The sequence below is a fragment of the Rana temporaria genome, chromosome 1, assembly GCF_905171775.1.
Source record: "Rana temporaria chromosome 1, aRanTem1.1, whole genome shotgun sequence".
In the NCBI taxonomy this organism is placed as follows: Eukaryota; Metazoa; Chordata; class Amphibia; order Anura; family Ranidae; genus Rana; species Rana temporaria.
In genome coordinates this window covers 313,730,793-313,802,881 of record NC_053489.1, presented here as the reverse complement: position 1 = coordinate 313,802,881, position 72,089 = coordinate 313,730,793, and the positions used below count along the sequence as shown (strand labels likewise).

Sequence of the window (72,089 nt, the reverse complement as noted above, 5' to 3'; positions counted from 1 at the left end):
GCTGATATATCAGTTTTGCTATGTGTGAGCTAGCTCTAGTTGGGCGTGTCAATGCTGTAGCTATAGGTCTGGATTTGTCCAAGCTTAGGTCAAATGCAACGTTGGAGTCTCCTCCACACACTATCATTCCCTCCAAGAGAGGAACTAAGGTATCAAACATAGTTCTAAAAAATTCGGTCTGTCCTCTGTTGGGGGCGTAGTATGAAATAAATGACACTAGAAGTCCATCCAATTCCCCCTTAACCAACAGAAATCTGCCATTAGGGTCTCTGTGAGTCAGGAGCGGATTAAATTTGCAGGATTTCGCGAAAAGGATAGCCACCCCTCTCGTTTTATCCTCGGCATTAGCCAGAAAAAATTGTGGGTATTGCGCATGAAGAAAGGAGGGTGTGTAAGTGACCGGAAAATGTGTCTCTTGTAATAAGACAACTGACATCCTCTGGGAATGGTAAGACTGAAACACCTTCCTTCTCTTGACGGGCGAATTCAAGCCCTGAACATTGTGTGAGGCAACTCTAACCAAGTTCGGCAAAGTCAAGTTATGTGGTGATGTCATTGGGAGAACAAAGTGGGTGCAATTTGGAACTTACCCCATCGACATGGAGGCATGGGAGACAGCAAAGCAGAGCAGGGACGGAGCCGAGGCCTGGAATACTATAGGTAGGATGACATATGCACGGACTGGCAATCAAGGAAAAAAGGTTAGTGAGAAGAAAGATAAAAGAGCAAACAAAAATAGAAAAAATACATTTTAAAATATAAAGTATGTCTTCACAACGAACGTGGGAGGGATATAGATCCGTTCCACCTTCGTCAGACAAACCAATAACGTAGCCCTTAACTCGGGCTACAGGACCAAACCCCGACAGCGACAAAGTCCCCTCCAGGAATGATCTGAGGCGCAAGGCAACTGCCTCAGCCCCTATCAACCCTTTAGAGTCAACAAGGAAACGATAGCATATCATATAACACTCTAAATGTATACTATCACGACACATGAGAAAAATATACGGATCACGGTCAGTGTGGAGAACTTATAACTAGGAAACAAAACAGTCTCAAAAAAAGAGAAAAAACTGTATGGGGATTTCATGGGTCCCCAGCCACGGATAGGGTACCCAGAACCATTATACCTAACAGGTATAATATCCTCCGTTAGAAACACCAAGCGGAGGAAAACTCCGGAACAGTGAGCGGAACCTCTATGATGATTAGTTCAGGTCTTTGTGGTGTCTTTGGTGCGTCTGCTTTTGCTCGTGTGCCAAGTGGGGGATAAAGGACTTGCCGGGGTGGGTCGTTTGGATGGACCCGGTGGAAGATTTGACGTGTCCATTGCTGAGTCCAGCGAGATCAATTTTAAGGCTAGCAAAAATTTTTCTCCGTCAGATAGCGTGGTAAAGGCGTGAGTTTTGCCCTTGAAGGCAAATTTTAAGGCAAACGGAAAACCCCACCAATATTTGATGTCCTTTTGGGACAAAATCAGCAATAAAGGTTTCAGCGATCTGCGTCTTTGTATAGTAGCTGCAGAAATGTCAGCAAAAAATTGAATTTCCTGACCCATGAAGGATATGCGGGGTTGCTGACGGGATGCCCTCATGACCTCCTCCTTCACTGAGAAGTAATGGGGTTTTACTATGACATCTCTGGGAGATCCATCCTTTCTCAGGGGGCCCAGGGACCTATGGGCCCTGTCCAGCTCCAGCTTGTGGGGTGTAATGGCGGGAATCATGCTTTTGATGAGGTCCTGGATAGCTTTGGGGATGTCTGTAACAGATTCAGGGAGGCCCCTCACCCTAAAATTGTCCCTTCTGGAACGATTTTCGAGGTCGTCAATTCTAGTAAGGGCCACGTCTAGTTGCTCCTGAAGTGATTGTATTTGGTCAGTGTTCTGGTTAGTTCTGGATATAGTGATGTCCAATTTATTTTCTATGATCTCCATCCTGGAGCCCAGATTCTGGAAGTCAGCATGTATTTCCTTAGTAATGTTAACTGCTGTTTGGGCTAACCCTCGTTCAAGTAGTTCAGAGAACTTCAAAAAGAGCTCCCCTGCATTCTGAGGTATTTCTGATTCTGAATGACCAGCAGCCCTGGAGACTGGTGAGGCCTGTATTACACCTTGTGCCTGGCCCGTGTAGTGGAGCAGTGTGGAGTCTGACTGGGGACCTAAGGCGGCTGCTGAGGGTGCCAGGGAGCTTGGGGAGTCTTGGGCCAGCAAAGGAGGGAAGTTTAAAGTAGCAGGGGCGATCACTTGCCTCAGGTCAGTATTTCCCCCTGCGTGAGGTGTTTGTAGCTGAGGCGCGGCCGCCATCTTGGAATCGGCCTGGGTTTCTAGCGCCGTGTAGCTCGCCTCCAGGCCCCTCCGGACCGCTCCGCTGTACATGGGGGGCTCGACCGAGCGTTCCCCAATCTAAACCGACCCTCCGGGGTCTTGGCACCGCCGTGAAACCGGTGCTAGGGCTGACGTGGGGCTGAGGCAGAGCGGAGCTCCTAGCTTACGCGGCCATCTTGGACGCCTCCGCGCATGCGCCTCACTATCTGATATTTTTATAAATTTTTACTAATGACGGCGATCAGAGATTTATAGTGTGACTGCGAAACACAGAATTGTTGACATTTTTGAAGATTTATTAAAAAAGAAAAATGAACTATCACATGGTCCTAAGTATTCAGACCCTTTGCTGTGACACTCATATGTTTATCTCAGGTTCTGTCCATTTCTTCTGATCATCCTTGAGATGGTTCTACAATCTACACCTTCATTTGAGTCCAGCTGTGTGATTATACGGATTGGACTTGATTAGGAAAGCCACACACCTGTCTATATAAGACCTTACAGCTCACAGTGCATGTCAGAGCAAATGAGAATCAGAAGGTCAAAGGAACTGCCTGAGGAGCTCAGAGGCAGAATTGTGGCAAGGCACAGGTTATAAAAAAATTCTGCTGCACTTAAGGTTCCTAAGAGCACAGTGGCCTCCATCAGGGCCGATCCTGGGCGGGTGCACTGCACCCCAGCGCCACAGAGCGGGGGGCGCCAAAGTGCTTGGGTGGGATTTTCAGACCCGGGTGTGCTGCCTCACGCCCGCGGCAGTGTGCATATTCCCTATCCCCCCTTCGCGCCCGTGGCAGTGTGTATAAGGCAGCATATTTCCTGCCCCTCTGCGCGCCCACGGCAGTGTGTAAGCCTCACATTCCCGCCCTCTGGCAATGTGCATATTCACTGCCCCCCCTGGCGCACCCACGGCAGTGTGTAAGCCTCACATTCCTGCCCTCTGGCAATGTGCATATTCACCGCCCTCCCCCAGCGCGCCCACGGCAGTGTGTACAGTAAACCTCTGTGGCATGTACCATAGTGATCCCACCTTCCATGTACCATAGTGATCCCTCCTTCCCACCTTCCATGTACCATAGTGATCCCTCCTTCCTTTCTTCCATGTACCATAGTGATCCCTCCTTCCTGCCTTCCATGTACCATAGTGATCCCTTCTTCCTGCCTTACATGTACCATAGTGATCCCTCCTTCCTGTCTTCCATGTACCATAGTGACCCCTCCTTCCTGCCTTCCATGTACCATAGTGACCCCTCCTTCCTGCCTTCCATGTACCATAGTGACCCCTCCTTCCTGCCTTCCATGTACCATAGTGATCCCTCCTTCCTGCCTTACGTGTACTATAGTGATCCCTCCTTCCTTTCTTCCATGTACCATAGTGATCCTTCCTTTCTGCCTTCCATGTACCATAGTGATCCCTTCTTCCTGCCTTACATGTACCATAGTGATCCCTCCTTCCTGTCTTCCATGTACCATAGTGACCCCTCCTTCCTTTCTTCCATGTACCATAGTGATCCCTCCTTCCTTTCTTCCATGTACCATAGTGACCCCTCCTTCCTGCCTTCCATGTACCATAGTGATCCCTCCTTACTGCCTTCCATGTACCATAGTGATCCCTCCTTCCTGCCTTACATGTACTATAGTGATCCCTCCTTCCTTTCTTCCATGTACCATAGTGATCCTTCCTTTCTGCGTTCCATGTACCATAGTGATCCCTTTTTCCTGCCTTCCATGTAGTGATCCGTGATCTGTAGTATGTCTGGGAGTCCTTCTAACAGACTCTCTAACAGACCCCCCTCCAGGTCCCATTAGAGTACTCTGCTTCCCTTTCTGTATTTTGTTTATTGTTAAGAGATCATGGGAAGATCCCAGTGTAACAGATTCCTTAGGGCAGAATCTCTGTGTTTGAGTCGTTGCCATAGAAACATTTGAAATGGGGAGGAGTTAGTAAGATAACCACGCCCATGTGGGGGCGCCAGAAATATTTCTGCACCCAGGCATCTGTGACCCTAGGATCGGCCCTGGCCTCCATAATCCTTAAATGGAAGACGTTTGGGACAACCAAAACCCTTCCTAGAGCTGGCCATCCGGCCAAACTGAGCTGCACTTTTCCACATCCACTATTTTGCTTTTTTGTCTACAAGCTATGCTGGCTGCTTTTTTTTTTTTTACTTGTCACAGCGCAGTATTCACGGAGCAGTAGCGATGGAGCGCCGGCAAATTTGCCCGGCGTAAGCGCGCGCAAGTTAAATGATCCCGCCGGGCTCCCGCGCCAAACGTACAGCGCATGCTCCGTCTGGAAACTTTCCTGACGTGCATTGCGGCAAATGACGTCGCAATTAGAAAGGGCAGCCTTGCGCTAAAGTAGCCGTACGGAAACTCCGTACCTGGCTTGCGCGGGGCCCGCGCAAGATTGTGAATCAGTGGTAGTATGCAATTTGCATACTACACGCTGATACACAATGGGAGCGCCCCCTAGCGGCCCCCGCAAGAATGCAGCCTAAAATCTGCGAGGCAAAAGAGCATTATGCCGCGCAGATTTTAGGCTGCAGCCGGTGTAACGAGGTTCCTGAATCAGGAGCATTCGTTACACCGGAGCAAGTAAGCAATTGCGCCGTGTAACTCATGGTTACACGGGCGCAATTGCTTCTTGAATCTGGGCCACTGTCCTCTGCTCTACTGACACTGTCCTCTGCTCTCCTGACACCATCCACTGCCTTACTGACACCGTCCACTGCTCTACTGACACCGTCCTATGGCTCACTGACACCGTCAACTGCCCTGCTGACACCACCCACTGCTCTATGGACATTTCCCACTGCTCTACTGACACCCTCCTATGGCCCACTGACACCGTCTACTGCCCTGCTGACACCACCCACTGCTCTATGGACATCTCCCACTGCTCTACTGACACCCTCCTATGGCCCACTGACACCGTCTACTGCCCTGCTGACACCACCCACTGCTCTATGGACATCTCCCACTGCTCTACTGACACCCTCCTATGGCCCACTGACACCGTCTACTGCCCTGCTGACACAGCCCACTGCCCTGCTGACACCACCCACTGCTCTATGGACATCTCCCACTGCTCTACTGACACGTCCTCTGCTCTACTGACACTGTCCTCTGCTCTACTGACACTATTCACTGCTCTCCTGACACCATCCACTGCCTTACTGACACTGTCCACTGCTCTACTGACACCCTCCTATGGCCCACTGACAACGTCCACTGCCCTGCTGACACAGCCCACTGCCCTATGGACATCTCCCACTGCTCTACTGACACGATCCTCTGCTCTACTGACACTGTCCTCTGCTCTACTGACACTGTCCTCTGCTCTACTGACATGATCCTCTGCTCTACTGACACGATCCTCTGCTCTACTGACACCGTCCACTGCTCTAATTAAACTGTGCACTGCTCTACTGTCTATTGCCCTACTGACACCGCCCACTGTCCTACTGACATCGTCCACTGACCTACTGACTGACACTACCAAGGTTGCAAAGGTCGCACATGCGACCAGGCTCTGATATTCTGCTACCGTGGTGGGGGGGGGGGGGGGGGGGGCAAAACAGCAGGAAGGTGGCCCGGTGCAGAACATATGAAAGGGTACTGTTGTGGGATCGTAATACAGAAACCTGAAATGGGAGTAATGGGCTCCAGGGATCAGTGGGAAGGGCCCATGCCGGGGATCAGGGGGGTCCTTCATGGTTTCTTGCACTGGGATCCAGAAGGTTTTAGTTACGCCTCTGTCAACAAGGATATAATCATACCCCCCAACTTTCTGAGATTGGAATGAGGGACACCTATTAGCAAAAGTACGTAGGCATAGAACACACGCCCCCTAAAGGAGAATTGTACAAAATAAATTGATTAAACCCGCAAGTGCTTTTTTTACCACTACTAATTCCCGTTATATTGGCTTTTGGAATTTACAAATGCAGCAATTTAGAAATTAGATGAAACACTTTTTGATAGATGAATAGTGCATTTTGTATTCATTGGGGCAGATGCTGTAGCTATAGGAAACGGAAAACCCCACCAATATTTGATGTCCTTTTGGGACAAAATCAGCAATAAAGGTTTCAGCGATCTGCGTCTTTGTATAGTAGCTGCAGAAATGTCAGCAAAAAATTGAATTTCCTGACCCATGAAGGATATGCGGGGTTGCTGACGGGATGCCCTCATGACCTCCTCCTTCACTGAGAAGTAATGGGGTTTTACTATGACATCTCTGGGAGATCCATCCTTTCTCAGGGGGCCCAGGGACCTATGGGCCCTGTCCAGCTCCAGCTTGTGGGGTGTAATGGCGGGAATCATGCTTTTGATGAGGTCCTGGATAGCTTTGGGGATGTCTGTAACAGATTCAGGGAGGCCCCTCACCCTAAAATTGTCCCTTCTGGAACGATTTTCGAGGTCGTCAATTCTAGTAAGGGCCACGTCTAGTTGCTCCTGAAGTGATTGTATTTGGTCAGTGTTCTGGTTAGTTCTGGATATAGTGATGTCCAATTTATTTTCTATGATCTCCATCCTGGAGCCCAGATTCTGGAAGTCAGCATGTATTTCCTTAGTAATGTTAACTGCTGTTTGGGCTAACCCTCGTTCAAGTAGTTCAGAGAACTTCAAAAAGAGCTCCCCTGCATTCTGAGGTATTTCTGATTCTGAATGACCAGCAGCCCTGGAGACTGGTGAGGCCTGTATTACACCTTGTGCCTGGCCCGTGTAGTGGAGCAGTGTGGAGTCTGACTGGGGACCTAAGGCGGCTGCTGAGGGTGCCAGGGAGCTTGGGGAGTCTTGGGCCAGCAAAGGAGGGAAGTTTAAAGTAGCAGGGGCGATCACTTGCCTCAGGTCAGTATTTCCCCCTGCGTGAGGTGTTTGTAGCTGAGGCGCGGCCGCCATCTTGGAATCGGCCTGGGTTTCTAGCGCCGTGTAGCTCGCCTCCAGGCCCCTCCGGACCGCTCCGCTGTACATGGGGGGCTCGACCGAGCGTTCCCCAATCTAAACCGACCCTCCGGGGTCTTGGCACCGCCGTGAAACCGGTGCTAGGGCTGACGTGGGGCTGAGGCAGAGCGGAGCTCCTAGCTTACGCGGCCATCTTGGACGCCTCCGCGCATGCGCCTCACTATCTGATATTTTTATAAATTTTTACTAATGACGGCGATCAGAGATTTATAGTGTGACTGCGAAACACAGAATTGTTGACATTTTTGAAGATTTATTAAAAAAGAAAAATGAACTATCACATGGTCCTAAGTATTCAGACCCTTTGCTGTGACACTCATATGTTTATCTCAGGTTCTGTCCATTTCTTCTGATCATCCTTGAGATGGTTCTACAATCTACACCTTCATTTGAGTCCAGCTGTGTGATTATACGGATTGGACTTGATTAGGAAAGCCACACACCTGTCTATATAAGACCTTACAGCTCACAGTGCATGTCAGAGCAAATGAGAATCAGAAGGTCAAAGGAACTGCCTGAGGAGCTCAGAGGCAGAATTGTGGCAAGGCACAGGTTATAAAAAAATTCTGCTGCACTTAAGGTTCCTAAGAGCACAGTGGCCTCCATCAGGGCCGATCCTGGGCGGGTGCACTGCACCCCAGCGCCACAGAGCGGGGGGCGCCAAAGTGCTTGGGTGGGATTTTCAGACCCGGGTGTGCTGCCTCACGCCCGCGGCAGTGTGCATATTCCCTATCCCCCCTTCGCGCCCGTGGCAGTGTGTATAAGGCAGCATATTTCCTGCCCCTCTGCGCGCCCACGGCAGTGTGTAAGCCTCACATTCCCGCCCTCTGGCAATGTGCATATTCACTGCCCCCCCTGGCGCACCCACGGCAGTGTGTAAGCCTCACATTCCTGCCCTCTGGCAATGTGCATATTCACCGCCCTCCCCCAGCGCGCCCACGGCAGTGTGTACAGTAAACCTCTGTGGCATGTACCATAGTGATCCCACCTTCCATGTACCATAGTGATCCCTCCTTCCCACCTTCCATGTACCATAGTGATCCCTCCTTCCTTTCTTCCATGTACCATAGTGATCCCTCCTTCCTGCCTTCCATGTACCATAGTGATCCCTTCTTCCTGCCTTACATGTACCATAGTGATCCCTCCTTCCTGTCTTCCATGTACCATAGTGACCCCTCCTTCCTGCCTTCCATGTACCATAGTGACCCCTCCTTCCTGCCTTCCATGTACCATAGTGACCCCTCCTTCCTGCCTTCCATGTACCATAGTGATCCCTCCTTCCTGCCTTACGTGTACTATAGTGATCCCTCCTTCCTTTCTTCCATGTACCATAGTGATCCTTCCTTTCTGCCTTCCATGTACCATAGTGATCCCTTCTTCTTGCCTTACATGTACCATAGTGATCCCTCCTTCCTGTCTTCCATGTACCATAGTGACCCCTCCTTCCTTTCTTCCATGTACCATAGTGATCCCTCCTTCCTTTCTTCCATGTACCATAGTGACCCCTCCTTCCTGCCTTCCATGTACCATAGTGATCCCTCCTTACTGCCTTCCATGTACCATAGTGATCCCTCCTTCCTGCCTTACATGTACTATAGTGATCCCTCCTTCCTTTCTTCCATGTACCATAGTGATCCTTCCTTTCTGCGTTCCATGTACCATAGTGATCCCTTTTTCCTGCCTTCCATGTAGTGATCCGTGATCTGTAGTATGTCTGGGAGTCCTTCTAACAGACTCTCTAACAGACCCCCCTCCAGGTCCCATTAGAGTACTCTGCTTCCCTTTCTGTATTTTGTTTATTGTTAAGAGATCATGGGAAGATCCCAGTGTAACAGATTCCTTAGGGCAGAATCTCTGTGTTTGAGTCGTTGCCATAGAAACATTTGAAATGGGGAGGAGTTAGTAAGATAACCACGCCCATGTGGGGGCGCCAGAAATATTTCTGCACCCAGGCATCTGTGACCCTAGGATCGGCCCTGGCCTCCATAATCCTTAAATGGAAGACGTTTGGGACAACCAAAACCCTTCCTAGAGCTGGCCATCCGGCCAAACTGAGCTGCACTTTTCCACATCCACTATTTTGCTTTTTTGTCTACAAGCTATGCTGGCTGCTTTTTTTTTTTTTACTTGTCACAGCGCAGTATTCACGGAGCAGTAGCGATGGAGCGCCGGCAAATTTGCCCGGCGTAAGCGCGCGCAAGTTAAATGATCCCGCCGGGCTCCCGCGCCAAACGTACAGCGCATGCTCCGTCTGGAAACTTTCCTGACGTGCATTGCGGCAAATGACGTCGCAATTAGAAAGGGCAGCCTTGCGCTAAAGTAGCCGTACGGAAACTCCGTACCTGGCTTGCGCGGGGCCCGCGCAAGATTGTGAATCAGTGGTAGTATGCAATTTGCATACTACACGCTGATACACAATGGGAGCGCCCCCTAGCGGCCCCCGCAAGAATGCAGCCTAAAATCTGCGAGGCAAAAGAGCATTATGCCGCGCAGATTTTAGGCTGCAGCCGGTGTAACGAGGTTCCTGAATCAGGAGCATTCGTTACACCGGAGCAAGTAAGCAATTGCGCCGTGTAACTCATGGTTACACGGGCGCAATTGCTTCTTGAATCTGGGCCACTGTCCTCTGCTCTACTGACACTGTCCTCTGCTCTCCTGACACCATCCACTGCCTTACTGACACCGTCCACTGCTCTACTGACACCGTCCTATGGCTCACTGACACCGTCAACTGCCCTGCTGACACCACCCACTGCTCTATGGACATTTCCCACTGCTCTACTGACACCCTCCTATGGCCCACTGACACCGTCTACTGCCCTGCTGACACCACCCACTGCTCTATGGACATCTCCCACTGCTCTACTGACACCCTCCTATGGCCCACTGACACCGTCTACTGCCCTGCTGACACCACCCACTGCTCTATGGACATCTCCCACTGCTCTACTGACACCCTCCTATGGCCCACTGACACCGTCTACTGCCCTGCTGACACAGCCCACTGCCCTGCTGACACCACCCACTGCTCTATGGACATCTCCCACTGCTCTACTGACACGTCCTCTGCTCTACTGACACTGTCCTCTGCTCTACTGACACTATTCACTGCTCTCCTGACACCATCCACTGCCTTACTGACACTGTCCACTGCTCTACTGACACCCTCCTATGGCCCACTGACAACGTCCACTGCCCTGCTGACACAGCCCACTGCCCTATGGACATCTCCCACTGCTCTACTGACACGATCCTCTGCTCTACTGACACTGTCCTCTGCTCTACTGACACTGTCCTCTGCTCTACTGACATGATCCTCTGCTCTACTGACACGATCCTCTGCTCTACTGACACCGTCCACTGCTCTAATTAAACTGTGCACTGCTCTACTGTCTATTGCCCTACTGACACCGCCCACTGTCCTACTGACATCGTCCACTGACCTACTGACTGACACTACCAAGGTTGCAAAGGTCGCACATGCGACCAGGCTCTGATATTCTGCTACCGTGGTGGGGGGGGGGGGGTGGGCAAAACAGCAGGAAGGTGGCCCGGTGCAGAACATATGAAAGGGTACTGTTGTGGGATCGTAATACAGAAACCTGAAATGGGAGTAATGGGCTCCAGGGATCAGTGGGAAGGACCCATGCCGGGGATCAGGGGGGTCCTTCATGGTTTCTTGCACTGGGATCCAGAAGGTTTTAGTTACGCCTCTGTCAACAAGGATATAATCATACCCCCCAACTTTCTGAGATTGGAATGAGGGACACCTATTAGCAAAAGTACGTAGGCATAGAACACACGCCCCCTAAAGGAGAATTGTACAAAATAAATTGATTAAACCCGCAAGTGCTTTTTTTACCACTACTAATTCCCGTTATATTGGCTTTTGGAATTTACAAATGCAGCAATTTAGAAATTAGATGAAACACTTTTTGATAGATGAATAGTGCATTTTGTATTCAGGGACAGTTGGGAGCTATGCAATAGCAAGTCAGTTTTTTATGCCCAGCAGCCCAGTGTAAGTAATTCATGGTGTTTTTTGCAATACACTCCCCTCTGCAAAAGTTTTTACTCCCACAACACACCTAAAAAAAACGTTGGCACTTGACGTTCAGAAGAGAGAAGAGTTTAGGAGAGACTGACGTTTTTACAGCTCCTAAACTCCTCCAGGAAACGCGATAGAGAAGGGTTTTTTTCTGCCTCTGAACGTCCCTGACAGAAAACGCCTGTAGCAGTCAATAATGGGCCAGATTCAGCTAGATCCGCGCAATATTTGCGTGGGCAAAGGGCAACGAGTTTTGCTCTGCGCCCACGCAAATATTTTGATATGCCCTCCGTAAATTGCGCGGGCGCTATGCTAAATAGCCCGGCGTAAGGGCGCCTAATGTAAATGATCCCGCCGGGGGCGGGAATCATTTAAATTAGGCGCGCTCCCGCGCCGAGCGAACAGCGCATGCTCCGTCGGGAAGCTTTCCCGACGTGCATTGCGGCAAATGACGTCGCAAGGACGTCATTTGCTTCTAAGTGAACGTGAATGGCGTCCAGCGCCATTCACGAATCACTTACGTAAACGACGTGAAATTTAAATTTCACGAGCGGGAAGGGCGGCTATACTTTAGCATTGGTTGCCCCTGCTATAGCAGGAGCAACCTTGCGCTAAAGTCGCCGTACGGAAACTCCGTACCTTGCGTGCGCAGGGCCCGCGCAACTTTTGTGAATCGGTGGTAGTATGCAATTTGCATACTATACGCCGATCACAATGGCTGCGCCCCCTAGCGGACAACGCAAGAATGCAGCCTGAGATATGAAGGCATAAGGAGGCTTATGCCTGTCATATCCTAGGCTGCAGTCCGCGTAGCGATGTTCCTGAATCAGGGGCATTCGCTACGCGGGAGCAAAACAGCTATTGCGCCGCGCAACAGCTTCTTGAATCTGCCCCAATGTGTAAAGACACATAGAGCACAATAGAAGTGCTTCTAGAGGCAGGAGAAAAAAACGCCAAACGCCTGTAGAATCAACGTTTTTTAAGTCCAGTGTGCATGGAGCCTATACTGACCCACCATGCAAGCTCTCGCATGACTGTGGTGAGTAATTGCGGGGAGGACCAGAGACAGCCACCGAGGGACCGCAGAAGACGTGGATTGGGGGCACTCTGTGCAAAACGAGCAGCACAGTGGAGGTAAGTATGACATGTTTGTTATTTTAAAGAAAAAAAAATCCTTTAGTAACCCTTTAAATTATTTTAGCAAATGGCTGCAATATAACAAAGAGTAAAAAATGTAAGGGGGTCTGAATACTTTCTGTACCCACTGTGGCCCGGATTCACCTACGAGTTACGCCGGCGTATCTCCAGATACGCCGTCGTAACTCTGAGTCTGAGCCGACGTATCTATGCGCCTGATTCTTAGAATCAGTTACGCACAGATTTGTATTAGATCTAGGGTTGCTACCTTTTCTTCAAGTCAAACCCGAACACTTTAACAGCCCACGGCAATTTTTTTTATAGTATAACCTATACATATATTTTGCTATTAAACACCATTTCTGATCATATGAAGTTAATGCCAAGAGTTCCCCTTTGCATCAGAGTCCTCAGAGTTCCCCTTTGCATCAGAGTCCTCAGAGTTCCCCTTTTAAATCTGAATCCACAGAGTTCCCCTTTTACATCTGAATTAGCAGAGTTCCCTTTCACTGTAAGGGGGGACTCTGCAGACTCTGATGTAAGGGGGAACTCTGGGGGCTCTAACATAAGGGATGCTCTGGAAACCATGATCTAAGGGGTAACACTGAGAACTCTGATATACAGGAGGACAAAAGTGGGGCTGCGTTCATATGTACAGTGAGGCTGCAATGATGGGCACTGATGAGGCTGCATTGATCTCTTGTACCATGTCTTCAGTCTCTGACCATCCCTTGTATCATGTCTTCAGTCTCTGACCATCTCTTGTACCATGTCTCCAGTCTCTGACCATCTCTTATACCACGTCTCCAGTCTCTGACCATCCCTTGTACCATGTCTGCAGTCTCTGACCATCCCTTGTACCATGTCTGCAGTCTCTGACGATCCCTTGTACCATGTCTGCAGTCTCTGACCATCTCTTGTACCACGTCTGCAGTCTCTGACCATCTCCTGTATCATGTCTGCATTCTCTGACCATCCCTTGTACCATGTCTGCAGTCTCTGACCATCTCTTGTACCACGTCTGCAGTCTCTGACCATCTCCTGTATCATGTCTGCATTCTCTGACCATCCCTTGTACCATGTCTGCAGTCTCTGACCATCTCTTGTATCGTGTCTGCAGTCTCTGACCATCCCTTGTACCATGTCTGCAGTCTCTGACCATCTCTTGTACCATGTCTGCAGTCTCTGACCATCTCTTGTACCACGTCTGCAGTCTCTGACCATCTCCTGTATCATGTCTGCATTCTCTGACCATCTCTTGTACCACGTCTGCAGTCTCTGACCATCTCTTGTATCATGTCTGCAGTCTCTGACCATCTCTTGTATCATGTCTGCAGTCTCTGACCATCTCCTGTATCATGTCTGCAGTCTCTGACCATCCCTTGTACCATGTCTGCAGTCTCTGACCATCTCTTGTACCACGTCTGCAGTCTCTGACCATCTCCTGTATCATGTCTGCAGTCTCTGACCATCTCTTGTATCATGTCTGCAGTCTCTGACCATCCCTTGTACCATGTCTGCAGTCTCTGACCATCTCTTGTACTGTGTCTGCAGTCTCTGACCATCCCTTGTACCACGTCTGCAGTCTCTGACCATCTCTTGTACCACGTCTGCAGTCTCTGACCATCTCTTGTACCACGTATGCAGTCTCTGACCATCTCTTGTACCATGTCTGCAGTCCCTGACAATCGTCTACAAACTATGGGATAGATTTATGGCATTTATATTTAAATATTTTTTACTAGTAATGGCGGCGATCATTGAATTTTTAGCGGTACTGCAACATTGCAGCGGACACACCGGACACCTAATTGATTTCTGTAAGCAACACCTTATTTTCTGACAGTGCCCCTCCCGAGACTAGACTCTGGATCCGCCCTTGGTACGGAGAAGACTGATGTAAGGGGGAAAACTGTGGCCTCTGGTGTAAAGGGGAACTCTGAGAACCCTGACTCACCTTTGTGTACTCAATCAGAGGCCGGAGAGAAAAGGGAGAGGGGGGGGGGGACATTCACAGACAGGGATGGATGGTGAGATCACTCACCCCCTGGCAGTCAGCACCTCTCATCCAGATGTATCTGAGGCTGCTGGACTTCAAATTTCCAGCCCCAACTTTCCTTTTCTGAGGCACAGCACTGAGGATTGGAGTGTGGGAAGACACAGAGGGGACGGTGTGGGGGGGGGGGGGTGTTATTAGGTGTAGATCGAGCCCTCTCTCAGGCAGTGTGAAAGAGACAACTGCAGCCAATCCATAAACCCTGCTGGCAAGCCATAGTCCAGACTAAATAATGTGTCCGGGTTTCAGGCTTTCTGAAACCTGGACACATGATTCCAAACCCGAACTGTCCGGGTGAATCCTGGACAGGTGGCAACCCTAATTAGATCCGACCGGCGTAAGTCTCTTACGCCGTCGTATCTTAACTGCATATTTACGCTGGCCGCTAGGGGCCTGTACGCTGATGTACGCCTAGAAATACGTAAATCAGCTAGATACGCGAATTCACGAACGTACGCCCGGCCGACGCAGTACAGATACGCCGTTTAAGTTAGGCTTTTCTCAGCGTAAAGTTACCCCTGCTATACTATGGCTATACTGCCTATTTACGCTACGCCGCCGCAACTTTGGTTTGAGAATACGGCACTTGCCTGTCAAAGTTGCGGAGGCGTAACGTAAATAGGATACGTTACGCCCGCACAAAGATACGCGCATCTACGTGAATCCGGGCCTGTGTGTGATGTATATATATATATGTGTGTGTGATGCATACTAGCATATTATGCCTTTACTTTGCAGGGAAGAAAAAGGGGGGGGGGGTAAATCGAGTTAACTTCCTCTTTAAAACTGGCATTTTGTAAGTTTTGGAAATGCCAGTAAAAACGGGGCTGTGCCAGTAAATGGTGGGTGTCGTGTGAGAATTGAATGTGGTAGGTTGGCAGCACTGGTGAGGAGGTGATACAACTTCTCTCCTCCCCTTGCCAAGCCCAGGGAATAGACACTGGAAACTTGGATACAGTTGCAAATATGCTTGTACAAAGCTTGTAATAGACGTTTATGTGCCCAAGTGTTCACGGTCACCAGAGATAGTAGCTTTCTCTGTGCTACGTCCCCATGTATAGTGACATGCAGCATCCCCTGACTAGCAGTGTGCAGTCTCCCAGGCCCTGGCCTGAGGTGATTGGTGATGTGTACAATGCCTCCACCACTGCAGCGCTACTTCCTGGACTAGGCGGTACACAGGCAGCCCGTTATCAGGAGGAGGAGAGCCTTGTGTCTGCCTCGTGCTATGGCTGTGCGCGCTATGAAGGTTGGTGACGCCATTGTATAAATACATTCCGTTCCTCGTTGTGGGGCGGAAGTGTACGGAATAGCAGTGTGTGTGACTGGTATAGTCCGGGGAATGGAGCTATCCGGGTAATACGATCATTGGGAGCACACAGGCCATGCTGCCGCATTCATAACTCTCCCTCTCCTTATAGCACACACTATATACACTATACAGCACGGACTGGGCCCTCCTCACATTCATAATACCAATAAGCTCCTATCATGTCCTGTATATAGGTGGGTGACTGTGCATTACTCGTCTATGGAGTGTCCCTTCCTTTATTTCCCATTCTGCACTACACATGGCTGATCCTATTTTCCTTTATTCAGAAATATGTTATGACTTTCACACCGACACTCCTGTGTTTAGCATTTTTAACCACTTAACCCTCGGACCATATTGCTGGTCAAAGACCAGAGCACTTTTTGCGATTCGGCACTGCGTCACTTTGACTGACAATTGCGCGGTCGTGCGACGTGGCTTCCAAACAAAATTGGCGTCCTTTTTCCCCCACAAATAGAGCTTTCTTTTGGTGGTATTTGATCGCCTCTGCGGTTTTTATTTTTTGCGCTATAAACAAAAATAGAGCGACAATTTTTTAAAAAAATAATATTTTTTAAAAAAATGAATATTTTTTACTTTTTGCTATAATAAATATCCCCAAAAAATATATAAAAAAACATTTTTTTTCCTCAGTTTAGGCCGATACGTATTCTTCTACATATTTTTCGTAAAATAAAAATTGCAATATACGCGTTTATTGATTGGTTTGCGCAAAAGTTATAGCGTTTACAAAATAGGGGGTATTTTTATTAATATTTTTTTTACTAGTAATGGCGGCGATCAGCGATTTTTTTTTTTTCGGTACTGCGACATTATGGCGGACACTTCGGACACTTTTGACACATTTTTGGGTTCCTTGGCATTTTTATAGCGATCAGTGCTATAAAAATGCATTGGATTACTATAAAAATGCCACTGGCAATGAAGGGGTTAACACTAGGGGGCGGGGAAGGGGTTAAGTATGTTCCCTGGGTGTGTTCTAACTGTAAGGGAGGGGGGGGGGTGGCCTCACTAGGGGAAATCACTGATCTTCTGTTCATACATTGTATGAACAGAGGATCAGCATTTCCCCCCCTGACAGGACCGGGAGCTGTGTGTGTACACACACAGCTCCCAGTCCCCGCTCTGTAACGAGCGATCGCGGGTGCCCGGCGGCAATCGCGCCAGCCGGGGTCGGCGGGGGGGCGCGATCGCCAAGTAATTTTCGAGCAGAAAATAATGATTTTTTTTACTTGTAAGCAACAAATGTCAGAAAAGGTTTGGTCTTTAAATGGTTAAACTTTCTTCATCTACACCCCTGGAGTTCTTTCCTTTGACTAAAGAACAAAGAGATACTTTGTTTCCACTTATTCCTGTTGTATTAAAAAACTTGGCAGGATTCCTGGATTTTGTTTATCCAGCTGTGAGAACTCTCTGCACTTGATAAAGAGAACCCTGACATACTGTTTTGAAGATCGGGAAAGGGAAAGGATCGCAATTTTGATTCTTCACGATTAATCGTGCAGCTCTAAAGCTTGTTCACGCTAGGGCCCGTTCACGCTAGGGCCCGTTCACGCTAGAGCCTGTTCACTCTATGGCACGTTCACTCTATGGCACGTTCACTCTATGGCTCGTTCACGCTAGAGCCCGTTCACGCTAGGGCCCGTTCACTCTATGGCTCGTTCACGCTAGAGCCTGTTCACTCTATGGCTCGTTCACGCTAGAGCCCGTTCACGCTAGGGCCCGTTCACTCTATGACTCGTTCACGCTAGAGCCCGTTCACTCTAGGGCCCGTTCACGCTAGGGCTCGTTCACTCTAGGGCCCGTTCACTCTAGAGCCCGTTCACGCTAGGGCCCGTTCACTCTAGGGCCCGTTCACTCTAGGGCCCGTTCACGCTAGGGCCCGTTCACGCTAGGGCCCGTTCACGCTAGGGCCCGTTCACGCTAGGGCCCGTTCACGCTAGGGCCCGTTCACTCTAGGGCCCGTTCACGCTAGGGCCCGTTCACGCTAGAGCCCGTTCACTCTAGGGCCCGTTCACTCTAGAGCCCGTTCACGCTAGGGCCCGTTCACGCTAGAGCCCGTTCACTCTAGGGCCCGTTCACGCTAGGGCCCGTTCACGCTAGGGCCCGTTCACTCTAGGGCCCGTTCACTCTAGAGCCCGTTCACTCTAGGGCCCGTTCACTCTAGGGCCCGTTCACTCTAGGGCCCGTTCACTCTAGAGCCCATTCACTCTAGGGCCTGTTCACGCTAGGGCTCGTTCACGCTAGAACCTATTCACTCTAGGGCTCATTCACGCTAGAACCTATTCACGCTAGGGCTCGTTCACTCTAGGGCCCGTTCACGCTAGGGCTCGTTCACTCTAGGGCCCGTTCACGCTAGGGCTCGTTCACTCTAGAGCCCGTTCACTCTAGAGCCCGTTCACTCTAGGGCCCGTTCACGCTAGGGCCCGTTCACGCTAGGGCCCGTTCACGCTAGGGCCCGTTCACGCTAGAGCCCGTTCACTCTAGAGCCCGTTCACTCTAGAGCCCGTTCACTCTAGAGCCCGTTCACTCTAGGGCCCGTTCACTCTAGGGCCCGTTCACGCTAGGGCCCGTTCACGCTAGAGCCCGTTCACTCTAGAGCCCATTCACTCTAGGGCCTGTTCACGCTAGAACCTATTCACGCTAGGGCTCGTTCACTCTAGGGCCCGTTCACGCTAGGGCTCGTTCACTCTAAAGCCCGTTCACTCTAGGGCCCATTCACTCTAGAGCCCGTTCACTCTAGAGCCCGTTCACTCTAGAGCCCGTTCACTCTAGGGCCCGTTCACGCTAGGGCCCGTTCACGCTAGAGCCCGTTCACGCTAGAGCCCGTTCACTCTAGGGCCCGTTCACTCTAGGGCCCGTTCACGGTAGAGCCCGTTCACGCTAGAACCTATTCACGCTAGGGCTCGTTCACTCTAGGGCCCATTCACGCAAGGGCTCGTTCACGCTAGGGCCCGTTCACGCTAGAGCCCGTTCACTCTAGAGCCCATTCACTCTAGGGCTTGTTCACGCTAGGACTCGTTCACGCTAGAACCTATTCACGCTAGGGCTCGTTCACTCTAAAGCCCGTTCACTCTAGGGCCCATTCACTCTAGGGCCCATTCACTCTAGAGCCCGTTCACTCTAGAGCCCGTTCACTCTAGAGCCCGTTCACTCTAGAGCCCGTTCACTCTAGGGCCCGTTCACTCTAGGGCCCGTTCACGCTAGAGCCCGTTCACGCTAGGGCCCGTTCACGCTAGAGCCCGTTCACGCTAGAGCCCGTTCACGCTAGAGCCCGTTCACTCTAGGGCTCGTTCACTCTAGAGCCCATTCACGCTAGGGCTCATTCACTCTAGGGCCCGTTCACTCTAGGGCCCGTTCACTCTAGGGCCCGTTCACGGTAGAGCCTGTTCACGCTAGAACCTATTCACGCTAGGGCTCGTTCACTCTAGGGCCCGTTCACTCTAGGGCCCGTTCACGCTAGGGCCCGTTCACGCTAGAGCCCGTTCACTCTAGAGCCCATTCACTCTAGGGCTCGTTCACTCTAGGGCCCGTTCACGCTAGGGCTCGTTCACTCTAGGGCCCGTTCACGCTAGGGCCCGTTCACTCTAGAGCCTGTTCACTCTAGGGCCCGTTCACTCTAGGGCCCGTTCACTCTAGGGCTCGTTCACTCTAGAGCCCATTCACTCTAGAACCTATTCACTCTAGGGCCCGTCCCATTCATGCTAGAGCCCATTCACACTAGGGCCCGTCCCGTTCACAGGGACATTTGCATAGCAATCAATTGTGTCCGTCAAATGGTATCTTCCGCCAAAAAAAGCCTCCTACTGTGTTTGCATGCCCTACGGTGACATTACGCCAGTTCTGCGCACTTTTAGACAGAGGGTACAAATCAACAGAACACCGGAACTATATTCATGATATCGGAACATGCGGCTCTGGCTGCCTTCGCCTGTCAGCCAGAAATAAAAAAAGTCCATTGATGCTCCCACCTTTTCGGGACCCTCTGCAAACCCTTTTAAGGCCTCATTCACATGTGCATACTTAAGCGTACACCTATGTAAGGGCCACGTTTGCCCACATAGATGCACAGGTGTTCTATGCATCCACATGCAGGCAGTCCCATTCATGTCAATTGGGATGCAGCGGATGGACACCATGTTAATGCATGTGTGTGTCCCTGAATGCAGATAGCGTGAGTTTAGGGACATCAACACGGATGTCACATTAACCACTTAAGGACCCGCTCATGTACATATACATCGGTACTTTAAAGATGGATATCTCGGTAACGGCAGCAGCTGCTGCCACAACTGAGATATCCATCTTTTCAGTGAGCGGTCCTGTAAACGATTACGGTGGTCTCCGCGGTGGATTCGCCGCAAGATCATCGTCATTGGCGGCGGGAGAGGCCCCCCCCCCCTCCGGAGGCGATCGGGTGCCCTGCTCGGCTGGGATACGAGTGAGGGCAAGATGGCCCGTCTCCAAAGTATAGCAGGACGGAAGTGACGTCAAAACTTCACTTTCACCCATGCTTCTTAAAGTGACATTCTCTTGTTGTCATTTTTTCAAATGACAATTTATTTTTATTTTTTTTGCATTTTAATTTAAATATGGAATCTGAGGTGTTTTTGAACCCAGATCTCATATTTAAGAGGACCTGTCATGCTTTATTACAAGGGATGTTTACATTCCTTGTAATAGGAATAAAGGTGACCCATTTTTTTTTTTTTGTAAAAACGAATAAAATAAATACGAGCTTGCGCGCAGAAGCGAACGCATACGCGAGTAGCGCCGGCATATGAAAGCGGTGTTCAAACCACACAAGTGAGGTATCACCGCGATCGTTAGAGCAAGAGCAATAATTCTAGCACTAGACCTCCTCTGTAACTCAAAAGATGCAACCTGTAGAATTTTTTAAATGTCGCCTATGGAGATTTTTAAGGTTAAAAGTTTGACGCCATTCCACGAGCGGGCGCAATTTTGAAGCGTGACATGTTGGGTATCATTTTACTTGGCGTAACATCATCTTCCACAATATAAAAAACAATTGGGCTAACTTTACTGTTGTCTTATTTTTTTATTCAAAAAAGTGATTTTTTTTTCCAAAAAAAAGTGCCCTTGTAATACCGCTGCGCAAATACGGTATGACAAAAAGTATTGCAATGACCGCCATTTTATTCTCTAGGGTGTTAGAAATATATATAATGTTTGGGGGTTTTAAGTAATTTTCTAGCAATAAAAACTGTTTTAATCTTGTAAACGGCAAATCTGAAAAACCGGCCTTAAAGCGGTGGTTCCCCCTTAAAAACGACTTTTTCTTATTCCACTGCTCCCCCACATTCCATCATGATTAAGGCTCTTATTATTTTTTTCCTGCTGTACATACCTTAGTCCAGCATATTCACCCGTGCATCCGGGTTGCGAGTCCCGCGGGAGTGGGCGTTCCTCACATGCTGTTGATTGACGTTTTGCCCAAAAACGAGCTCCCCCCTGTCGCGTAAGCCACGTCACGGTTGGCGAAAGGAGCCGAACGGCGAGTCGGCGCTATACTGCGCATGCGCATCGCCGTTCGGCTCCTTTCGCCAATCGTGACGCGGCTTACGCGACGGGGGGAGAGCTCGTTTTTGGGCAAAACGTCAATCAACAGCATGTGAGGAACGCCCACTCCCGCGGGACTCGCAACCCGGATGCACGGGTGAATATGCTGTACTAAGGTATGTACAGCAGGAAAAAAATAATAAGAGCCTTAATCGTGATGGAATGTGGGGGGGCGGTGGAATAAAAAAAAGTTGTTTTTAAGGGTGAACCACCGCTTTAAGTGGTTAACCACTTCCCGACCGCCGCATGTAGGTATACGTCGGCAGAATGGCACGGACAGGCACATCAACGTACCTGTATGTGCCTGCCTAGACGTGGGTCGGGGATCCGATCGGGACCCCCCTGCTACACGTGGCGGCCGGTTTCCCTCGGGTAGCGTTTCTGGACGACGGCGCGGCTATTTGTTTATAGCTGCTCCGTCGCGATTGCTCCCCGGAGCTGAAGAACGGGGAGAGCCGTGTGTAAACACGGCTTCCCCGTGCTTCACTGTGGCGGCTCATCGATCGAGTCATCCCTTTATAGGGGAGACCTACAGCCACACCCCCCTACAGTTGTAAACACACACTAAGTGAACACTAAATCCTACAGCGCCCCCTGTGGTTAACTCCCAAACTGCAACTGTCATTTTCACAATAAACAATGCAATTTAAATTGCTGTGAAAATGACAATGGTCCCAAAAATGTGTCAAAATTTTCCGAAGTGTCCGCCATAATGTCGCAGTCACGAAAAAAAAAAAATTAATAAAAATGCAATAAAACTATCCCCTATTTTGTAAACGCTATAAATTTTGCGCAAACCAATCGATAAACGCTTATTGCGATTTTTTTACCAAAAATAGGTAGAAGAATACGTATCTGCCTAAACTGAGGAAAAAAAAATTATATATGTTTTTGGGGGATATTTATTATAGCAAAAAGTAAAAAATATTGCATTTTTTTCAAAATTCTCGCTCTATTTTTGTTTATAGCGCAAAAAATAAAAACCGCAGATGTGATCAAATACCACCAAAAGAAAGCTCTATTTGTGGGGAAAAAAGGACGCCAATTTTGTTTGGGACCAACGTCGCACGACCGCGCAATTGTCAGTTAAAGCGACGCAGTCCCGAACTGTAAAAACACCTTGGGTCTTTAGGCAGCATATTGGTCCGGTCCTTAAGTGGTTATGAGGAGCAGCTGTGTTCGTGCAGCCACTGCGTCCCAGTTGACATGAATAGGACTGCATATTTGGGGATGCACAGAGCACCATCACATGGGTATGTGCTTTAGTACAGCCATGTGAACAAGGCCTAATGCTACTCTAATTTGCACATTCTGTCTGTAGATTACCTGTCACCAGATGTGGAAATAATTGACTTGCATTTGTTTGTTTTTTAACAGATTGGAATAATTGGTGGCTCAGGACTGGATGATCCGGATATTTTGGAAGGCAGAACTGAGAAGTATGTTGATACACCGTTTGGCAAGGTATACACTTTTGCTGATCCAGTGATAATGAAGGTTTCTCAAATTTATACATATGTAATTAAATGTTAAAGGGCTCTGGCATTTATTTTATTTTTTTAATTACTGTTGCTTTGTCACATTAGATTTTCACCACAGTTTGCTACACTCTTATTAAAGGATCTGCTCAGGAAAAAACAAAAAACAAAGCCCAACTTTCCATCTCCCTAACCCCCTATATATGCAAAGCCAAGAGGCACACCACCTCTCCTGCAGGTGCATACTTACAACATCCTCTGATGAAGGCAGCATCCTGTCCTGTGTGCTAGAAACCCGGGTTACCTAGGACTCTAGGTTTGAGAAGCTGCCTGCTTCCTTGCAAGCGAGGGCTCTAGGCAGAAGGAGCTGTCTGCATCTTGGTAACCTAGGACACTAGGCAGAAGGGGGACCGACTGTGTCCTAAAAAAGAGGGTACATTTATGCTGTACATGTGTTTATGTAAGCACAGACATTGCATGCATATGTTGTGTGGAGAAGATTTTATGTAGGATATTTCTGCCAGCAAGATCCTACATACAATCATAAGACTGTGTACATGGGTCCTTAGTGTAGGTTAGTTCTTTAGGTAGGGTAATTAGTAGTTCAAGTTATTTAATAGAATATTTATAATCAACCCATTTGTTACACCCATTCTCTTGGGTTTAGGAGATATTTGCGGAAATGACAGGCGCCAATGTCTACGGCGCATTTGCGTGTCTTAGACAACGGTGCAGGCGCACTGAAAGTGCTGTTTTTGTCAATGGCATTATCGGGTTAATGCTGTGATTTCGCACATGTGCGGGGACCTATCGGGCATGCGCGGGAGTGAGGTCATCACCGCTCCGGCCAATCACAGCACCAAAGCGGCGAAAACAGGAAATAGCGAAAAGGGGACATGGCGGCGGCGGTAAACAGGCCGAGGCGGACTTCGGGGGCTTTGTTCTCATGTAAGTCACACATAATGAGCTAGTATGCTGTGCATACTAGCTCATTATGCCTTTCTCTTGCAGGTGTATTTAAAAAAATAAAAATATTACAGAGGGTTTACTTCCTCTTTAAGACCCCACATTTTACCTCTAGGCTGGGAAGCCTACAATAATAATAAAAAAAAAACGATCACGGCCAAGGCGGCGGCGTTTTTTTGAATGCAGAGGTCGGGCATGACGTCATAACATCATGCCCGTCCTCCGACGATCATAGAGACTCCGGCGACCATCTGGTCCGCCAGAAATCTCTATGATCAGCATCCGGGCCGGCGGATCCATTCTCCAACTCACCGATTGCAGCGGTGAGTCGGTAGAAGCACCGGAGGGCAGCAGGAGGGGGGAGGACGTCCCCTTTCACCACCCATAAGAACGATCAAACGGCGGCATCGTTCTTATGGTGTAGGGCAGTGTTTCCCAACTCCAGTGCTCAAGGCACACCAACAGGTCATGTTTTCAGGCTTTCCATTATTTTGCACAGGTGATTTGATCAGTTTCACTGCCTTGTAATTACCACAGCCGTTTCATCTGCAGGAAATCCTGAAAACATGACCTGTTGGGGCTCTTTCACACGGAGCGGACCGTTTCTGGGTCCGCTCCGTGTGTCTCTGTCGGCTCAGCGGGGACCGCCCTGTCTCAGCTCCGCTCTGCCCTATGGGGAACCGGATGCAGACGGATGCAGGGATGCAGGGTTTTCTTCTGTCCGAAAACCGGATCCCGACGGACGCGGACGTTAGCGGATGCTCCATCCGCTAACGGACGCGATCCAATAGGGATGTATTACAAGTCCGTTAACGGACTTGTAATAACGGACAGGCGGAGCGGACGTCTGAAAGGGGCCTTGGTGTGCCCTGAGGACTGGAGTTGGGAAACACTGGTGTAGGGAATCCCTGGCTGAAAATGCTGATATCTGAATTATGCCTGTAGCTGCAGGCATAATTCAGATATAGCCCCACAAAGCCCAGGACGTCATATGACGGCCTCTGGGAACGAAGTGGTTAACCAATTAGGGAGATAATAGGGAAAGCTTGTGCACAGCAACAAACTTTCCTTCTTCCTGCTATGTTACATTAAAGCGGGAGTTCACCCATTTGTAAAAAAAAAATTTTTATCCCCTTAGCTTCCTGCTCGTTCGGTCTAGGGGAATCGGCTATTTGTATTAAAATATGAGCAGTACTTACCCGTTTTCGAGCTGCATCTTCTTCCGTCGCTTCCGGGTATGGGTCTTCGGGAGCGGGCGTTCCTTCTTGAGTGACAGCCTTCCGAGAGGCTTCCGACGGTCGCATCCATCGCGTCACTCGTAGCCGAAAGAAGCCGAACGTCGGTGCGGCTCTATACTGCGCCTGCGCACCGACGTTCGGCTTCTTTCGGAAAATCGTGACGCGATGGATGCGACCGTCGGAAGCCTCTCGGAAGACTGTCAATCAAGAAGGAACGCCCATTCCCGAAGCCCATACCCGGAAGCGACGGAGAGGATGCATCTCGTAAACGGGTAAGTACTGCACATATTTTAAAATAAATAGCCGATTCCCCTAGTAAAAACGAGCAGGAATCTAAGGGGGAAAAGTGCCCTCTAAGGGTGAACCCCCGCTTTAACTTCTCTCTCACTCACAGCAGCTGCAGCCGTGAGGAGATGATGTCCCTTAAGGCCCGTACACACGATCGGATTTTCCGACGGGAAAAGTGTGATGACAGGCGGTTGTCGGAAAATCCAACCATTTGTATGCTCGGACAATTGTTGTCAGATTTTCCACAGACAAATGTGGGATAGCATGCTTTCGAATTTTTCGATAACAAATGTGTGTTGTCGGATTTTCTGATCGTGTGTACACAAGTCCGTCTGAAAAAACTCCAAAGTACAAACACGCATGCTCGGAAGCAATGCTCACCATAACACATTAGCAGAAGTTGCCCAAAGGGTGGCGCTAAAGAGTTGAAAAACCGTGTAGTTTCGTGTTTGTTGGCCAACAATTATTTGCCTTTTGTAAGCAATGCAAGTTCACGGCCAACACCCTTCAGACAAAAGTCCTACGCATTGTCCGCAGAAAGTGCGATCGTGTGTACCAGGCTTTAGATTGTAAGCGGCAACGGGCAGGGCCCTTTGAATTCTTCTGTATTGTAATTGTACTGTCTGCCCTTATGTTGTATAGTGCTGCGTAAACTGTTGCTGCTATATAAATCATGTATTATAATAATAATGATGATATCTATGTTAGTGTAATATGCCCTGTACACACGATCGGTTCGTCTGATGAAAACGGTCCAATGGGCCGTTTTCATCGGACGAACTGATCGTGTATGGGCCCCATCAGTGAAAAAACTTAGAACTTGTTTTAAAATTATCTGATGGTTAAAAACCAATAGAAAAAAACAATCGTCTGTGGGGAAATCCATCGATCAAAAATCCATGCATGCTCAGAATCAAGTCGACGCATGCTCGGAAGCATTGAACTTCATTTTTCTCAGCACGTCGTTGTGTTTTACGTCACCGCATTCTGACACGATTGTTTTTTTAACTGATGGTGTGTAGGCAAGACTGATGAAAGTCAGCTTCATCGGATATCTGATGAAAAAATCCATCGGTCCGTTTTCATCGTTTTCAACGTCCTCGGCTTTGTGCGGTGATATCTGAATGATGGATGCAGCTACAGGCATCATTCAGATATCGCCGTCTTCAGCCGCCGATTCTGTGCACGATAAGAATGATCAAAGCGGTGATCCCGCCGCTTGATCGTTCTTATAGGCAGCGGGAGGGGACGTCCCCCCCCCCTCCCGCCGCCATCCGGTGCTTCTCCGGGCTCTCCCGTGCCATCGGGGGCCCGGAGAGCGAATCGGTCGGCGCTGCTGGAAAGCATAGAGATGACTGGTGACCAGATGGTCACCAGTCATCTCTATGACCGTCGGAGGCTCGGGCGTGACGTTATGAAAAAAAAAAAAAATGTAAATAAAAAAAATTACGTAAAATAAAAAAATATTTTTTCAAAAAAGAAGAAGCGAACACGCATGCAGGTCCCGCCCACATATGTAAACGCCATTCAAACCCCACATGTGAGGTATTGTTGCGTGCGTTAGAGTGTGGGCAACAATTCTAGCACTAGACCTCCTCTGAAACTCAAAAATAGTAACCTGTAAAAAATGTTAGTGTCACCTATGGAGATTTTTAAGTACCGAAGTTTGGCGCGATCACGCCTGCCGATAATCGAGGCCACGACTTTGCAACCTTCTGCAGTCCTATGCTTCTCTTGCGCCCTCTTGTGGTGGCTGTTGGTATGACAAGACAACCAGCAATGCTAATGGAGCTTCCCCTGCCTGTTTTTTCACTGCCCGCCCACCTCCTTCCCTTTACTTAGAACTCCCAAATATTATATATATTTATATATATTTTTTATTCTAACACCCTAGAGAATAAAATGGCGGTCGTGGCAATGCTTCCTGTCGCACCGTATTTGCACAGCGGTCTTGCAAGTGCACCTTTTTGGGAAAAAATACACGTTTTTGAATTAAAAAATAAGACAACAGTAAAGTTAGCCCAATTTTTTTTTATATTGCGAAAGATAATGTTACGCCGAGTAAATTGATACCCAACATGTCACACTTCAAAATTGCGTCCGCTCGTGAAATGGCGACAAACTTTTACCCTTTAAAATCTCCATAGGCGACGTTTAAAATCTACAGGTTGCATGTTTTGGGTTAGAGGAGGTCTAGGGCTAGAATTATTGCTCTCGCTCTACCAATCGCGGCGATACCTCACATGTGTGGTTTGAATACCGCTTTCATATGCGGGCGCTACTCACGTATGCGTTCGCTTCTAAACGCGAGCTCGGCGGGACGGGGCGCGTTCCTGGCTCCTAACTTTTTTAGCTGGCTCCTAGATTCCAAGCAAATTTGCCAAGCCCTGTTTTAAAGACACAACATGCAGTATAGGCTAACAATTAAAGTAATAAATTAAAACTTTGTATGCAAAGCAGTCAAAAAAAATTCTGCTGCGTTAACTGGTGCATACTAAATTTTAAGGCTCTGTTCACACTTATGTAGGTGTGAGGGAGCACTTGAGCATTTTTGTGTTGCATCTAGGGCAAGCCCATACATTTTAATGGTATGCCCTGTGCACAAGAAATGCGAAAAATAAGTGCCTGACCCTTTTTTGAAAGGGTCCCTTTGTTACCATACATTTTGGAATGTGCGCATTAGCAGGGTGTGTGGATGCCATTTAGAATTATTGGTACCGCCTTGCGTATGCAGAAGGGTGTTTTTGTGTGTCTTGGGAAAGCGCACAATTTTGCACGCATTTTTGGAACACTCCTGTGAACTTAGCTTAATGGTTTGACCTAATCACAAAGGTTTTTGATTTTGCCTGGTCATAGCAGGATTAGGCTGAACATTATTTGCAAGATTTATTTTCTTTGATTTGGGTTCCTTAGACCTATTTAGACTTTCCATCTCTGTTGGCACATTGGGCTTTGATAACAGTGCCAATGGGAATACTGATGTTTTGGGACCAGTTATTAACCACTTAAAGCGGAGGTTCACCCATAGAGAACACATTTTCCCCTTAGATGGATGTTCGTTTTGTCTAGTGGAATCGGCTAGTTGTTTTAAAATATGACCTGTACTTACCGTTTACGAGATGCATCCTCTCCGTCGCTTCCGGGTATGGGCTGCGGGACTGGGCGTTCCTTCTTGATTGACAGTCTTCCGAGAGGCTTCCGACGGTCGCATCCATCGCGTCACGATTTTCCGAAAGAAGCCGAACGTCGGTGCGCAGGCGCAGTATAGAGCCGCACCGACGTTCGGCTTCTTTCGGCTACGAGTGACGCGATGGATGCGACCGTCGGAAGCCTCTCGGAAGACTGTCAATCAAGAAGGAACGCCCGCTCCCGAAGACCCATACCCGGAAGCCGACGGAGAAGATGCATCTCGAAAACGGTAAGTACGGCTCATATTTTAAAACAAATAGCCGATTCCCCTAGACAAAACGAGCATGAAGCTAAGGGGAAAATAGAAAAAAAAACGAATTGGTTGAACTCCCGATTTAAAGCGGTCCTCCACCCTAAAGTGGAGTCCCGCTGATCGGAACCCTCCCCCCCTCCGGTGTCACATTTGACACCTTTCAGGGGGGAGGGGGGTGCAGACACCTGTCTAAAGACAGCTATTTGCACCCACTTCCGGCCACACGATACGGGCGAAAGACGGGCATTCCGTCACATCCCGTCTGTCGCCCGTTGTGTGCTGGGAACACTCGGCTCCCAGCACACAGCGTGTGAGCCAATCGGCGGGCGCAGCGCGACTCGCGCATGCGCCGTAGGGAACCGGGCAGTGAAGCCGCAGCGCTTCACTTCCTGGTTCCCTGAGCGTGGATGGCGGGGGGAGCAGCAGAGTGACGAGCGATCGCTCGTGCTCTGCTGCGATCGGCGCTGGACTCCAGGACAGGTAAGTGTCCTAATATTAAAAGTCAGCAGCTGCAGTATTTGTACCTGCTGGCTTTTAATATTATTTTCCCGTGGCACATCCGCTTTAAGGACCGCCTAACGCCGATATACGTCAGCAGAATGGCACGGCTGATTGTTAAATGCCCAACCGTGACGTGGGACCCGATCACCGCCGGAGTCTTGCGATCGGTCCCTGGAGCTGAAGAACGGGGAGAGGTGTGTTTCTTCACAGTGACACTGTCATTGATCGTCTGTTCCTTGATATAGGGAAAGACGATCAATGACGTCAAACGTCCAGCCCTGCCCCCTACAGTTAGAAACACATATGAGGTCACACTTAACCCCTTCAGCGCCCCCTAGTGGTTAACTCCCAAACTGCAATTGTCATTCTCACAGTAAACAATGCATTTTTATAGCATTTTTTGCTGTGAAAATGACAATGGTCCCAAAAATGTGTCAAAATTGTCCGAAGTGTCCGCCATAATGTCGCAGTCATGAAAAAAATCGCTGATCGCCGCCATTAGTAGTAAAAAAATAATTATTAATAAAAATGCAATAAAACTATCCCCTATTTTGTAAACACTAAGAATTTTGCGCAAACCGATCGATAAATGCTTATTGCGATTTTTTTTTTTTTTTTTTTTTTTTTTTTTTATTTTTTTTTTTTTTTTACCGAAAATATGTAGAAGAATACTTATCGGACAAAACTGAGGACATTTTTTTTTTTATATTTATATATTTTTGGGGGATATTTATTATAGCAAAAAGTTAAAAATATTGCATTTTTTTCAAAATTGTCGCTCTATTTTTGTTTATAGCGAAAAAAAATAAAAACCACAGAGGTGATCAAAGCTCTATTTGTGGGGAAAAAAGGACGTTAATTTTGTTTGGGAGCCACGTCGCACGACCACGCAATTGTCAGTTAAAGCGTCGCAGTGCCGAATCGCAAAAAGGGGCCTGGTCCTTTACCTGCATATTGGTCCGGGTCTTAAGTGGTTAATGTAAGTCCAGAAAGTTGATTTTTGCAATGGACATGCTGTTAGCAGTCACAGATATCTCCTATCAGCATTCCAGGAAATGTGCATTGTTCAGCATTCTTTTCAATAACATAATCATTTGTAACATTTCTATATTTGTATATTTAAAAAATTTTCATGTTATTGATTTGGTCATGCGCCTGTGAGAGCCGTGTTTTCCCAAACAGTATCCATGCCTCCGTGTGCAGTAAGTCCCATTTACAGTATGTCTACTGGGAGCAGTGACTGCATGAACAGCCTCAGCTCCCAGTTTGACAACTGTATAAATGCCGGTGCATGACCCAGAACTCGCACTGTCTGCATTTGGGGAAACACCCACACAGATGTCAAATTTGGGAGCAGCGGCTGTGTACATACTTTCAAAGCTGCTGGCTCCTGCTCTCTCATTGCTGCTTCCCTGAACATCCAGTCTTCTCTGGAAAGAGTTGCCAGTGGACAGTGGAGTCCCCAGCCAGTCTGTTAGCTTAGAGAAGGAAGGAGCAGGGTTATGGGACTGTGTGATCTATTGATGCACACAGTGTATGGAGACACAACTCTAATACCTGTATGCAACGGTGGCCCCCATAGGATGCTGCAAGAGAAAGAAGTCACCCTGATACAAGAAACATGGGGCAGCACTTATGGTACCAGTTTAAACTCAAAATAGGCAAGAATTAAAGGATAAAACTGAGTGTTTAAGATCACTTTAAAATAAGCACTTTTACTTCCTCCTATGTTTTTGTATCACTTCTGGGTAGATCTGAGTAGATCACATGACTGGACTTTTTGTTGCATTTTAACTACATAGACTCGGATAAAAAAAAGAAACACTTTACATTATATACCGTAGTACAGTAAAACCTTGGTTTGAGAACATAATTCGTTCCAGAAACATGCCTGTAATCCAAAGCACTTGTATATCAAAGCATTTTTTTTACAGGGTATAAAAGAGAGGCACCTCTAATGCCGTGTACACACGATCAGGCTTTTGCCTGGCCAAATAACATCGGAATTCCATCGGAGTAAAATAGAACATGTTCTATATCTAAACTCCTATTGCTAGAGAGTGATTGCTTTGCCCATGGATGGCAATCAACATCCTTAATAATTACAGTGCCACATCCTGAATAATAATCTTGTCTTGAAACTGTATGCTTTTTCTTATTTATTAAAAATATTTTTTACTTTTTCAACCTATATCTAAACTCCGACGTAATTCATCGGAATATCCGATGAAAAAACTCAGATGGGGCTACACACAATCGGAATATCCGATAGAAATAGTCTGTCAGACTTTTTCCATCGGAAATTCCAATCGTGTGTACAAGGCATAAGTGTAGCAATATGTTGCTAAATGTTGTACCTTCATTAATTGTAACCATATTGCTTCACTTAGACGCTCCTCTATTCTTTTTTATACTCAGTTGTGACATGACGCTACTCTTATATCAAGACATCACTTGTATATCAGGGCAAAATGTATTAAAACATTTTGCTTGTCTTGCAAAACGCTCTCAAACCAAGTTACTCTCAAACCAAGGTTTTACTGTAAATGTTTATTAAAAATAACTAAATAAGACTGTCCCCACAGTATCGGAAGCTTGCCTGTATACATGTCACATAAAAGCTGTTGCAGTTCTAGTTCTCATTGATGTTTCTTAGCTCAGAAGAATTAAAAGGACATATTGAGCAAGCAATATAGAAGAAATGCCAGAGCGGCTAGCTATAATAACGGAATATAACTTGTATTCATATTTCATAAGACCTAAAACCATTTTTTAGTATAGTATTGGTAACTGCAGAGAGTCCTCAATATAGGAATGAACCTCTTCTGACAAACCCAGCAACCATAATAATTAGCCTTTGACAAATGAGTCATAGCTGCTCTTTGGGGAGATACCAATTTGTTTCCTGTCAGCTCATATACATTCTATGTGCACAGCACCATCTAGTGTTTGCTAGATCTTAACATAATTGTAAATCTATTTTTATTTTTTTCATAGCATGTTATACTTGCCAGCATTGTGTTTTTTTGCGCAGAGCAGCCCTGATCATCCTTTTCTCGGGTTCCCCACTGTCCCCTCTCCTTTTCTTTGTGTGCCACCATAGGAAAGGGCTAATTATGATGGCACACATGTGGCTCGATCCTGAGCTGTGCTGTCTGTGTCCATAGACACAGACAGCTCAGTGCCGCCCCCTTGTCACAAGATTTGATTGATGGCGGCGGTAGCCAATGGTATCAATCTGCCGTGTGAGGCAGGGGCAACGGAGGAACATAGAATTCGATAATTACTACAATGTTTTATGTAGTTCTCTGATACAGTATTTCTTGAGGAATGTGGAGAGAAGCTAAATATTACCTTTTTTTTTTCTGCCCTTTTTAAGGGTGGACATATCCATTTCAGTCATGTGTTTAGTCCACACTTCAATACCAGATTTCATCACAGTACTGCAAATACAAAATAAAATTGCAGCTCTCTGTCCAGAGAAAATGTAGCTAGCTGCCAGAGGAGGAACTCCATCCCATAGTTTTACAGGGGTCAGCACACCTCCCCAGGGAACACTTAACCCTTTGATCACCCCCTAGTGTTAACCCCTTCCCTGCCAGTGACATTTATACAGTAATCGGTGCATTTTTATAGTACTGATTACTGTATAAATGTTAATGGTTCCAAAAATGTGTGAAAAGCATCCCATTCGTCCGCCGCAATGTCACAGTCCCACTAAAAATCGCAGATCACCACCATTGCTAGAACAAAAAAATCTATCTTCTATTTTGTAGACATTATAACTTTTGCGCAAACAAATTAATAAAGCTTATTTCGATTTTTTTTCAAAAAATATGTAGAATACATAAGGGGCTAAACTGATGTGGAATTTTTTTTGTTGGGATATTTATCATCGCAAAAAGTAAAAAATATTGTTTTTGTTTTCCAAATTTACGCTCTTTATAACCCGCAGAGGTGATCAAATACCACCAAAAGAAAGATCTATTTGTGGGAAGATGTCAATTTTGTTTGGGTACAAGGTCACACGACCACGCAATTGTCAGTTAAAGAGACGCAAAGCCATATTGCAAAAAAGGGCCTGGTCATTAGGGGGCGAATCTTTCCAGTCCTTAACCACTTCCCGCCCAAGGTATGTTTATGGACGTCCTTGATTTGAGCGGGGATATCTGAATGATGCCTGCAGCTACAGGCATCATTCAGATATATAAGTAAGTAGGCTTGGGTTTTCCCTGGGCATTCCCCAGGTTTTTGTTGATATCATTCAGAGATAGTCTTTTTGTGCACCGTAAGAATGATCATATCGGCTGTTCCGCCGCTTGATTATTCTTACAGGTGGTGAGAGGTAACGACCCCCCTCCCGCCGCCCTCCGGTGCTTCTACTGACTCATCGCTGCGATCGGTGAGTCGGAGAACAGATTCGCCGGCCCCGGCTGCCTACCATAGAGATTTCCGGTGGACCAGATGGTCGCTGGAGTCTCTATGATCTTTCGGAGGCCGGGTGCGATGTTATGACCTCACGCCCGGCCTCTGCAATAAAAAAAAAACGGCACTGCCTCGGCTGGGAAGCCGTGATCGTTTTTATTTTTTTTATTTCAGGCTTCCCAGCCTAGAGGTGAGATGTGGGGTCTTATTGACCCCACATCTCACTGTAAAGATGACCTGTCATGCTTATTCCTATTACAAGGGATGTTTACATTCCTTGTAATAGGAATACAAGTGATCAATTTTTTTTATTATTTTAAAAAAAAAGTGTCAAAGTAAAAAAGTTTAAAATAGAATTAACAATAATTTTTTATATGTTTTTAAAGTGCCCCTGTCCCCGGTAGCTTGCACGCAGAAGCGAACGCATACGTAAGTCCCACCCACATATGAAAACGGTGTTCAGACCAAACACATTTGGTAATCTGCTGTACATGTGGATCCCCAAGCATTGTGAAGATCATATATAGATGCAGCAAGGAGCAGGAGCCTTTTAAACAAAACAGCAGTAACTTGGGAACCGGTTAAATAAATTATTCATGAGACTCTTTGCCTAACTACCAATGCATTCCAGTCACATCAGAGTAAAATCATTAGAATTTTATACCAAGCGATGTTTGTGAAATCAATAAACAATGCTTTTCTTTTTTTTTTCTTCAAGCCATCTGATGCCTTGGTCTTAGGAAAGATTAAGAATGTGGACTGTGTGTTACTTGCAAGGTAACGTCAAAGTATATTTTCTATATCATGTTCATAAAAAAAAAATGCAAGTTATACAAGTCTTTCAAATATTTGACTTTATTATTTTTAGTCAGGTAAATCAATTTGATTTTAGTATTTGAAATGTACTGCTTGGAGCCAATAGTTGCCAGATCCATTTAATTGTCCAGGGTTTACTGCAATGCGCATGAAGCTGAACAGCAGGATAAAAAATAAACACGTGCCAATTAAAGGCATTTGAGGAGGTGCACACACACCCCTCTTCCCTTCCTAGGAGGAACAGAGCTTATCCAGATCATCAGTCTGGTGGATTGCAAACTCTGAAGCATTGAAATATGCTGTAATACACGTTTGTAAAATAGTACATCTATTTAATTCCAAAAGCATGTCAAAAAACACTTTATGAACTTGTAAAAAAAATGTAATAAACCTGAGCCAAATCAACTTTAGTTTTCTGTTAATTTATTTTAAACAATTTGCTAATCATGAGTATATCAAAGGGTAAGAAGCCATAAAAGTCTGGGCATACGGTGTATGTAAATACTGACTAACTAACCAACTAAGAAGTTGATGCATCATCCTGCCCTCCCCTGATGCTTAAAAGGGTGAGATGTGGTACCCAGTGGGGTCGTTCAATAGCTGTTTAAATGAAAGTGGTAAAAAAACAAAATGTAATATACTACAGCTTACCAATCCTTTGATTTGGTGGCTGCCTTAGCTTTTGTTTTTTGGGCTCTTTTTTTTCAACCTGGTGATTCTGTCAGTAACATCCTTTATGTCCTTAAGATGTTTTTTTGTAGATTTTTTTTCACAAAGAAAATGTTTTCTTCCTGTTCAGGTGGTCACTGTTACATTTTAAGCTTTTCCATAACTTTTTTGCTGATCTGTGAGAAATAGTGGACTAAACTGCCTCCATAGTGAAAACTGAAGGCTGGTACAAAATTTGCAGGAAGAACACCTCCCAATGGACTGAGAGGATATGTGTTGGTAGAACACTGGAACCCAGGATAGGCAAATGTCCAACTTTAAGAGGCAGCTCGCTGTCCACCGTAGGTGTCCTATAGGCTCCCTGGAGTGCAACAAAAAGATAATTGAGTCCAGTAAGATTTTGTTTTTATTAATAAAAGATAAAACATCCTAGGCATTTTGGGGGTCCTTCATCAGAGCTTGAATGCTTATATACATTTACAGAAATACTGGACAATAGTTGTAAGTCTGTACATACTTCTTTGGGTCGTTAGATCGAGACCCACCTAAACTGACTTTTCCAAAGCACATTGCCTCTCTAAGTGCCCAAATATGGCAAATATGCCCAAATATTGCCTCTCTTCCAAATGTTACTACATGTGTTTTCCTAATGTTTTTCAAAGTGGTTGAATCAATTTTGTTTTTCTTTCCTTTTTTTCAGACATGGCAGGCAGCATACAATTGCTCCAACAAATGTTAATTTTCGCGCCAATATTTGGGCTCTGAAAACTGAAGGCTGCTCTCATATCCTGGTCACTACGGCTTGTGGATCACTGAGAGAGGAAATTCAACCTGGGGATGTTGTTTTAATTGACCAGTTTATTGACAGGTAAATGTAGAAAGTTAAAAAGATAACAACTTTTTTTTTATTAAGTGTAGAAACTTGTTTACATTTGTGTCCTAGATCCTGTAGAATTTAGGCTCGGTTCACATATATGCAAATTGTATGCGTTTTGAACCACATCCAATTCGCATGATATGTGAAATAACATTGATTTCCATTGAAGGTGTTCACATATATGTGTTGCATGCACAGTGCGAATTTAAAAAGAGTCCTGTGCGTTTTCACAGCACTGCGATGCGGTTCAGGTGTGAATTTCAGGCTCATTGAGTTTTATGGAAACACTTCTGAATCGCACATGTGTTTAGTTGCGTTCAGGATTTCAGCATAGATTGCTCTCCTACTACAGGAGTTGACACCCTTTATGTATTGGCCAGCACTGAAGTCGCAGCTGTGGCAAAAATCCAGCCTTACAAATTTGCATCAGAAAAAAAAATGAACCACTGACCAAATGTTTTTTTTTTTTTTATTTGCAGTGAAAACGGACATACAATTCGCACCAGATATGTGTGAACCCAGTCTTAGCAATTTGCACAGTATTTTGTTACCAGTGTGTTAATATATTTTCTGTTTTGATAGCGGACTAGTGTTCCTGACTTCATAATACTGTCATTGAGCACCAGACCATGCTATGATGCCAGCATGACAAAATTACTAATATCTGTTGCTAGATGTAAACCTGTGACTTGAGTGAAATGCCTAAGCTGGTAATATAAATGAATTGCAGACACCCAGATCTGCCTGAACATACATAAACATTTCTTCTGGAGCTCTATGCAAGCTTTAACCCTTTCGCTGCCAGAGCCATTTTTTTTACACATGTTTAAAAAATTATTTTAGGCCTGAAGATTACACAAAACCCCAAACATTATATATTTTCTGAAAGCAGACACTATAGAAAATAAACTAGCAGTAGTTCCAATTTTTTATGTCACACGATATCACTGCAAGGTTGAGGAAACGCAATATTTCAGTAAAAAAAAAAAAAAACATGTGAATTTTAGGGCAAACAAACGCAATACGTTACCGGAATGTTTGGTAAAATATAAAGGACGAGGTTATGCCGAGTAAATGGATACACAACATGGCAAACCTTAAAAAATAATTGTGCCCTTAAAATGGCGTCAAGCTTCAGTACCCTTTATTTTCTATAGGCGACGCTTTAAAGGCCCCCCTATAGGTATCAGTTTAGTGTTACAGATGAGCTTTTGTGTTAGAATTATTGCTCTCACTCCGGCGTATGTGGCCATATGCAACATGTGTATCGCAATCAAAGTTTTCACATGTAGGTGCCCCGATGTATGCGTTTACGTTCCTGCATTTGTATGTGGGGGAGACTTGGGTGCAACTTAATTTTTTTGCCCAAGAAATTTTTTTTTTATTTAACTTTTTTTTCCATCACATATGGGACAAACTGACAAACGGCCCCCTATGTGATGATTTCTTGGTTACAGGTTCTCTTAATTGAGATATGCAGGGTTCAAAAGACCCTGCATGTCTCCCCTGTATTCCACTAAATGTTTTGCAATGCAGATCGCATTTCCAAACATTCTTTCTCTGCAAAACGAGCCGGGGAGACCGAGAACATGACCCGGAAGTGACGTCAGAGACGTTGCTTTCCGGGTGTCTGCAAGAATAGGAGGAGAACGGACGTGTATCCGCTCTTGTCCTTCCTCTCTATATGCCGGCAGCTGCCATGTCCCGGGCCCGCTGATGGGCAAACGGAGCCCGGTAAGCATGGTGGTGGGGGGGGGGGGGGGGGGGCGGTACCAGGGGTGTGTGAGAGCGATCGGGTGGCAGCAGCGCCACCCGAATGCTCTCACCTGACAGGCAGGAGTCTGCCTGTCAGTTTCACACACAATGCCGGTGGCTGCAGTGGTGTGTGCAATACCCCCCCACCGTTACGGACCTGTCGGTGAAAGGGTTAAAACCCAGAGCACTCAAATAGAAGCTTCAGTTTCAAAGTTGCTTGTATTTCAATTATTTCTAGCCTACTCCTATTGGTCTGAACTAAAACTTACATTGTAAAGATCCCCACACATTTACTTATTTGAACTCTGTGACACTTATTCACTCTGCCCTGTGAGTACTGCTGTGTCACACATTTCGCAGAGCCTGCCTTTAGTCTACAGAGATCATGAGAGGAGGAGGTTCAGGAATCACAGCTTGTGGGTAGAGAGGTACTAAGGGAAATGTAGTCCTTGGAAATGGAGTGGTGGTGGTGCTGCCTCTAAAACAACTCTTATTCAATTATGCAATGCTAACAACACAGGTAAAGTTAAGAAACCTATAGCAACCAGATTTTTTTTTATTGCTTACATCACTGAAAGATGTACTGTGGTTGCTATATACTTTGCTATTTTCCAAATAAATACGTCTACAAATCTCTTTGCTACCTCTTCAGCCGAAGATATCCCTTCTTTTTTGATGGCACACAGTTTGGCTCATACAGTTGGTCAGTTGCATTGCCTAAAGTGGTTCTCAACCTCTCAGGTGCCATGACCCCTTGATAAAATTTCCCAAGTTGTGGGGACCCCAACAGTAAAATTATTTTTGTACAGTGGGTTGTCGGCACCCAAGGCAAGACCAATAATTTGCGCCCCTAACCCATGGACATTTAGCGCTCCCAGAGTCCCTTCCACTTGTACAGTGTTAAAATCCCTTATGGTACATTTCAGGATGTACCACTCTCTTTGTTCTCCTTTCTTTCCCTTTCATCTCTCTATCCAAAACATTGTTTTCCTCCATCCCTCTCTCTAGCCATCTTTCTTATTATTTCTCTTCCTTTTTCTTTGTTCCTCCACCTCTTTTCCTCTCCCTTCCATGTATTCTCTATTTTTATTCCTTCTATTATCCTTGGCGGAGGGGGTGGGGTTAGTGGCAGTATTGCAGGGAGTTGGAATGGGTAGCAGTGCTGGGGGGAGTTCTGATCAGCCAACTTGGGTGCTCTTGATCAAGGTCATCTGCTGATCTGAGAACTGTACTGGGGACTTTTAATGGGAACTATATTTACAGTTAATGGGAACTATATTTACAGGTAGTGTTACTCACTGTGTCTCTGACTTTGTGGTGTCTCTTAGCAGGAGATAGGGTCTTCTCCAGCCCCTCCCACTTCACATTCCTCACCAGTCAGCTGACCTCTAGTCTGTGCCCCCAGCCACGTCGTGAACTGAATGGGCAGCTGCAAAGAGGCTGAGTGGGTGGCCGCGGGCTCCAGGGACAGCCCTGCTTTGCCACTGCAAAAAGGCCAGGCTTCAGGAACAGCCCAAGATTTGGTGACCCCTGGCAAATCATTCCGACCCCAGGTTGAGAACCACTGCTCTAGCAGCTCCTCAAATGATCTCGGAAACACTACTATGTTTTTATGTATTAGTTGTTTGTACACATGTGTTTCCATGAGGAATAGACGTTGCTCAGTTGCAGTGATTTTTGCAGAGCAGCATGAGTGAATAGTTCCTTAACCACTTCCCGCCCGGCCTATGGCCGATTTACGTCCGGGAAGTGGTTATGAAATCCTGACAGGACGTTCTAGAACGTCCTGCAGGATTTCATGCCGCGCGCGCCCGTGGGGGCGCGCATCGCGGCGATCGGTGATGCGGGGTGTCAGTCTGACACCCTGCATCTCCGATCTCGGTAAAGAGCCTCCGGCGGAGACTCTTTACCACGTGATCAGCCGTGTCCAACCACGGCTGATCACGATGTAAACAGGAAGAGCCATCGATGGCTCTTCCTCACTCGCGTCTGACAGACGCGAGTAGAGGATAGCCGATCGGCGGCTCTCCTGACAGGGGGGGTTAGCGCTGATTGTTTATCAGCGCAGCCCCCCCTCGGATCGCCACCCTGGAGCACCAGGGATGCCCACCCTGGAGCACCAGGGTGGGCAAAAAAAAGTCTAAAAAATAAATAAAAAAAAAAGCATAAAGAAAAAAGATGCCAGTCAGTGCCCACAAATGGGCACTGACTGGCAACCTGGCAAAAATAAGTGCTGCCACCCCAGTGTCCATCAGCGCCACCCCAGTGTCCATCAGCGCCACCCCACAGTGCCCATCCATGCCCAGTGCCCACCTATCAGTGCCCATCTGTGCCACCCATAAGTATCCATCAGTGTCGCCCATCGGTGCCGCTTATGAGTGCCCATCTGTGCCGCCTATGTGTGCCCATCTGTGCCGCCTATGTGTGCCCATCTGTGCCGCCTATGTGTGCCCATCTGTGCCGCCTATGTGTGCCCATCTGTGCCGCCTATGTGTGCCCATCTGTGCCGCCTATGTGTGCCCATCAGTGCCGCCTATGTGTGCCCATCAGTGCCGCCTATGTGTGCCCATCAGTGTCGCATACCAGCGCCGCCAATCAGTGCCACCTCATCTGTGCCCGTCAGTACTACCTCATCGATGTCCATCAGTGCCATCTCATCGGTGCCCATTAGTGCCGCCATATCAGTGCCCGTAATTGAAAGAGAAAACTTATTTACAAAAAAATTAACAGAAAAAAATAAAAACGTAATTTTTTTTTTAAATTTTCAGCCTTTTTTTAGTTGTTGCGCAAAAAAAAAAAATCGCAGAGGTGATCAAATACCACCAAAAGAAAGCTCTATTTGTGGGGAAAAAAGGACGCCAATTTTGTTTGGGTACAGTGTAGCATGACCGCGCAATTGCCATTCAAAGTGCGACAGTGCTGAAAGCTGAAAATTGGCTTGGGCGGGAAGCTGCGTAAGTACCTGGTATGGAAGTGGTTAATCAGGTGAGAAATATAAGGCATTGATTTAAAAAAAACAGTGAGCATACTGCTACTTTAAAAATAGAAAAAAAAAATCCCTGGCAAATTTATGAAGCCTAGCATTGTACTTAATACTGTAAATATTTTCCACTTTGCTTGCTTCATTATTGGGGTAAAAAGGGTATGGGAGTCGCATGATCTCATGAAATCATGTGACCAAGCTGTTTTTTGAGTTGTATAGAAAACAATCCAACAGACACCATAGGCTTCACAATGCAATGTGCATTTTATGAATGACATGTGTTGTGTAGTAAACACTGCAGTGACCTGTGGGTAGTGTTATCCGCTCTTATTATAAATAGCTCCTTACATTTCTCACAGGTAATTGGACCTACTTTTCAGTCCTCAACACTGTTATAAAAAGGCAATCTTGAAGTAGGACACTGCAATATCAAGAAGGAAAAAAGCATTGAAAATAAACCAGTGCTAAAAGTTAAGCCACAGAACAGTAGAAGAGTAAGATATAGGAAAAAACAACTGTTACAATAGCCCAATGATTTCTAAAAGTTAATCTTTTCCCTTAAAATTGTAACTCGGCTGTTACATTTAATTCTAGCCAAATCATGTTTGGTGTTTAGGACCTCTGTCAGGGTTTTATTACTGTCTGGGTCTTTGCTGGGTAGATATCCCCTCCTTTTCTTTCCAGCGACCACGTGCTTTGGAGTGGACTGAAAAGTGAAGACGGTCCCCATGTGGAGAAAGGACGTATCTCTATCACATTCTGTATGTCTCCCTGTTGGAGAGAGGTCCTTTGTCTGTGACCACCATCACTGGTACAGGACATAAAATAAATCCTTCACAGATGGGAATAAAAACTTGACGGAGCTTCTAATTTTTTTGCCCATTTTGTCCAAAATATTTGACATTTGAAGATCAAATATGTTTTCTACAAGTTGTTATGCTGGTAACAAATAATGAAATAACCCATACTATCCACTAGATGTCACTATTGCAAAATACTTTGAAGGCTGATGTGATGTTGGCAAAGCCAAACTTTATTAGAACAGAGTAATTTTCCTTTCAATTACATTTAACCAATGACCTAATGGATTCTATTCAGTATTGAAAGGTAGAATTCTTGGTTCTTAAGGTCAAGCTTACCCTCTACTTTTTGGGGCCATTCAGACTATCGCACTCAGGTGTGTTGCACTAACACATGTTGTATTAGGCAGCCTATTCATATGAATGAGCTGCCAGAGCAGTCTAAATAAATGAAAAACCTCTGCTTTTTACAAAGCAGAGCACTCCAACACACAGTAATACCAAGAACCCTAGCAAATGAATAATCAAACTTGGAGTAATTTTACACTAATCATTGTTTTTTTTTACAAATTGCTGCTATACTAAAAAAGCTCACCCGTCCAATTGACCCCATCTGCTACTATGACATGACAAAGTAGAAGCACTTAGTCATGTGGCTGGCATTAAAGGGGTCCTGAATTTGGTTGAACTTACACTTATGCAGATCTTGGGCCACTAACAGCTGTCAGAACACCTCATCTGTATGATTAAAGGGCATTAGCACAGGGTGCATTGCATTAGAGTGCTGTTTGCAAAAGTTCTATCTTCGATTCAATCTATAGGCAAAAGATGTAAAACGATAAAAGAAATGTGTGTTACTGTCTTGTTTACAATGACACTAAATGTTTTGTTGCTAATACAAAGTTTGACAAAGATATTTGCAATTAAAAGATGAAATTTAGCTATAATGATGCTATTTCTGTTTAGCTTTATTGAACTTACCTGTGGTGAGGCAGGCAGCTGGATCCTGTAGAAATCCTCTGGGCAGGGATGCTCCATTCTCTTCTTGTCTCGGAACTTACGGTGCTGCAGGTTAATAGTATCAAGTCTTCTGTGAAGCTGCTGTGACAAGGATAAACCCATACTCCCCCCTCCTCCCCTTTAATTAAACTGTTTGCTGTAACTGCAAAAAAAGTGCGATACTCAGAGTTTAGCTTTAATTTATTCAGTGTATCTAAATCTGCTAGTATATCAAACACTACCCTCCCAGGCACACAATGCTGCTGTTGAAAGGTGTCCCTGTGCTCCTTCATCCAGAGTCTAGGCACTCTAATACAGGAGTTGTGTTACTGGACCAATCACCAGGTGAAAACAGAGGGGGGAAAAAGCCTAAATAAAGAAAACTAATGCAGCCACCACATCTATTGCATTTTTGGTTTTGGGTTCAATACCAGTTTTCCAGAACATTTACATTAAAGACTTACCATGATTAATTTACTTTTACATTTGTCTGGGCGTTCAACTGAAACAACAAGTCATCAAATGGCTGGTGTCATAACTGATCACATGTGCAGCACCATGGAAAAAGCAGATCAAACAAAGGCTAAGATGGCAGCTTCCTTGGCTGTAAAGGATTTTGTTCTGGTTCATATAAACCTCTCCTTTACTGGCATGATGGGTTGAACTGAAATAGCATATTCGTCCTCCCAGTGAATCCAGGATTGTTCTTCTGTGATCCATTGGGGGAAACGCCAGGTGCCGCACCGCCATCTTATTTGTCACGTTTTTAGTGGCCCAGCTGTCTCTTCCATGCCCTAGCAGCCAGCCTCCTGATGAAGCTACATTGCTCATGCACAGTGGGTTCTACACAGCCTCAAAAGTGGCCTTGGATGCATGAGGCCCTAGAGAATAAAATTGTGGGTGTGGCACCGATTGTTTATTTAAAAACAAAAGATGATGTTATATAAGAAGATATCTAATGTCACGTTTTAAAATTGCGTACGCTGGTGAAATGGTCAAAAACTATGGTACTTAGAAATCTCCATAGGCAATGTTTTAAAAGCCTTTACAGGTTACCAGTTTAGAGTTTACACAGGAGGTCTGGTGCTAGAATTATTTCTCTCACTGTAGCGTTCACAATGATATCTCACATGTGGTGCAAACGCATGCGTATGCATTTGCATATTTTTACACGGTCCCTTAATTATTATTTTTTTAACACTTTTATTGTTATCACAAGGAATGTAAACATCCTTTGTGCTAACATTAGACAGTGACAGGTACTCTTTACTGAGAGATCTGGGGTCTATTAGACCTCAGATCTCTCCTCTGCCCTTCAAAACTTCAGTTTAATTGTAAGCCTCATACAAATGATGGGACATCCATCTGACTTTTCCGCGGACCTGCCGTTTGTAAAAGTAATCCAGAGGCTAATTAGCTCTTAAGTTTGTTTTTACCAAACAGAGAGTTGCTGGCTGAACAAAAAAATACCAGGTTGATGCCTGTAGCTGCAGGCATCAAGCTGGTATAAAACTTCAAACAGATGACGTATATGTACATGTTGCGGTCTGGAAGTTGTTCCATATTAAACATACATTGATAAAAATATTTACATAAAAGCGACATGAAAAACAATAATTGTAATACTAATTGAAATGCTAACTATACATTTCCTTTAAAGAGGAGTTCCACCTAAAAATGGACCTCCGCTTAACCCACTCCTCGCCACATTTGGCATGTAATTTCTTTTGGGGGGGGGGAGTGGGGGCTTCAGGAGAAGGGGACTTCCTGTCCCACTTCCTCCTTCCGCCGAGGGGCTGGAAAGGCGATTAGCTTAATCGCCTTTTCACAGCCCCTCCCTGTAGGCGAGTGCATGTCCAATCGGACGGCGCCGCTCGCGCATGCGCACTGCCGCTCGCGCATTCGCGGTGGGTGCCCGGCCGTGAAGCCGAAAGCTGTCACTGCCAGGTGCCCACACTAAGAATGAAGACGCCGGCCGGCGAGGAGCGGAGCCCCGGCCGGCGTGTCGCTGGAGCCGTGGAGCAGGTAAGTGTCAGTTTATTAAAAGCCAGCAGCTACACTTTTTGTAGCTGCTGACTTTTAATAAACTTAAAGCGGGAGTTCACCCATTTAGGAAATTTTTTTTTTTCTCCCATAAGGTTCCTGCTCGTTCGGTCTAGGGGAATCGGCTATTTGTAGTAAAATATGAGCTGTACTTACCCGTTTTCGAGCTGCATCTTCTTCCGTCGCTTCCGGGTATGGGTCTTCGGGAGCGGGCGTTCCTTCTTGATTGACAGCCTTCCGACGGTCGCATCCATCGCGTCACTCGTAGCCGAAAGAAGCCGAACGTCGGTGCGGCTCTATACTGCGCCTGCGCACCGACGTTCGGCTTCTTTCGGAAAATCGTGACGCGATGGATGCGACCGTCGGAAGCCTCTCGGAAGACTGTCAATCAAGAAGGAACGCCCATTCCCGAAGCCCATACCCGGAAGCGACGGAGAGGATGCATCTCGTAAACGGGTAAGTACTGCACATATTTTAAAATAAATAGCCGATTCCCCTAGTAAAAACGAGCAGGAATCTAAGGGGGAAAAGTGCCCTCTAAGGGTGAACCCCCGCTTTAAAAAAAAGGTGGAAAACCCCTTTAAGAGGAAATGTGTTTACTGTATCAATGTATTAAAACACTTGCTAATGAAAAAAGTATGATTTCCTCTGTCTAAAGCATGCCTGGACTTGTTCCTTCTGACAGAAGAGAAGCCAGTTCCAGGGAGGGGACACTGTGCAGCTGATGTTGTGTCAGCTATCTCCTAAACCACAAAAAAAGAGTAATGTATGAAAGTCTGAGCCTGGCATTCATATCGCACTCCGTTTATGTCTGTAACTTTAACACTATAGGCTCAGTTCATAAAAGCATAACTCATATGTTATTTTCATTGCATTTCTGTTCTTAAAAGGGATTTTCTTAAAATTCAATAAACTGCATGCATTTTATTAATTTTGCAGATATTTTGCCTGTAAAAACTAATTCAAAGACAATTGCATGAGTTATAGTTCTTATCTACCAAGGTACATTTATATATGTTCTGGTACTCAGTTGATTAAAACTACAGCAGGGGTCTCCAAACTTTTAAACAAATGCCTGGTTTACTGTGCTTCAGACTTTAGGGGGGCTGGACTATGGTTAGTGCTGTGGTCAGTAGGAGGAAGAATTGTGCCTCATAATATATATTGGTGATAGGAATAATGCTGTATCGTTGAGGTCAGTGAAAGGAGTAATGCTCCATCATTGGTGTCAGTAGGAGGAATAATGCCCCATCGTTGATGTCAGTGGGGAGCATAGCGTCCCACCGTTAGGCTCCATGCACACTGGACGTTAAAATAATGTAATAAAAACGCCAGTAGCTTTGCAGTGAGTCTTTCAACGTTTTTATTAGCGTTTTTCCACATTAGCGTTTTTTAGCATTTTTTTTTTTTTTTTTTAACATTTTTTTTTTCAATGAATCAAAAACTTTAAAAAATGCTGGCAAGCCAAGTTTTTGAGCGTTTATCAGCGTTTGGCATTTTTGTGGTCAGAAAAACGGACACATATGCTAACATAGAGAAGAGTTTGTGGGCTGTTAAAGGGTCACTAAAGGAATTTTTTTTTTTTTTTTTTTTTAAATAACAAACGTCTAACATACTTACCTCCACTGTGCAGTTCGTTTTGCACAGAGTGCCCCCGATCCATGTCTTCTGGGGTCCCTCGGCAGCTGTCTCTGGTCCTCCCCGCAATTAGTAACCACAGTCATGCGAGAGCTCGCATGGTGGTCACTAATTGCGGGCGCGCTCCCGTGATACAGCGAGCGGTCATAGCCGCTCACTGTATCACTCGGCCCCGCCCCTCGGCGCGTCGCGTCACTGGATGTGATTGACAGCAGCGCCAGCCAATGACTGCGCTGCTCTCAATCCATCGGCTGTAGCCATTCAGCGGCCAGGCTGAGCGGCGAAGAGGATATCGGGACCGTGCGGGACTTTCGAGGGGTCAGGTTAGTGTAACGGGGGAGGGGGGGGGCGCGGCAGCAGATGTTTTTTCACCTTAATGCATAGATTGCATCAAGGTGAATTTTTTTTTTCCTTTACAACTCCTTTAAAAAAAACGCCCAAACTCCCAAAAACGTCCATTTATGAGCCTCAGAGTGCATGGGGCCTTAGTGTTAGTGGGAAGAATAGTGCCCTATCATTAGTGTCAGTGGGTGGAATAGTGCCCCATTGTTTGTGTCAGTGGAAGGAATAGTGTCCCATTGTTTGTGTCAGTGGGAGAAGTATTGCCCCATCATTGGTATCAGTGGAAGGAATAGTGCCCCATCATTATTGCCAATTAACGGAAATAAGGTTTTAACATTTTTATATCCGTGGATGTAAAAGGATTTTAGATCTTGGGAGAAATCCACTAGGGCCGCATAAAGGCAGGCAAAGGGCTGCAGTTTGGAAACCACTGCTCTATAGCCATAGCAGGGTTTGATACATTTGCTTGGAATCTAGGAGCCAGCTAAAAAAGTTAGGAGCCAGAAAACGCGCCCCGTCCCACCAAGCTCACGCGCAGAAGCGAACGCCTTTGTGAGTAGCGCCCGCATATGTAAACGGTATTCAAACCACACATGTGAGGTATCGCCGCGATTGGTAGAGTGAGAGCAATAATTCTAGCCCTAGACCTCCTCTGTAACTCAAAACATGCAACCTGTAGAATTTTTTAAACGTCGCCTATGGAGATTTTAAAGGGTAAAAGTTTGTAGCCATTCCACGAGCGGACGCAATTTTGAAGCGTGACATGTTGGGTATCATTATCTTTCACAGTATAAACATTTTTTACTCTTGTCTTATTTTTTAATTAAAAAAAGTGCGCTTGTAAGACCGCTGCGCAAATACGGTGTGACAGAAAGTATTGCAACGACCGCCTTTTTATTCTCTAGGGTGTTAGAATAAAAAATATATATAATGTTTGGGGGCTCTAATTAGAGGGAAGGAGATGGCAGTGAAACCACAGTGAAAAACACATTAGAATTGCTGGATTGCTGTTTTAATTGTAATGCCAACGGCCACCACAAGATGGCGCCAGATCACAGAAGGAAGCTTAGGCCTGCAGAAGGCTGCAAAGACGCGGCCTCAATTACCGGCCGGCGGGGGAGGTGGGGGCGCATGAAGACACAGGATCCTGTGTCTTCGTGCGCCCCCACCTCCCTCGTCACGCGATCGCGGCGGGCCCGCGCCAGGCGGTAATTGAGGCCGCGGCTTTGCAGCCTTCTGCAGGCCTAAGCTTCTCGGGGCGCCAGGTCACTATTTCTTGTTGCAATTCCGATTGGGAGCCCGGATTTTGTCGAGCCCTGAACCACAGGATCATGTTTATGGAACTGTGAAGGTACCTTTTGTTTCTCCCCTTTCCCCATCGTTGAATCATTGAACCCTAAAGCACTCTGAGCATTAATGGGTTCAAAGTTGTTTAAATTCCAGCTAAAATAGCAGAGTAAGCAGCTGATTAAGCTCAGTCTTGGGCTTGATCAGCTATAACAGAGGGTAGGGGAGACAATAGGGGTGTAGTAGACCCCTGATTTGTCCAAAGGAAGAACCTGTCAATGCTATCGCATAGGGGGCTTGTTGGCTCCCTTGTGATGGCAATAAAAAAAGACAAGTTTAAGAGCCCTTTCACACAGGGCCGATTTAGTAATGATCCGCCCCGTGAACCTCCGCTTGCTCAGCGGGGATTGCTCCGTTGATCCCCGCTGAGCCGGCGGATGACAGGGCGGTTCTCGCACATTGTGCAGGGACCGCCCTACCCTATGGGGAAAAATAGTGTTTTCCTCCGTCTGCAGAATCGGAGGAATGCGGAGACGGGGGAGATCGGGTGTCAGCGGATGTTCATCCGCTGACACCCACGATCTCATAGGGACCAATGTATGTCCCGTTTTCATCGGTGCACGTATGGATGAAAAAGGGACATACGGTCCGCCCGTGTGAAAGGGCCTTTAAAAATGTAAATTTTTATAATATAAACAAATAAAAAATAATAGCAACCCTGATGCCCTGCACATACACATGACTGCAAACACGTATGTAGGGCCTGCTTGTGTATGTAAACAGTGGTTGCACAGCACATATTGCTGTTAACTATAAACCGATGACCTGTACAGTCTTTTAAAGTGTCACTAATGAACAATTTTGTGTACTGTAGTTTTTTCTATTTCATGGATGCATGCAATTTATGGCCTGTTTGGTATTGGTTTACTTTTCACAGCCACTTCTTTAATTGTGTGTTGTATTTGGGTGCACTAAAATAAATGTTAGTGTATTTTTACTGAAAATATACAGTAGACAGTTGCACAAATATCGTACTCAGGCTTTCACACTGCAGTGAATGGAGCCACTCCTTCAGGGCGCTTTGCAGGCGCTATTTTTAGCATTATTATTATTATTATACAGGATTTATATAGCGCCAACAGTTTGCGCAGCGCTTTACAACATCAGGAAGACAGTACAGTCACAATGCAATTCAATACAGGGATAAGAGGGCCCTGCTCGTTAGAGCTTACAGTCTAGAAGGCATTTTTTTTAGCATTGTAGCGCCTGCAAAGCGCCTCAGTGTGGAAGGGGTCTTTGGCTTTTGTGGCAATGCATGGTAAAACACACACATTAATGCGTTTGCCACAACACATGGCAATATGCCTGCTCTATTACCAGTACAATACATTGTGAATGTCACCCCAATGCATTATACAGTAGAGCACAATGCATCACAGAGAACACATACACCATGCATTGCAGTGTTGCTAGGCTTTGATAAAAGGTAGAATTTTCCACATGTTCTTGCACTGCTACATATTGCTTTAGTGTGGCTGGGCCCTGTAAGATTTCTTAATGTAATCTCATTCTGATTACAGAACTACCAAAAGAGAACAGACCTTTTATGATGGAGGACCTAACTGTTTGGCAGGTGTGTGTCACATTCCTATGGCTGAGCCATTCTGCAGTAAGACTAGAGAGGTGAGTGATGCTATGTAAGAAATATTACCGTAGTATATCCCATTGATTATCAGCAAGGGGGCTAGGCCTCATGTACAGTGACAAGAAAAATGCAGTAATTTGCCATAAAATGGGATCTGATCCTCATCTAAATGGAACAACACATCGTGCTTACGCTGATAACACACAAACAATTCTAATTTCTCTTCTTTATTGAACACATCGATTAAACATTCACAGCGCTGGAGGAAAAAGTAAGTGAACATTTGGAGTTAGTACTGTAGCTCAGGGGCAGAGGCGTATCTAGTGAAAATGGCGCCTATGGCAAGCATTGAAACTGTGCCCTTGTCAAAACATTTGAAACCCATCTTTCAGATAACCTTAACAAAAAAAACAGCTAACAAAACTACAATTTAAGCTCTCTAATTACCCCTTACACCAGAGTCAATAGCGTTACATCTTATATCACAGTTCCCCCCTTAGAGTTCCCAGAGAGCCCTCCTTACATCTGAATCCACAGAGTTCCCCTTCACACTGGGAAATCTGATTTAAAGATTGTTGTGGACTCTGGTGTCATCTTTATATACGCTGTAAGGGGGGGGGGGGGGGACTCTGACACAAAGGGAATCTCTGTGGACTGGGATGTAGGGGGTATCTGGTTATCACAGAGTCCAGAGATCCCACTTACATCAGCATTCCCCTTTACCCCAGTGTCTGCAGAGTTCCCCCTTAAAGCAGTGTGCCAGACAATAAGTATTTCTAGACAGGGGTCAGGTAAGCCATGGCAGCCCTGTAACAGCACAGAGCCTTTTACTTTATATGACCAGCCCTCTCTCCACAGTATGTGTGAGAATTTCCCCACTTCCATGGGACTACAAATTCCAGCATAGTAGGCTGTGCTCTTACTTCCCCCACACACACAGTGTGACTGAGAATGATGACTGCACCAATATACAAGAGGACACCCTCTCTCCCTGCCTGCTGCAGTGCTGCACAAACCCAGCCACTGCCAGAGTCTGTGCCCCACTACCCCCTTACCAGAGACCAGGGCCGCTGTTAGATATCATGGGGCTCCCTACATCCTACCTGATGGGGCACATGACCCCATCCCTGGCCCTGTCCTAACCTCAAAAAAGAATTCAGCTGTCTTCAAGTGATATTTATCATCCCTTGTGATACCTTGGGTAGTAACATACCCTCTTTATGGAGAAATCTGGGTTTATTAGACCCCTGGTCCCTCCTCTGCCCTCCAAGGTTTATTGGCTGCTTTCTTGGCTGGTACCAGCCAGGTAAATGCAGAACCGATACTGGAAGTGATGAAATCTCCATAATTTATGGCCTCAGTTGTCACAGAGGAGAGGGAGAAACTGATGTTGCTCCTCCTTTGTGCGCTGCCAATCCGACCAGATGGAATGGGAGAGCCTTTATTGCCATTAACTACATACAAGCGGGAAGGAGTTGATATTCCAGCAAGCAGAATTAGAAAAAATAATCCATCCATTTTACAGCCTCCTGGGCCCCTGTGTTTGATCTCATGGGGCCCCAAAAAAATATGATTTAGACTACAAAGGCCTGCAGGGAGAGGGGAAAGCATGAAAAATGTGCCTGCATCTTAATCAAGAGGATCAGTCTCAGCATAAGACACTGGCAGTACAGCTGTCCCTCCTGCTGGGCAGGTGGCTGGGCTCTGCTTTTGCACTGATAGGACCCCGAGCCAGAAGGCCTGTGAGAAGACACCTCCTGACTGAGTCCACAGTCCAGGTGTCCTGTCGACAAATACACCGGCCCGATGCCACCGCTATAGTTCTGGCTATAGCATCCCTGACAGCTGACGGAGGAGTGATATTCAGCTGTCAGGGCTGCTGTAGCCGGAACTATAGCGGTAGCATCGGGAAATGCAGCTGCCTGCTTACTCCATGACCAGTGACTGCACTCATAGGAGTAAGAAATGAGAAATGGTCCCACTTGCAGCACTGCTATTGTCCATTAGCAAAGGTGCTGAAAAGGAGATCCAGCCTATGCTCGGGAGCCTGGAGGGAAGAAGAGACCATCAGACCCTGGTAAATGCATTGCTGCCCAGCCACTCACCAGCGCCCCCTTGATATGGCGCCCATGGCACTTGCCATGGCTGCCGTACCCTAGATACGCCCCTGCTCAGGGGTGTCAAACTGGCGGCCCTCCAGCTGTTGCGTAACTACAAGTCCCATCATGTCTTTGCCTGTGGGAGTCATGCTTGTAACTGTCAGCCTTGCAATGCCTCATGGAACTTGTAGTTCTGCAACAGCTGGAGGACCTCCAGTTTGAAACCTGTGCTGTAGCTGGTCAAACCTTCTTTGGAGCAATGACTTCAAGAAATCACTTTCTGTAACTCTGGATCAGAACTACACAACATTCAGGAGGAACTTTTGACCATTCCTCTTTACAAAACTGCTTCAGCTCAGACACATTTGCAGGATGCCTAGTGTGAACAGCTCTCTTGAGGTCATTCCACAGCATCTCTATCAGGTTAAAGTGGTTGTAAACCCTTGATAAAAAAAAAAAAAAAAACCCTGCAAGACAAAGGCATAATGAGCTAATATGCATAGTATACTCTAGCTCATTATGAATTACTTGCCTTACATTGAAGCCCCCACAGCGGTCCTTGTGCCATTGCTTCAGTTTGTCCTAGTGCGCATGTGCCTATGACATCGGCACATACAGGGGATATCTCCTAAACCATGCAGGTATAGGCTTACCTGTAGCATAAAGTGGTCTATAAGGGTTAACAAACAATTTAAAGTCTCAAGGCATAACAAGTCACACAAGTGTTAATGGAGCCTCAACCAAATTAATTTCATTACTTGAACTCCAGGTGTGCAAACTACTGACTCCAATTAGGTTTCAATGAAGTAATTAATCTATGGGTTCACTTACTTTTTCCTCCAGCACTGTGAACATTTAATGGGTGTGTTCAATAAAGTCATGAGAAATTTGAATTGTTTGTGTGTTATCAGCTTAAGAACTATGAGCCAGATTCACAGACAGCGGCATATGTTTGAGCAGGCGTAGCGCAGCTCATATGCGCTACGCCGACGTAACATAGAGAGGCAAGACCAGTATTCACAAAGCACTTGCTCCCTAAGTTACGGCGGCGTAGCATAAATGGGCCGGCGTAAGCCCGCCTAATTCAAATTAGGAAGGTAGTGGGCGTGTTGTATTAAAATAGCCGTGACGCCATGTAAATGAATTCCCGAACGAACGGCGCATGCTCAGAATCACGTCGAATTTACGCCCTAAGATACAACGGCTCAATGGCAACGACGTGAACGTAACCTACGCCCAGCCCCATTCACGTACGACTTACGTAAACAACGTAAAATCCGACGGCTGTTCCGTCGTCCATACCTTTTCATTGGCTGCGCCACCTATAGAGGTGTTTTATCTTTACGCCGGACGTACGCCTTGCGTAAACAGCGTAGCTTACTGCGACGGGCGCAAGTACGTTCGTGAATCGGCGTATCTCGCCCATTTACATATTCGACGCGTAAATCAATGGAAGCGCCCCTAGCGGCCAGCGTAAATATGCACCCAAGATACGACGGCGTAGGAGACTTGCGTTGGTCGTATTAAGCCAGAATTCAGGCGTATCTAGTATGGAGAATAAGGCGCATAGATACGACGGCGCATCTGTACACTTACGCTGCGTATCTGTAGATACGCCAGCGTAAGTCTTTCTGAATCTGGCTGATTGTGTTTATCCATTGATGTGACTTAGATGAGGATCAAATAACATTTTATGGCAATCACTGCAGAAAACCAGTAAATTCCAAGGGTTCATGATTTTTTGTATATTTATATATATTTTTTTTTTTTTGAGCAGAAAAAGATGAAATGCTGTATCTTGTATCATAAAAAACATGGCCGTATATTTTGCTATTGAAATAACAAAATTTGTAAATATATGTTGCACATATTTATTTTAGCATCTTGTCTTGTAGGTGTTGATAGACACTGCCAGAAAACTTGGTATTAAATGCCATACAAAGGGTACAATGATCACCATAGAAGGACCGAGGTTCAGCTCCAAAGCAGAAAGTAACATGTTTCGTCTTTGGGGTGCTGATGTCATTAATATGACCACTGTTCCAGAAGTAGTCCTTGCTAAAGAAGTTGGGATTTGTTATGCCAGTGTTGCACTGGCTACTGATTATGACTGCTGGAAGGAACACGAAGAAGCGGTATGTCAATACTCTACTATGTTCACCTTACTGACTGCATGCATGTTAATTCACTGTATGTTAGTAGTGATTTATGAAAATTAAAGCGTTCCAAAAGAAAAGTATAAGTGGATATGGAATGAGCAAAACAAATTAAAAACATTGGATCTTCTGCAATACGTTGAGGGAGAATTTCTAATGTGCCAATACCGACAGCCTGAAGTTCACATGAACAAGATCAACTTAAAAAGTGGACTGGCAACTAGGCTATAGGCATTTATGAAAAGTAAAAGAACCCTTGCTGACCTCTGTAGCTGCAAGCTTTGTTAAGCAATGCATCCTTAATAGTCACATTTAACAAATATCTCAGCTCACTCTGCTCCCCACCCAATTTTACATTAGGGTTTAGAAAGCTGGACACTGACTGATGGGATGGGGTGCAGGGGTAGCTAAGCTGCTGAGAGAGAATATCTTTAGTTATTCTGCTGTAAACATTAAGAATAAGTTGCTGCACAGTGCTTACAGCTACAGAGCTCCAGGAGCTTGTTCTAAAATTATTCTAAAGGAACTAATACTTACATGCTCCGTGCAATGATTTTGCACAAAGCAGCATTGATCCTCTACTTTTTGGGTCCCCTCTCAGTGGTCCAGGCTCCTCCTCCTGCTCAGTGGCGTGCTGCTGAGTGCCCACAGTAGCAAGCCTCTTGCTATGGGGAGCACTCAAGGAGACTCTCTCCTGAGCCATGAGTGCCACCCCCCCCCCCCCCCCGGCTGTCTCCTCATTGACTCACTGGCTGTGAGCTAGCTGTTGGCTCTCACTGCTGCTTGAGTCAGTGAGGAGAGAGAAACCCGGGAGAGCCGCTGCTCCGATACACATCACTGGATCCAGATAGGGCTCAGGCAAGTATTGGTGGGAGCTCTGGGGGAAGCTGCACCCGTTTTTTTTTCTAACCTAATGCATAGAATGCATTGAGCCTTTAAAACCATTTTAAAGCTTTACTGCTTATATGTATGTGTGCATATAATCCATTCAATTGTGTTTGACTCTTGGTGATTCTATGGGCTAGCTCTCTGAGTACATCTCTGCCTGAAAGACTTGTTCCATACAATTTTCTTGCTGGGGCTTGGCTCTGCATATGAGAGGAAGCTGACTGTCCAGCTCTGCATATAAGAGGAGGCTGACTGTCCAGCTCCTGCCATACCTCGGCTTATCATCGGCTCTGGAGGCTTCCCATCTGCCCACCGTCAACTCCACTACATCCAGTGAGCCGCCTGCAGTGATACCCGCACACCCAAGTCATGACAAAGAGGAAAAAGCGACCTCCCAAGATGGTACCGGCTCGCTCCCCCCTTACGCTCCAACAAATACAAGTGAAGAGAGGCTGCTGTCAAATTGGAGCGTTTCGCCTGTACACTGGCAAGGGAACCCTCCCCACAGCCTTCTATTGCGCTGCCAGACACAGAGGGAATCGAGCATCTACAGCCTGCCCTAACTGCAGCACAACCTGAGGTAACTAGGAAACCTGGGCCTGGGAAGTGGGAGCCGGCAGCTGGGGAGGACGTAGAAGACTGGACTGCATTAATCCCACAGGTGCTCAGCACTCCAGCAACATAATCCTTTATGCTCTCATAATCAATACCACCTAATACGATATCAACTGACTGGGCACCCTGAATGCCGAACAAGAGCTATGTCATTATTTTCTTTTGCCTCCTGAGGACTCTGTGCACTTAAACTTTCACCCCTGTATACAGTAGAACAGTCTGGACTACCTAATTACTGCTCCCTTTGGGCTCAATTAGCTTTGCAAGGGATGGGGATTTCTGGCCTACCCACTGCTAAGTTCTCCCAGTTTAAAGGGTCACTAAAGGAAAAAAAAATGTTGCCTAAAATGAATGTCTGCAAGGTAGACAGGCAGAATAGTGTAATGATTCTGTTAAAAAACGAGTAAATACCTATTAAATTCCTTCATCTATATCATCTCTGGCATTCTAGTTTCTGTTCTCTCATTCACTTCCTGGTTTGCATCGCTCGTTCATGTAAGAACTACATTTCCCAGTATGCATTGCGGCACGCCCAGTAATTCACACCTCCTTGAAGTCTCTAACACGTAGAGAGCGTCCTACCACACAGATGTAGTTCCCAGGAGGAGGTGAGCACGTTACTGACCACCGCAGTAAAGCCTCCCGTCACGTCACGGTGGTCAGTAAAATCAGACAAGCAGGAAGTGAACAGAACAGAGAAGAAATAGAGCAACTTCTGAGCAAAAACGAACAATGAGGAAGTGAAAAGAGGAATGTCTGCAGGTAATGTCTGCTTATTATGAAAAAAAAAAAAAATCCTTTACAACCCCTTTAAGCTTGCTTGTTAATTTTCTGCACTGACTTATGGCTGCTGATTTTATTTTGACTTTGTGGAACATAAGAGAGGTCAAAAATCCTATAAAAAAACAAGCTACCGTATTTAACGGCATATAACGCATACAGGCGTATAACACGCACCCTAATTTTAAGAGGGAAGTTTCAGGAAAAAAACTTTCCACAGCCCCCTGCGTATAACACGCAGGCACAGTTTACCATCTATTTTCAGGGTAAAAAAGTGAGTTATATGCCAATAAATACAGTATTTTTAGTACACTAGCACAATACAGAACGTGTGTGGTCTTACAAGCTATACCGTCTTTATTGCAGAACAGAGCATTTTGTCAGGAAGTTTAAAAAAAAAATCCACGAAATGCGTTAAATTATAGGATACATCCCCTTTTAATAAATTTGGTTATTGAACAATATGGAGCAATTACTTGAATAAACTGATTATTTACAATGTATTTATATGTTAGGCCTGTAAAGTCCCATGGGTAAAATAACCGTTTGTATTGTAATTGTTGAACTGGGATTTTAGGTACCAGGTCATTATTTTATCTTTAAATGCCACATAGACATAGTATTGACGCATATGTGAATGAGCCCTAACATTCTTGATTGTTAACCCCTTTAGAAATACCGAGGTTTGGGCATTCCTTCTGAACATTACATTACAAAATAAAACACAGAAGCAGCTGACACGAATATATGTATCACTCACATATACATAGAAATATTTAAAAAGTGCAGTGCTTCACATAAACTAAAATACAAATACTTTGACATTGTGTGTAGAAGTTCAAAAATTCAAAAGTGAAATTACAAAGTGTATCTGTGAATACAAACTGAAATATAGTGAGGTCGAAAATCAATTTTATATATATATGATCCCCGTGCCCAAATCTTCCTGTAATTATATAGCACGTGCACCTTCACCTCCACTGTCCATGCAAAACAACTGCTCATCAGAATGTAAGACCTCAAATTCAAACATCAAAAGAAAGCAGAAAAGAAAAAGCCAAATCTAAGCGGTACCCATTAAAGGCATGATGAAGTCCTTCCCGGTGATGCAACGTGTCAGAAGGTTTGGCTCCACCCATTAACTTCTACCATCACGCTAAGGGAGTAAGGACTGGCAGGAGCAGTAAGCCGGATGGTACAGCACTATTCCTATGTGAATTTATTTAACCTTTTATATGTGAGTAGTTTTGATGGCTTGGCTTTTTCTTTTCTCCTTTATCCATGGTTCGAGATATATTTGCCCTGAATAATTACAGGAGGAGATTGAATCTTTCAATTTTGAGGAATGTAAAGTGCCTAAGTGATTTGAGCACTATTTGACCTCTTTATCTGAGTGAGGTCTTACATTCTGGTGAGCAGTTATTTTGCATGAGGTGTGGAGGTGAAGGTACATGTGGTATCCTAGGAAAACAGGAAGATTTTGGCATCACATATACAAAAAATTGGTTTTGGACCTCACTATGTTTTATTTTGTATTCATGGACAAACTTTGTATTTTGGACTTTCACTTTTGGATTTATGGACTTTTGTATATTTGATTTACATGGTGTAGAAGTAATATTTCTATTTTAGTTTATGTGGAGCACTGCATGTTTTTTTTTAAACATTTTACCTTATCTGTAACATATGAAAAATGTAAATGCAACTATAGTATCTCAGTATTTTAATAGTGGGTGACAAATCGACTAAAGGATTTTTTTATGAATAGGAAATTTGAATTATTGATTGATATTGAAGTAAAGATGCTGTGTGGCATTTATTACACTGGATACCCTTTTAGTGACAACAGTTTGTGCAATAAAAGAGGATTTAAAAAAAAAAAAAGAAAACGCCATGAGCCCCTATGAGGTTAGCCTGGCTTTGGCAATCAAAAAATCAAAAACCACTAGAACAATATCCAGGTTTTGGCAGATCTTCTTTTTTTTTTTTAGATTTCCCATATTTGATTATATTTACGATTACGATCTTATTATTAATAGTGCCTTGTTTTTGTCTACAGGTGTCTGTCGATAGAGTGTTGAAAACCTTAAAAGAAAATGCAAATAAAGCAACTAGTATTCTTCTGACTGCCATCCCTCAGATTGCAGCCATGGACTGGTGTGATACTCTTCAAAGCATGAAGGTAGTGCTTAGCAAAATACTGTATGTACTGTAATAACGAAAATCAGTGCAGCGCTCTATGAAAAAATATAAAATTTGTGTAAAACCGGTCATAAATTGCATAAAAAGGAAAAAAATAAAAATATTGGCAGCCAATTATTAAACTGTGAGACCAGCCAATAAAATAAAGAAAGCGGGGCCCGGGAGGGTATAGTGTATTAGTTCTAGAGCTGGGCAATTTTGGCCCCCCAAAAAATTGGCGATTTAAAGAAAAAACTCAATTCACAATTCAAATCAAGTTATTTTTTTCCTGATAGACACCGTGCCAGTCCTAAGTTTTTAGGCGAGGCCGTGGCTTCGGCCTGGTGCGCTGCGATCCTGGGAAAAGGGTGCGGACTAGGCCGAAGCCGCGGCCTCGCCTACAAAATCCTGCTCGCAGCTCCCCGTGATCCTGGGAAAAGGGCGGGAGTGGCGTCCGGCCTCGCGGCCTTTTCCTAGGATCGCGGCGAGCTGCGGGCAGGATTTTTTAGGCGAAGCCGCGGCTTCAGCCTAGTCCACGGAGCGCCGGTCTTATGGGAAAAAAAAAAGATTTGGTCATAATCTGAATCGCAACTCAATTTGCGCTCGCAACTCGATTCAAGATTCAAATCGATTTTTTTCCCCAGCCCTAATTAGTTCACCTTTTCAAAGTTTATGAAAAGGTGAACTTGCACTTAACCTCTTGACCACTGGGCACTTAAACCCCCTTCCTAACCAGACCAATTTTCAGCTTTCGGTGCTCTCACAATTTGAATGACAATTACTCAGTCATACAACATTGTGCCCATCTGAAATGTTTGTCCTTTTTTCCCCACAAATAGAGCTTTCTTTTGGTGGTATTTGATCGCCTCTGGGTTTTTTTATTTTTTGCGCTATAAAAGAAAAAACACTGACAATTCTGTAAAAAATAATCTTGTTTCTGTCATATTAGCGGGTATTGCGGAGTATTGGGGGTATTGCGGAGTATTGGAGGTATTTCAGAGTATGGGGGGGTAATTGCAGAGTATGGGTGGGCTATTTCAGTATATGGGGGGGGAGGTTATTGCAGAGTATGGGGGGGTAATTGCAGAGTATGGGGGGGTAATTGCAGAGTATGGGGGGGTAATTGCAGAGTATGGGGGGGTAATTGCAGAGTATGGGGGGTATGGGGGTATTGCAGAGTATGGGGGGTTATTAGAGTATTGATTTTATTGCAGAGTTTTGCGCAGGGAAGGATGGCTGGATCTGTGACTGCATTTGTCACAGATCCAGCCACAGCAGCTGCTGCTGCCACCCGCTCTCCCCCCTCTCCTCTCACACTGTACCGATCGGTACAGAGAGGAGAGGGAGGAACCGGCGTCATCACATGACGCCGGTTTGTTTACAAGTGATCGCTCCGTCATTTGACGGAGCGATCACGTGGTAAACCGCCGCTATCAGCGGCGATTTACCGCGATCTGTGATGCCGGCGCTCACAGATGATTCCGGGAGCGCGCCCCAGGGGGCGCGCGAGTGAAGGATTCTGGGAGGACGTCCCAGGGACGTCCTCCCAGAATAACTCCACCGCGCTGTAGACGTCTTTTGTCTATGGCGCGGTGGGGAAGAGGTTAAAGTAAAGCAAATTGTGAAAATTAATTGGAATAGTCCAAGAATTCTGAGCAAGAGAGCCAAAAGATCCAGCAGATCTTCCTAGGACTTTTCTGGGGTTCCTCATCTGAGAAAGTTTGCATAAGTCAATCTCCAAAATAAACATTGTGTAACAAGGACAAAAAGTGGGGAAGGGAAGAGAACACAGAGTAACATGATAAATGTCAAACCGCGAGTCAGCGCAATATTTAAAACACTATACAGTTGGCTTAAGTCAGCAGAGATAAATAGGGAATGAGGGCCATACTCTGATCCTACAAAGCCCAAACTTGTAGAATCTATGCCACATCCTGGTTGTTGAATGTTCAATCCGCTAAATCTTCATATTAGTATTCAGTAATTGTGCCTGAGAGGGGGCAACAGTCGACTTCTAATGGACATGGAGAAGTCTTGTGTCCACAAATAAAATATGTGAGATTAATCTCTTATGCCGTGTATACACGATCCGATGGACTTTTTTCATCGGAAAAAAAGATCGTGTGTGAGCCCCATCTGACTTTTTTCCATCGTTGTAAAAAAATAGAATATGTTTTAAATTTTTCCTATGAAAGAAAAAACGATAGGAAATTCCGAACGTCTGTGTGGAACTCCATCGGAGAAAAATTCACGCATGCTTAGAATCAAGTCGACGCATGCTCGGAAGCATTCTGATAACCCCAAAAAATCTATTATACTAAATAATGATGCGCTAAAATCAACCCTCTATTAATGCACAATAGAAATGTGGCAAAGGTGGAAAAAATTGTGCTCTGTGCTAAAATAAAAACATATATAGATGGCAGCCTGTGATTGATAAATAATCCGTGCGACAATATATATAGCAGCCTGTGATGGCAAAAAGTGCAATAGTGCAAAACATATTTCAGAAAACAAACACACTCTGAGAGAAACACCTAAGAATATGAGGACTGTCCACCTCACTCCTAGGCTACACTGGTTGTCCGTAATAATGAGCTACAGACCTGGATACAATCAATCAGTCCAGCAATATATCAGCTTTAGCCCGTTTTCTGTTATTTCCAGTGTTGGATGTTGCCTAGTATTCATATACATTGGTTGTGCAATTCTCACATGTAGGAAGAAAGAAAATATATCATTGCGCAATGCTGAATCCACAAGACAATATTCAGGTTTCAATACTTCAGGTGATTCCACTCACATTTGGCCGTAAGACCACAGCGCATATAGATGCTCAGACAAGTGAAGCGAATAGCTCCTCATTCGGCATCTGGTGTATTCAGAACACTGTCAATGTTGTCACTTGGCTACTCCCCCTGCGCGTTATGTCACATGACCTACCCATGTCACGTGACATGTGACGGAACGCGTAAGCTGAGGTACTGAAAATGTACTGAAAAACTAATTTCTTGAGGTCATAAAATGCTAGGATAGTACAAATACCCCCCAAATTACCCGTTTTTGGAAAGTAGATAGTCTACAGTAATTAGTAAGAGGCATGTGTTTTTTTTTTTTTTTTTTTAAGTTGTAACTTTTTGTCATTTTGGGGGGAAAATTAAGAAAAAAAAATCTATTTTTTTTAAAAAAATGTACATACTGTCACCAGTGCAGTAGAGTGTCATCATAAAACTGGTATAGCAGTGATCAGGTACACTGAATGATGACAGTATTTTTACTACATCTTTTTTTCTTTCTTTTTTTTAATTTTCTTTTAACAGAGCAATATAATGTTACCATAGTAACATTCTACTACTTTGGGGAAGTGATCAGGATTTATTTTTACACATTATTGCCTATAGCAGTGCATTACATTGCTGTTAGCATTAATTTTATTGAATAAAATTGATTCATTCAGTTTGTTTTGTTGTGATTGGTCAAAGCTAATCACATGGTAGAGATGGGCTGTTATTGGCCCTGTCTGTATGAAATAATCACATCATGATCATGACCAAACATAGCTAGCAACACAATTGTACACAATGGGCGGCATGAAATGAAGCCATCTATTGTTTACAACTGTCATGTGACCTGCTGTGATTGTTATTGGTCACAGCGGTCACATGGTACCGCCAGCAACCCGGTACACTGATCAGTCATTGGCTGTGCTCGGTGGACAGAATGCGTAGCCCTGCGAGCGACACTTTCTGAGAGGACGCCATATAGCAGAATGATGGCCGGGCGGAAAGATGTTAATGTGACTCCTGTAGAGTAGAGATCCTTTCCACTGTGCCTGCGTTTAGGCTGAAAACATTTTTATGAAATTAAGTGGAGGCCCTAGTCTGGTTTCTAGAGGGAGGTTTCCAGTTGCCTCCCATTCTAGTACAACTAAAGTTTTGCAGTTTATCTAGAACCTGTTTCAGAAAAGGCTGCAAACAAGTAGAATAAGTCTGTTCTGTTCGTCAAGAATAGAGGATGAAACCTTTAAAGGGCAAGCGTTTTTTTATTAAAATTGCCACACCGCCTTACTGGTGGGGTCAGAAAAAAATAAAAAATTAGGAAATATTTTAGAACCAGAACCAGGATTGTGGGAACTGTCTTTATGAAAAAGCATTTCTTGTACAAATATCTCATCAGCTTAGGAGGCCTTAAAATGTTTTTAAAGTATCTCTTGCTGAGAGGTTAGGGCTTTTAACATTATAAGTTAGCAATTTCAATTACATGGATTACATTTGTTAGCAAAAGCCTATAGCTGCAGATCATTGTATATATTCTACTCCTTTGACAAGAAACATATAGGTAGATTCACACACATTGGCCTAACTTTAGGGCGGCCTAGCCTAGCCTTTTTAGGCTACACCGCCGTAAATTAGTTAGGCTAGTAGTGATTCACAATCTACTTGCCTGCTAATCTACGGCGGCGTAGCCTAAAACGAGCGGGCGTAAGGGCGCCTAATTCAAATGACTTGGAGGGGGGCGTGTTGTATGAAAATGAGGCTTGACCTCACTTTTTTTGACACTGCGCATGTGCCGGGCGACTACATTTCCCAGTGTGCATTGCGGCTAAGTAGGCCGTACGGGCCTATTGATTTAGACGCGGACGTAAACTACGTAACTCCCGATTTGCGGACGACTTACGCAAACGACGCAAACATTTCGAACCTCACGTCGGCCATACTTTAACATTGTTATTCCACCGCATAGGTGGAATAACTTTAGGCCGCCTAAGGCCTTACGGAAACGACGTAATGCGACGGTGTAGGCCTGGCGTATCACCCTCATTTACATAATCTACGCCGGCCGCAATGGAAGCGCCATCTAGCGGCCATCAGAAACATTGCAAGCTAAGATAGGCCGGCGCAAGCCGGCCTATCTTAGCTTTGTTTAAGTGTATCTCTGTTTGAGAATACACTTAAACAAACGCCGAAGTAGATTCAGAGTTCAGAGAAGTTACGCAGTGCACACCACTGTGTTAACTTGCAAAAGGCTGACTATAGACTGATCTGCTATTTTTGTACACATTTGGCGATATGTCACTTCTGCCAGCACAGCAGACACACCTAACTGACCTGTTTCAACAATTTATAGATACAAATATATTAATATTATTTCTAATAACTGATCCAAAATAGTTGACAAATATGATTTGCAGTTTGACAGCTTCTGCTTTGTGTTTCCAGAGCACCGTTGAAATGTCAGTCATGCTTCCGAAACACTAATGGCTTACAGCAGCTGAAAAAGACATCTCATCAGGGCACCAACTCTAGAAGAATAATAAATTAATGGTATTCTACATAAGCCTATAAAGCATTTTTTTTCCCCAATTCTTGTCAACAGCATGCATAGGTAATGTATAAAGTGGGTTTACAATACTGTCAATAAAGTTTTCTTGTATGTGAAAATAAAGCATGTATTGCAAAAAAAAACTGAAATTGCAGTAATGGTATATTCCGTAGTGCAGTAGAATTAAAGTAGACAAGATGAAACACACTGGATTCTGTTTCTGATCTCTTTCTGAATATGTGATTTACCTGGCAGCCATGCACTTTTGAGTTTCAAGTAGAAGTTCACCCAAAACTCAAAGCCTACTCGCAGCCACATTCTAAAACAAATCTATCTAGCCCTGTACATTCCTTTTCTGAAGCTGAATCGGTCTGGTCTCCAGCGACAGATGCTGTGTGCAGGAGAGAACCGACAATGCCTGGGAAGTAACTTCACCCATAGACTTACTATGGGGCTTCTGTTGTCGTCTGCCTCCTCTGCACACTTCTACACACTGAAAACGCTGCTCACAGCTCAGCATGGGACCGGACTGAAGCGGCTGCAGAACGGTTATGTATAGCTATTTCTTCTTTACAGGGATAGATCAGTTTTAGAATGTGGCTGAGAGTAGGTTTAGAGTTAGTTAGATTTTGGGTGAACTTCTACTTTAATGCTTTGGGTCACTGAACCAGAAAAATTAGGTAGAGCAAGATCTCAATTTCCCTCTTGCAGTATTCATATGCCAGGTTCCTGTAGCAGTTTTTCTTGAAGGCAAATAATGATTGCAAGTTTTGACATTACTATACTCTTACAACTGTCATGTGACCTGCTGTGATTGGTCACAGCGGTCACATGGTACCGGCAGCAAGCCGGTACACTGATCAGTCATAACTAAACTGTTCTTTGGCTTCACCCACGTCCATGCAGCTTGGTGCCCAGATTGTAAACATGCAAGTTTCTTATGCCCCGTACACACGATCACTTTTTGTCATGAAAGAAAATTACATTTTTCATCATGAAAAAAAGCGACGTTTTTCCAACTTCATCATAAAAAACGACGTTGCCCACACACCATTGTTTTTTAAAAATGATGAACAAAGCGCGGTGACGTACAACACGTACGACGGCACTCTGTAGGGGAAGTTCTATTCGCCTTTGGAGTGCTTTTAGCTGATTACTTGTTAGTGAAAGACGATTCGCTACAGCATGATGAATGTGCTTACTCCATTATGAATGGTAGTTTACCTGAACGAGCGCTCCCGTCTCATAACTTGCTTCTGGGCATGCGCGGGTTTAAAACGTCGTTTTAGCCCACACACGATCATTTTTTACAACACAAAAAACAACATTTTCAAAAATGACATAAAAAATTGAAGCATGTTCGAATTTTTTTTTTGTCGTTTTTCAGATGACGGAAAACGATGTGAGGCCCACACACCATCATTTTAAATGATGTCATTTTATTTAATGCCGAAAAATGACCGTGTGTACGCGGCATTATGGGCTCAAAGAGGAAACAAATACAAGATTGCACTCATCTGCTAAAATGTACTGACTTTTATTTTCACGTCCTTCTTGGTGTATAGTAAGACACGCCTCTCTTCTGTACTATACTGTACCAAAGGTCAATCAAACTGTAGATGTCTACAAATTATCACTCATACAACTCATACATTTATATATTTTTTACTTTTTTTTTTTTTTCTTCTTCCTTTCTAATTACAATTCTATGGCTGCATATAACATCACAATGTATAAAAATACATTTTACACGTTATTAGGACCATTTCAACCTAATGTCATAGAATCACCTATGTCCTAGGTATCCATATTGCTTCTTTCTTCAGTATATCTTGCTTAGAATTGCTTACTATTGTTTCCCTCTTCAGTACATCTTGTTTACTATTGCTATTGGTTATTCTTTTAACTACCTTAAGATAGAGCTGCACGATTAATCGTTAAGAATAGAGATTGCAATTTTCTCCCCTTCGTGATCGTAACAAAACATTTTCCCGATTCTTTCTTTGCAGAGAATTCTCTGCTGAAGCCGACAGCTGTCAAAAAAAATATAAAACCAGTCAGTCTGTCAAGTATCGCAACATTCCTCAGCCCTGAGCTAACTATAAACATTGTAGCATTTTGTTCTTTAGATCAAAGGAATTAACTTCAGTCTGTAAATGAGGGAAGTTTAAACACTTAAAGACTAAACCTTTTTCTGACACTCATTATTTTTTGCTAGAAAACTACTTGGAACCCCCAAACATTATATATATATATATATATATATATATATATATATATATATATATATATATATATATATATATGTATGTATATATATATATATATATATATATATATATATATATATATATATATATATATATATATATATATATATATATATATATATATATATATATAATATTTTTTTTTAGCAGACAATATTTTATGTCACATTGTATTTGCTCAGCGGTCTTTCAAATACATTTTTTTGGGGAAAAAATATACTTTAATTAATTTAAAAAAGAACTAAACAGTAAAGTTAGCCCAATTTTTTTGTATAATGTGAAAGATTATGTTACGCCATGAGAATCGTGATCTTTATTCTAAGGAAAGAAATTGTGATTCTCATTTTGGAATCGTGCAGCTCTACCGCAAGTATTGGAAACTGAAACAACCTGAATTCCTTTTCAGACTTTGTGTGTTCTTTTATCTGCTGAGAACCAGTACCTGTAAGATAAACATGTGTTATGTTGCTTTATTCAATTTTTTAGCAACTGAGTGGTCTTGCCAATATAGAATTGTTTTCATGGACGAAATATTCAATATTTACTAACGTTTAGGAAGTCGGCAAACGTAAATTACTTATTAATTTTATCACACGATTCATTCATTAGGTTCTGTAAAGAATTATAAATATATGTGCATTTTTATATTTTTTCTGAAATAAAACAACTATTTACAAATTGTTTTCTGTTATTCTATTGGAACTCTTGACATTAGGACACTTTGCAAATGAGATGTTTAGGTTAAGGCCCTGTTCACACTGCTGTATTGCAAAATGTGATATGCTTTTGCTTAATTCATAATTTCTGCTATTCATTTTGCAGTGTCTTTTATATTTAAAAGAGGAGCTCCAGGCTCCTTGGGAAAAAATGTAAAAGTCAGCAGCTACTAATACTGTAGCTGCTGACTTTTAATATTAGGGCACTTACCTGTCCAGGAATCCATCAGTATCCTCACCTGAGCCAATCTTGACTAAAGGAAACTGGCAGTCACAGCAGGCCACCTACTGTGCATGAGCAAAGCCCTGTGTGAATGGGCTAGTTGTGGGGGAAGGGGGGCTGAACTTGCAGCTCAGTTCACCATAGCGAACTGAGCCAGAGGTTGGAGAAGGTACCTGTACCCCCTCCCCATTCCCCCTCCAAAAGGTGGCAAATGTGGCAGTGGAGGGGAGGTGGAGGTAGACAAGCGGAGTTCTCATGACCATTCATATGTAAGTTCTCATCAGTACATTCGATGACCTGACAGAGTTTTGTTCCAAAGTACTTTCTACGTTTCGATTTTTTTGAATAAATAGACTTTCTCAAACAAAAACCACATTCACTGTTAGAAATGACTTCACTTGTAAAAAGTTTTCTATCCTACTCCTTTTCATTTTTCTCATCACTGTGGTTGAAAATGAAGGTTGATTTGACCCCACTAACAATTAGAAAATAGAATAGAAAGTAGGACCAGCTAAAGAGGGAGGTATGAGTCGGCTGCTCCAGTCCCTCACTCCATCACAGTCCTCTATAAGATGCTGGTGTCAGCTGAGTCCAGGAGCAGGCCAGTCTACATATGGGAATGGGAGAGAGACTTGCAACCTACGTTCACGGAGGCCCAATTGGACCATCTATATAGTCTTACCCAGAAGCGTTCTGTGGACACAAAGATGCAGGAGAATAGCTTTAAGCTGTTGACCCGGTGGTACAGAGTTTCTGCCACTCTGGCTAGGATTTTGCCGGCAACCCCAGATGCCTCCTGGAAAGTATTTTTGTTTTTGTGTATAGCGCAAAAAAATATAAAAAATGCAGGGGTGATCAAATGCCACCAAAAGATTTTTTTTTGTGAGAAAAAAAGGACATACATTTTATTTGGGTTCAGCGTTGCATAATTGTGCAATTGTTGGTTAAAGTAACATAGTGCCGTATCGCAAAAAATGGCCTGGTCATGAAGGGGGGTAAATCCAGAGGTCATATTATACAAGCATCATACAAACTGGACTTTTTTATTTGTGGTATAATGCTGTTTGGGAGCATGTACAGATATTTAAAGATGCAATGATTGTGTACACTGCATGTATTACTGGATATTGTTCAGGACAACTAGGTCTACAAACTGTCTTTTAAATGAAATGGACTTTGTAATTAAAGCAGTAGTAAACTGCCAGAAAATGTAAAAACAATGAGCCCCCTGCAGGTTTCAGTCAGAAGTACTAGTATGCACTGCATACTAGCACTTTATTGCAGACTTAGCTGGATACTGAGCCTTCCAGCACAGCTCTGTCACGGCTCCCCATCGCTTCCATCTTCACCCGGTCTTCCAGGTTACGGACTCTAGCTGTATGAATGGCCGGAGCCGCAATGGCACCACTCCCGCACAGGAGCTATGGCCTGGCACAGAGCTCTGAAGGGACAGCATGGGTATGCTGTCCATTCTGAGCGCATGCACCTGTGCTAAACCACTGTGCATGTTTAAGAGATATTCACTGTATCTACAGGTAAGCCTTAAAGGCTTACCTGTAGGTATGAGGTAAACAGTAGACTTTACTTCCACTTTAAAATAATCCTAGTTTATTTAAGAATGTCTGATTTTTTTATTTATTTTTTGCGTGGAGCACATAGGGGCCTAAACCAGAAATTATGCAGACCTTGTCTATTCTTCTTCTTATTGTTACCATCACAAAATCAACACTGTACAAACTGTACTTTTATATTGGTGGTGTTATCTATTGAGCTGGAAGCTTATACAGATCTTTAGATACAGTAAGTATATACATTTATTATGGACATATAATAGGGTCAACCAGTGCTACCAGGTTACACTGTTTTAAATTAAATGGACTTTGTATAAAAAATAATCCCAAGTCTATTTAAAGCATTATTAAACCCAAAAACAAACATTTTATTATATCGCAGTTTACCAATTTTTAGAGGTTGTGACTGCATTTGTTTTCTTTTTTTTAGGCTTTCTTACCTTTATTGTCACTTGGTGATCTAGCAAGTCTGTTGTTTTTCAACAGGACAAGATGTCCTGCAGATATAACAGTTAGTGGGATGAGACAAACCATTTAACATCACCAGGGGTACTTACAATGGTCGGATTTTATTTAGGTAAAACCCTTATAGACCCCCCGCCCCCCCTGCACAGCTATTTATTGGGGAGATTAGTATGCTGCTCTTTCTACTCCTCCAGCTCTTATGTCTAAGGAAAAGAGATTATGTAATCACTTATAACAAAAAGAGGAAAAGTATAATTTTTTATATATATACCCACACACACAAATGTCTTGCCTTTCATTTCTATTTTAAAATGAATGGGTTGTTTTAAAAGGTGAATGCTTTCATATACTTTAACAAAGCTGCTGTCCAAAGGTATCGCTATTCCTCTTTCATCCAGTGTGTGTGAACTCTAATACAGGAGGTACACACCATAGAATCCATCCGCTGAAAAATCTCAGCGGATCGGTTTCAGCGGATAGATTCTATGGTGTGTACATTCCTGCGGATATTTATCCGCGGGAATTTCCCAATTCCAGCAGATAAAAATTTGTAGACATGTCTTCAAATCTATCCGCTTGAATCGATCCCAACGGATTGATCCGCTGGTCTGTACAGACTCACCGGATCAATCCGTCCGAAGGGATCCCCCGCATGCGTCGTAATGATTCGACGCATGCGTGGAATTCCTTATATGACAGCGTCGCGCTTGTCGCCGCGTCATCATCGCGGCGACAGAGCGACACGTCATCGCGAGGGGATTTCGGCGCGGATTTCGATCCTATGGTGAGTACACTCCATCGGATCCAAATCCGCTGAAATCCTCGAGAGGATTTATCCGCGGAAACGGTCCACTGGACCGTATCCGCGGATAAATCCTCTCGTGTGTACTAGGCCTGAGAGAGATAGAGATCTACTTTAACAACAATGATGAACTCAAAGATCACCGGGCACAGTGTCCTGTTGTTAGGGCCGGTTCACAGCAATACGTGATGCCAGAAAGGCATGTACCATGTGTGTTCCCTGCATAGTGTTCAAAATGCACTGCCTTTGCGATCTACTGCAGGTGATAATACATTAACACCAAAACAGAGCCTAAATGCAGTGGACAAAAAAAAAGTATTACAAGAGAGTGCAGTGTTTAGTAGTGTGTTGTGCTCAGAATACAGAGTTCAGGAGTGTGTTGCACTCAGAATGCAGGGATCAGGAGTGCGTTACGCTCAGAATTCAGGGATCAGGAATGCGTTGCACTCAGAATACAGGGATTGGGAGAGGTGATGTGAAATGCTATGGGGATAGCCCTGCCCATAGCAGTGTCCACTGCCCCCTTCACATCACCCCCCCTCCACACACACACACAGTAGTGTCCCCTTCCCTCCCATAGCATCCTATGGGAGGGAAGGGGGAGACCAAGAAGCAGCACCGTTCTGTACAGGGGGCGGGAGCAGGAGCTGGCAGAGTGACTTTTAATATTAACAAGCTGGTGATTTGTTGCTTAGGACCTAGCAACCAATCACCTGCGGGATAACTTGAAAAATTTACTTGACCAGCTCCTTCCTGTTAACAGTGCCAGAGAAGGCTGAAGGGGAGGGAGAGAGAAGAACCAAAGGTGTGGTGGAGGAGGCTGGGGGTGGAAAGAGAAAGAGAAAGACCGGCAGTAGCGGGGTCGGCAGTGCAGACCCGTTCCCGGTCTACTTGTCTCCTACCCGCAGTCGACAGGTAGCCTACGATCGATGGGTTGCTGACCCCGGCTCTATGGTTTCCTGGGTCACTGGGGAAGCTATCCGATTGGATTCTGCAGCTCCAGGTGACTTTGGCAGCCATATTGGGTTAGGCAGAGCCTATTTAAGGCCCAAGTTCCCAGGTTTGGCGCTCATTTTGCATGTGAGTAGTGTAGGGACAGCTCCCCTGTCTAATAGGGACAGTGAATAGCGGCAGGGAGAGGTACCAGATGAATAGGGAAAGGATGCCATCCTTCTGAACACCTCTCTATTTGGGCATTGTCTTGCCAGGCCGCATTCCATCTCTTAAGACAGATGCTGTCGGCATACCCAAGACCTGCATTTCTACACACTGCTGTTGCATTCTGGGAGTGTTCCCAGTCCGCCGACTTCCCATCAAGCTTGTTGTGTATTTCTAGACTTTAACATTAATACAAGTTCTGGACTCTTTGTGGTTACTGCGGTCACACCATGCTGCACCTCCCCACGTGTTACTGGCCATACAACCAATTGAAAATATAGGTGAAAAAGCCTAAAAAAAAAAGAAAACAAATGCAGCCACCACTTCTAAGGATTAATAAGCTGCAATATAATAAAGTGGTTGAAAAACCTACATTTTTTTTACCTTCATGCATTTCGGTAAAAAATGTTTAGATGTCAGCATCCCCCCCTCCCTATTACTTACCTGAGCCCTCATTTTATGCAGCGCTGTGCACGTCTGCAGCTCTTCTCTCCCCTCACTTCAGGGTCTCGCTAGCTTTGCTGGGGCACCAGGAGCCATTGGCTTCCTGTGCTGTTAACCAAAGTAAGTGATGAGGGAGCAGTGGACGGGTCCGAGTCCCGCTGTCTTTATCAATGGGCGCAGCAGTGGGGCTCCACAAAGCAGGTAAGAATAGACATGTTTGTTTGTTAGAACATTTTTTTTAATAAAATTTCCTTTACAATCACTTAATTTTTTTTTTGCCTTTGAGTTTAATACCACTTTGAGTATGTGTGATTCTTTTGGGGAGGAGGGGGGGTCCAATGCAAGTTTAACCACTTCCCACCGGGCCTACAGCAAAATGACGGCCAGGTGGTGGTTCCGTTATCCTGACTAAGGATGAGCTCCAGCGTGTTCGCATAGTACACGTGCAGAGCCCGCCAGGAAGTCTGCACGGCGCTGTGCATTTCCCGATGCTCGGCTGCAGAGATCGGGAAATGTCTGCCTAGCTGTGATTAGCACAGCGCCGTGCAGACTTCCTGGCGAACAGCGTGTACTATGCGAACACGCTGGAGCTCATCCTTAATCCTGACTAGGCCTCATATGACATCCAGCAGGATAACAGCCGCCGCACGCCCGTGGGGGTGTGTATCGCAGTGATCGGTGGTGCGGTGTGTCAGTCTGACACACGGCTACACTGATCTCAGTAAAGAGCCTTTAACGAAGGCTCTTTACCAC

At 45.0% G+C, this 72,089-nt stretch overlaps 1 protein-coding gene across 1 annotated transcript; it reads left to right on the top strand.

Moving 5' to 3' along the window:
* Positions 1-15,597: 15,597 nt before the first annotated feature.
* Positions 15,598-63,894, top strand: LOC120945088 (methylthioadenosine phosphorylase). The gene is made up of 8 exons (XM_040358955.1): positions 15,598-15,790; positions 22,832-22,918; positions 34,511-34,569; positions 35,978-36,145; positions 49,582-49,684; positions 53,641-53,880; positions 58,244-58,366; positions 63,585-63,894. Exons 1-8 carry the CDS (start codon positions 15,770-15,772, stop codon positions 63,621-63,623), a joined length of 840 nt encoding a protein of 279 aa, XP_040214889.1. The 5' UTR covers positions 15,598-15,769; the 3' UTR covers positions 63,624-63,894.
* Positions 63,895-72,089: the final 8,195 nt, after the last annotated feature.

Coding starts and splice junctions, on each gene's coding strand:
- LOC120945088 (XM_040358955.1), top strand. CDS start 15,770: ATGGCTGTGCGCGCTATGAAG. Junction 53,881..58,243: donor GGAAGGAACACGAAGAAGCG/GTATGTCAATAC, acceptor TTTTGTCTACAG/GTGTCTGTCGATAGAGTGTT. Junction 58,367..63,584: donor ATACTCTTCAAAGCATGAAG/GTAGTGCTTAGC, acceptor TTGTGTTTCCAG/AGCACCGTTGAAATGTCAGT.